At 38.0% G+C, this 72,089-nt stretch overlaps 2 pseudogenes across 2 annotated transcripts; both read left to right on the top strand.

Annotated features, from left to right (window-relative positions):
* Window positions 1-18,712: 18,712 nt before the first annotated feature.
* LOC143567133 (uncharacterized) lies at window positions 18,713-55,624 on the top strand (annotated as a pseudogene). The gene is made up of 10 exons (XR_013141358.1): window positions 18,713-19,463; window positions 19,554-19,748; window positions 19,837-19,922; window positions 19,997-20,018; window positions 24,937-25,125; window positions 25,201-25,337; window positions 25,426-25,510; window positions 25,598-25,985; window positions 26,063-26,588; window positions 55,549-55,624. The product of XR_013141358.1 is annotated as an uncharacterized LOC143567133 (transcript).
* On the top strand, window positions 39,589-55,554 carry LOC143567127 (uncharacterized; annotated as a pseudogene). The gene is made up of 8 exons (XR_013141355.1): window positions 39,589-40,233; window positions 40,324-40,386; window positions 45,441-45,526; window positions 45,612-45,801; window positions 45,890-46,026; window positions 46,098-46,182; window positions 46,270-46,668; window positions 55,066-55,554. The product of XR_013141355.1 is annotated as an uncharacterized LOC143567127 (transcript).
* Window positions 55,625-72,089: the final 16,465 nt, after the last annotated feature.

Below are 72,089 nucleotides of genomic sequence, written 5' to 3'. Positions count from 1 at the left end.
CATGGAAATTTGCCACGAGATGTCCATTTCTTCAACATCATCGGGATGAATTTGATCTAGTTCAGCAATAACCACCGGTTGAACCAAGTCTCCGGCCAGAAAAGCGTGGTAGCAATTCATAAAACCCGCCATTAGAGCGATATTCTCTTGAGTTTCCTTAGGTATAGAGGGAATCTGACTGGGGTTTGGACTCGAAGTGGTATTGACAAAATCATTTGTAGACTGAGCAGATTTGGTGAAAAATACTGGAGCTGGATTAGGTGAAAGTGATGATGACGATTGACCAAGGGTGGACGAAAACATCTGAAAGTTTCCCTGTGGTGGTTGTTGAGTAGGTTTGAACATTGAAAAGCTATCTTGAGACATGAGGGCACTATTAGAAGCAACGTTATAACCAGCAGCACTATAAGAACTCGCATGATTTATTGCCCGTTGTTTATCATCCATATCGCATGCTTTAATGGTGGCAATCATTTTAGTCATGCTCATTCTATTGAGATCTTTAGTCTTTTGGTAGGTTCCCCGCCGGATCTACACAGGAGTATCTCGTAACACAAGGGTGCGGAATCCCCACGTATACGATACGAGTGTCGAGACGATTTATATGTTGAATATGTAGGTAAACACACGAGAGTATACTGTAAAACTTGATATATTGCAAGAGCCAACACGTGATACCAAAGATCACCAAAACCAATTGTTCCAAAAACTTATCTAAACTGGCCGAACTTATGAGTTTATAAAGCTCGACAACTTCGCCTAACATAGTAGGCGAAGTTGTCATAACTTCGCTGGCCTTCAAGTTCGCTTGACACACGGAGAACATACAAGTAACAATACTCAACACAAATCAAACAATCTAAACGATTACAGACACAAATAAACACCAGATACTGAACTACTGACATCATGCACCAACAGACTCCCCCTTGGCAGTAGCTTCATATCTCTATCTTCTTTCTCGTGTCTTGTAATCCAAAAATCTCGTACCTCTCGTCTTCAAGCATGAACGCCCTGCCTTACACAGACAGAGACCACCCTCTGGTACTTCTTAGCTTCATCCTTCCACGCAGGAATGTAGAATATCTTCTTATCATTGAGTACCTGCAAATAAGCTTGAGACAAATTAACCAAGTGCATGGGATCATACACTCTTAGAATCTCATGTTCATCCTCATCTTCCATAACAGCCTCAGCAGTCTGACAGTTAACGTACCACCACTTGAGATCCTTTAATACATCCTTGGGCATCATCTTCATCGGAACCTCTTTCAAGCATCGAATCGGCTTGTACTTCATCACCATCCAAGGCTTACCATCAGCCCGCATTCCCCGTTCCTTATCTTCAACCAACTTTCCTTTCTAAGGCTTTAGAAGTTCAAACTTTTTCTCCTTAATAGCTTCTTTCCATACTATCTTTCCAATTATTCTAGCAATATCGTCATCACTCCTATTAATCAATCTCAATCGAGCCAAATCTTTCACCTCACACTCAGGCAAGGTGTTGAGCGATCTCAAAGCCTTCTTAAAGTACTGAATCCCATCATAACGCTTTATCACAAACAACTTCAACTGTTCGTCATACAACCAGCAAATGATACCTTTCTTTGACTCAGCGTAGCCCTTGATATTGTAACTCTTCTTAAACATTGTCGGTACCGCAGGCTTCTTTATCTTGAAGAACCACTAAGCACATCCTTCTTTCCATCACGGCTGTTCTTCCCACTCAGACTCATCTGACACATTTGCATCTTGACTCAAGTTCACCTTATCCACATTCGGAATATCATGCTCTACATTATCATCAACAATCTCCCCTTCTTCTAAGTCACTATCAATCTCTATATGTTCCCCAATCTTTCCAATCTCATCAGCCGTTAACACATCATCAGCTGACTCTTCATCACCTATCTCATCATCATCATTTCCCAAAACTTCCTCATCATCTACAACCACTACATTCTCACCACCTGTACTGCCTGACGGACCAACAGACTCCCCTGAGATGTGGAAGTCCCAAGAGTTTGTTCAGTTCTTGGCAACTCACCACCTGCACCTTTCGATGCATTGGGATCATCGTCTCTGTCTTGCCTCTTCTTAATTCTCAACTCATCACCCTTGCAGCTTGTCTCCCCCTGAGATGCTAAGAACTGTTTAAGAGCATCAAAGAGTTTACCGTGTTCAACGAGAAGTGATGATTGTATCTGATTTTCAGCCACCAGTCTCTGAATAGCTTGCGTCTGAATAAGATTGATCCGTGATTGCTCAGCAACTACCCGTTCAAGAGCCGTAATTCTCTCGGAGTCAGACAGAGTAGAATCAAAGTCAAAACACATGTGAGGAATATCTTGAGCATATGGCGGTGGAATTCCCAAACTAGCTGGAATATCAGAGGTAGACTGAAAAGTAACCGGGGGTGGTATTGAGACAGGTAACCCCGCAGTGGCAACCAACGTCGAGTCAACAAATCTAGCAACAACCTCCGATGGAGTAAGAGTCGGAGGCGGTAATGAAACAATCTCCGGAGCAGTAAACTGAAACGTGGTTGGAGGTACACCAAAAGATGACGACGTGGTAACCAAAGTAACACTTGAGGATATCGGCAGTGTGACAGTTGAAGTAGCAGGTAACATAGTCATACCAGACAAGGATGGTGGAGAAAAACGAACAACTCTCGAACTTTCACCAACTCTTGAACTTTCACCAACCCTTGCCTTCTTTGATATTCGTACCATCCGATATAAATCCTCCTCATAATCAGATTCACTATCATCTAAATCTTTCTTTCGCTTGCTATGAATCCTTTCTTGTCTGGCAAGAATTTGTTGGGCTTCAATGATATCATCTGTAGAGGAGTCAGAGTCAGTTCTCTTAGAATCCGCCACAGATGTAGTGACCAAGGAAACATTTACCCCAGACGCCTCAGCTACTGAGGCTTGAACTTCAGCAGCTGGGTTAACACGTTCCATGTCAAAGAACCCTTGCCCTCCAAAGGCAACTTCAAGATCAACCTGTTCTTCTGGAGCTGCAACATGATCAGCAGGCGGTGCTTGCTGTACCACGGGTGGTGGTTGAACCACAGGAGGTGGTTGAGGAATATCAGCCTGTTGCGGTACCGGATCAAGAAATTCATATTCTGGAGGAGCAACATAAGCAGGATTCACTAAGTAACCAAACAAGGCCGTGTGCCTCGGCCGTAACGCTTCCCTGCTACGTGCACTCAAAGACTTACATTGAGCAAAAATTCTCTTGGAAACACTTTCTACATGATTGAGAATCATCTGTAAGAATCTCGGATACATCAAAAACCTTTCCCGAGCCACTGCACGCCTCTGACGATCAATCTCATAAAATATCATCTGGCTGAAACTATAGGGCTTGTTGTAGGTTAAAGCAGTCATGGCCGATTGCATTGTTGCACCCATACCGTCTGTACCAGCTTTACGACCCGACATGTACACTATCATCACGTGCATCAGAAACCTCCACTAATCTAACAAAAACCCCTTCCTTCTATGAGAGTCCGCCAAAGGTCCTAAATACCCCATACGAACGAATGCACCATTACGGAAAGTGGCCGAAAATTCAGTAGGATCGTCAGTAGTCTCAACCCCAAAATGCAAAGCTACCCTTATTTGATCGGCCGAGAACTGTACCACTTGATTGTTAACTGTAGCACGCATAACCGGAGGATCAACCCTACAATCATATTCGACGGTTCTCCAAAAGTCTTCAATATTTGGTAGTGAAATGGGTAGAGTAGTAGTAATGGCGTGAAAAATACGTGAGCGAATGAGAAAAGAAATGATTTCACGATAATCGTCTATTCCCCGAGCATCCGGATCCAAAGTAATATACATGTTGTGACCCGAAAAGAATTGTCTGTTATATCTCCTCCTTCATCACCACCAGCACCACCAGCACCTGCCACAGCAGCCATATCTGCAAAGCAAACGAGCCAGATCAGTTCAGTATGATAGCAGGTTACAACTTCGCCCTGCATGGAGCAGGCGAAGTTGTAGCGTTAGCGAAGTTAAGGGAGTGGCGAACTTAACAAGTTCGCCACTCCCTTAACTTCGCTAACGCTACAACTTCGCCTATTCACCGCAACAAGATGAATAACTTCGCTATTTGAACGGCGCACACTTCACACCCTATTAGGGTTAGGAATGGCTGATCAAAGAGTAAAAGCATGAATGAGATAGTTCCGATTAAGATCCAGATACACTTATTTTCACCAAAACAGTTTCAAAACGGATTGATAAAAGCGGGCCAAGGGTTTGTTGCGAAGTGATTACAAAACGATCATTGAGAAACAGATTAGCAACACCCAAAACAAATTATGAGTCACGAGGATCTTACAAACCTTGAACACGGATGGAAAACAGGTTTTTTCAGGTTTTGATTCAGAGGATTAAGTTCGCCAAGGGTTGGAGTTTGAAAATAAATTGACCAATTGACCACCGCTTCACTTTATATAGTTTTTAAAAACCCCAGAGGCGAAGTTGGGTTTAACTTCGCCGAAATAAACTTCGCTCAGTCAACGCAAGGTCAACTTCGCCTACTTTGATAACTTCTCCACAGGCAACATCGCTCACCAATTAACTTCGCCGTTTAGTTAAGTTCGCCCGTTATAACTTATAAACAGAAACACATAAAGTTGACCAAAGGTCAACTTTGCTTTAAAATTATCCGAAAAAGATTTAAACTTAACGATCAAAGAACCAAGTAACCAAAAGAATAAAAGTCTAAACATAATACCAAATACATAACGCTTAATTGAATAATAGAATAAACGGGATCAAATTTCAGTCTTGACGAGAACCTGCATATTTTAGAAAAGATCCGAACAGGAATCATACTAATGAAGTGGCTGTCACATAGATCCATGTTCAGCGATATTATGACATAAAGAAACAGGTTGTAGGCAGGTATAAAACTTAGTATAGCTTTCATCGCTTCTGTGATACGTATTAGGTTCTATTAAGCTCAAAGTTTAGATGGACATCACATGAGAGATTGTGATGCCTCCTATCTATTCTCAAAGCGTATTTAGTTTTCCCCAAGTCACCCCGGAGACTATTCTAGAGTCTTTTAGGCCTAATAACTTCACCAGTTAAGCACACAAAATTAGTTTTTCTATCACTTTCCAAGGTTGGATCAATTTTCTTTTAAACACCGTATTGAAACTTCTTACGAAGTTATAGACTTGAAAAATTATATCATGTCCCTAAAAAAAATTTAAATTCTAGCGCCCTGATCAAGTCAAAGTCTTTAGGTAAATGGCTATCCTGAAAATCCAATGGATCAGCCGGACCGACCACATACAATTATGTGTCCTTCTAACTAAGTATGAACGACTAATTTTAAGCGAAAGAATAAAAACCCATCATAAACCGCCCCGGTCACTTTCAGTCATCTGGTTAATGGCTATCCATATAATCTACACGTAGAAGTAAGGACCAAACATATCCTAGGATATGTCCTTCAAACTTAAGCAACCGACATAATTTTAAGCGATAGTGATTTTTTTTAAGACAAAACTGAAAACAAGGTTACTCGGGATTGATCATCCCATTAAGCTCAACAAGATTTTGAAAACGGGATCGGTCAAATGCTTTAGTAAAAAGATTGGCAAAATTATCCAGTGAATCAACCTTTTCAAGCACAATTAATTTCTTCTCAGCACAATCCCGTATAAAATGATGACGAATGTCAATATGTTTAGTTTTACTGTGTTTAACGGGATTGTTAGTTACTGAGATAGCAGCAATATTATCAATGCAAATAGGAGTTTGAGTAAAATCCAGACCATAATCGCGCATTTGTTATTGTATCCATAAAACCTGGGAGCAGCAGTTTGATGCTGCCATGTACTCTGCTTCGCAGGTGGAAATGGCTACAGAGGTTTGCTTCTTGCACTGCCACGACACCAATCTTCCTCCGAGAAACTGACATCCACCGGTGGTTGACTTCCTGTGCTGATTGCAATCTCCATAGTCAGAATCGGTGTAAGCTACCAAATCCAGTTTTCCCCCTTTCATGTACCATAGTCCCAATTTAGGCTTTCCTTTAAGATACCGCAAGATTCTCTTCACTCCCTTCATGTGTGATTCCTTTGGGTTTGCCTGAAAAGGAGCACAAAGACAAACTGCAAACATAATGTCAGGTCTAGATGCAGTTAGATACATTAAAGAACCTATGATTGCCCGATATTGAGTGGGATCCACATCTTCATCACTGTCGGAATCAGAACCCAGTTTGTGGTTGTCGCAGATTGGAGTGTCAAATGGGGTACTATCATCCATCTTGAAGCGTTTGAGCACATCATGGACATATTTCATTTGATGAATAAACATGCCATCTTTCTTCTGATCTACCTGCAATCCCAAAAAGAAAGTTAATTCGCCCATGGCGCTCATCTCAAACCTCTTCTTCATGACCGCTTCAAATTCCTGACATATAGTAACTCTTGAGGCAGAAAAAATGATGTCGTCCAAATAAACCTGAACGAGTAGAAAATCTCCCCCTTTTCTCTTGACAAACAACATACTATCAATCTTTCCTCTCTCGAACCCATTCTCTAGCAAGTAATCTGAAAGTGTTGCGTACCAGGCACGAGGTGCCTGATGTAACCCATATAATGCTTTGCTCAGTTTGTACACACGATCAGGAAAATCTGGGTCAGGGAAACCCAGAGGTTGTTCAACATATACCACATCATCGACTTTACCATTAAGAAAGGCACTTTTCACATCTAACTGGAACACTTTCATCTCTTTGTGTGCATCAAATGCCAAAAATAGTCGAATTGCCTCCAATCTCGCCACAGGAGCAAACACTTCATTGTAATTGATTCCTTCCTGCTGATTAAACCCTTTCACTACCAATATTGCCTTGTTGCGTATGATTATCCCCTTCTCATCTCTCTTACATTTAAAAACCCACTTTGTACCGATAGCGTTCACTTCTTGCGGTTTTTCAACTAATTGCCATACTTCCATCTTCTCAAACTGTGCCAGTTCTTCCTTCATGGCTTCAACCCACGAGCTATCCTTCAGTGCCATTTAATAATTCTTTGGTTCAATCTGGCTGACGAAGCAGGTGTACAAGCATTCATTTATAATACCCGTGTCTTTAATGCTTGCATAAACACACGTGTGTTCATCCAAACTTCTTCTAGTACGTACACCATCAGAAGGATTACCGAGCACATTCTCTAAAGGATGATTCTTGTTAATTTTGGTGGACTGTACCGGACCGACTTCCAGATCATTCTCAAGATTTGAAGAAAGTTCATCAGTGTGAGACTGAGGTTGAGTGTGAAATGGATTGTAGAATTCATCTTCATTCGAGACAACAGGAGTTTCAACCGCACTTGACGAGGTTGGTTGATTTTCATCATATTGTGGATGTTGCACAATGGTCTCCTCTTCGTCATACAGTATCTGTGATGCCATTCTCTCATCAATGTCTGCAAAATTCAAGTAGGGCATATTAAAAGATTTGAATAGCTTATCATAGTCGAAAGCTTTTATCGGTCCCATGCTAGGCCTTGGTGATTTGTAACTAGTAATGTCAGTGTTACAGACCACCTCAACCTTGTTGTTCGATAGATTAAAGACTCTTCTGTTTGGTGTCCCAACAACATAGCCAACTAAGATACCTTCGTCAGCTTTCTCACCAAATTTAGAGTTAGTCTTTAATATCGAACAAGGGGACCCGAAAGGTTCAAGACCCTTCAAGTTTGGCTTTCTACCATGCATAAGTTCATAACATGTTTTATGTAATATTTTAATAGTTAAAACACGATTAAGGATATAACAGGCTGTAGCAACAGCCTCAGCCCAGAACACCACGGGAAGTTTAGCATCTGCCAGCATGGTCCTGGCGCCTTCGATTAGAGCTCTATTCTTCCTTTCAGCTACTCCATTTTGCTGTGGAGTATATGGGGCACTGTACTGATGCTCTATCCCTTTCTGTAAACAAAACATCTCCATCTGATAGTTCTTGAATTCTGTACCATTATCACTCCTGATGTACTTAACCTTCCTCCCAACAATATTTTCTACCTTGGTAATCAAATTAATTACCAATTGAACTGTCTCATCTTTTGCCTTCAGAAAATATACCCAAGAGTATCGAGAGTAATCATCGGTCACAACCAGACAGTATGAAGTTCCTCCTAGACTCTTTACATTCACAGGACCAAAGAGATCCATGTGAAGTAGGTCTAAGGTGCTGATAATTGAGTTAACCTTCTTGGAGTGATGAGGCTTTTTGTGTTGCTTTCCTTTCTTGCACAACATGCATTTATCTTCAAAGTTAAAATTCTTCAAGGGAACCCCAAGTACCAGCCCGTTCTTGACAATGTAATTCATCTTGCGAAGATGAATATGACCCATTCTTCGGTGCCACAGTTCTGACTCAGATTCTGTTACTTTTGACAGGAGACATGACTCTTTTATGGTTATCTCGGTTGATCTCATATCCATCACATACGTGTTCTTCTCTCCGTGTGTTATACTTTACCGATTCAACGTGTTATGATGAGGTCAACTGAGATATGAGGTCAACTGAGATGACAACAGAAGAGTCATGTCTTCTGTCAAAGGCAACTGAGTCTGAGTCAGAGTTATGGCATCGAAGAATGAGACATATACATCTTCGCAAAATGAATTACATTGTCAAGAATGGGCCGGTATTTGGGGTTCCCTTGAAGAATTTTAACTTTGAAGATCAATGCTTGTCTTGCAAGAAAGGAAAGCAACACAAAAAGCCTCATCACTCCAAGAAGGTTAACTCAATTGTCAGCACCCTAGACCTACTACACATGGATCTTTTTGGTCCTGTAAATGTAAAGAGTCTAGGTGGAACGTCATATTGCCTGGTTGTAACCGATGATTACTCTCGATACTCTTGGGTATACTTTCTGAAGGCAAAAGATGAAACAGTTAAGTTGGTAATTAACTTGATTACCAAGGTTGAAAATAGTGTTGGGAGAAAGGTTAAGTACATCAGGAGTGATAATGGTACAGAGTTCAAGAACTATCAGATGGAGATGTTCTGCTTACAGAAAGGGATAGAACATCAGTTTAGCGCCCCGTATACTCCGCAACAAAATGGAGTAGCTGAGAGGAAGAATAGAACGCTAATCGAAGGAGCCAGAACCATGTTGGCAGATGCTAAACTTCCCGTGGTGTTCTGGGCTGAGGCTGTTGCTACAGCCTGTTATATCCTTAAACGTGTTTTAACTGTTAAAAGATTAAATAAAACATGTTATGAACTTATGCATGGTATAAAGCCAAACTTGAAGGGTCTTGAACCTTTCGGATACCCATGTTCTTCATCATCCGCTCTTCTTTTGTCTCTTCATCATCCGGTCCTTTTCCTCCGGTCTATTTCTCTGCTCCTATCACCATCCGGTCCTTTTCCTCCGGTCTATTTCTCTGCTCCTATCACCATCCGGTCCTTTTCCTCCGGTCTATTTCTCTGCTCCTATTACCATCCGGTCCTTTTCCTCCAGTCTATTTCTCTGCTCCTATTCCTCCGCTCTAGGCTGCTGTAACGTTTTGCTTTTTCCTCCGCTCCGTGCTCATATAGGTCCCAAATTAGCATCATTATCAATCGATGACCTGTAAAACATAAGCTCGTATGAAGTACCAAAGTTCTAACAAAATACTCAATAAAACTACATAATTAATACACTAATATATATACAAAATACCTGACCATCACATACCCACACTTATCTTTTGCTTGCCCTCAAGCAAACTCTAAAGTAAACAATGACCTCCATCATAGTTATGTCAATTATCGCCATTAATACTAGTAAGGTTTAAGGTCATGCCCAGTTTCCCAGACTGACACTTTTTATAGATTGACATCTCACAAATAAGGTTAAGTGCTATAATAAAAATAATAGGACCGCCCAGACAAGTGTACTTTGTTTCCGGTTAAGACACACATGCTCATACCCCTCATAATATAACATCTCTCCTCTCGGTTTAATATCTGGACTAGCAAAAGATGTGCTAGTATCACTCTGCTCTCAATATCACTCATAATCAAATATTCATCCATCAAGATGCTTTGACACAAATGCAAATCAAGAGGTCTTTAAAAGGGTTGTAACGGGGCCAGGTGTAAGGGTATGGAAGGGAAATATTTAAGTAGCTCAAACGATCTGACCCGGCTTATTACAAAACATCTAAATAAATGAAACTGCTATACAAACTGACTGACTTATTATAAAACCTCTAAATAAGAGAGCTAACATACATACTAATTTCATATTTTTTTTTCTTTTTTTTCTTTTTTTTTAACATAAACGAACTACTGAATACATAATTGAATATAAACAGACATCTTTTTGGCCTTTTTCACAAGATTTTTTTTAAGCATAATAACGTGATGCTTAAATATGGAACAAATACAATTACAAATAAACCTAGTAAGTCGGATCGTCTCGTAACATAATGTCGGGGTTAAACAATTGAAAAATAAGTCCAAGAAAGGTATTATAAAGGACCCAACCCCCCGCCCCTCACATTAACCTCACCTCATATGTGTAATAATGAGGCCCCAACCCCCCAGTACCCACACTCGCACTCATCCAGACGAGGCTTAACCTAGTTGCCTCTATCACTTTTGCATTTTGCCAATTGTGATCCCGTAATCCATGAACATCAGTGAAAGCACTCAAATGACATGTGTGTACTATATATTATATGTGTATTATATATATTTGGGTCAACTCACACACGTACCGGAGGAATAGGGTTGACGATATAAACATGTATACATGTCCCCATGACTCGTTATCCCCGCCTAAACGACCCCATTTTCAACTTCTTGTTATAAAAACATTTGTGAGTAAGACTAATGAGACGCTGAAAAACCAACCATGACCAGAAACCTATGACTTGGCATTAAAGGCAATAATTAACAGTTAACAACTTTTGTTTCTGAACACTCTTCGAGGTACTATCGGGCTAAAAATTTTCAAACTTCCCCCCATCCCCACACTTGAGGTTTACATTGTCCTAAATGTAAGAATACTCAACATTGTCCTCAAAGTTAAAAAGGATCGAACGATTAATGAACATTTGAGGGACGGGGTTGAAATTGACTTTTTGACTATTAAGCAATTTTAAAATTTCGGGGGTCAGGTGTGGCGGTTCTACTAACAATTATACAATTACACTTTCAACGTTTAAAGTAATATAAACAAAATTAAACTATGAAACTGAAATCACCTGATATCAACGTGACTGGAGAAGGACCAGTCGGCTCGTGAACTCTCGTAACACTCGTATACTCTCGTCTCATCCAATTACCAAACTGACAATCGAACCTGCAAAATCTCGAGATGTGTAGAAGCAAGCTTCTCACAAGTGTAAGACATAGGTCTTTTAAGAGTTTCGAAAATGAATAATTGTTAATTTCATTAAAACAATTACCGAGCCAAATTAATTCGTTTCATAATAAATTCTGTTAAATTAGTTAAAAACGTTAAAAGACCTAACTCACTTTCGTAGGAATCACGATTTCATTTAGCGTATGCAACAAGCCCTGTAAACCCCCCGGTAGCCCGGGAGGACGAGTGGGGTCTCGTGAGGGTTTATAGCGAACTACACCCACAAAGTTCGAAATACAACAAAATATACACTAACCTGGAAATACATGTAATTGACCATTAAGTGTCTTCATAAACCGGTGAGGTTACAATGAAACTCAACGATTCCTTACTCATGTTATGAATATCCTCCATCTCCAAGTATGGCTTCAGTCTATAGCCATTTACCACTTGCCTCAAATGATCATCAAAATATTCAATCTCGTATTGCCCGTGATTTCCAACCCTTACAATCAAATACGGGCCCGTCCACTTACTTTTCAACTTACCCGGGAAAAGCTTCATCCTCGTGTTGTACAACCACATTCTTTGTCCAACTTCAAAGTTCTTCAACCGGATCTTCGCATCGTGAACTTTCTTCATCTTTGCCTCGTAAGCGGGCGCGCAATCGTATGCCTCGTCTCTCAACTCCTCGATCTCGCACAAAGCCAATTTTCTCGCCTTACCTGCATCATCATAATCCATATTAACCTGTTTAGTAGCCCAAAACGCTCTTTGTGCAATTTCAACCGGTAAATGGCAATCCTTTCCATACACAGGTCTATAAAGAGTGGTTCCAATTGGCGTTTTATACGCGGTTCGGTAGGCCCATAAGGCATCGGTCAACTTAGTTGCCCAATCCTTTCGGTCCGCCCGAACAGTTTTCTGGAAAATCTGTTTTATTTGCCTATTGGAAACCTCTACTTGTCCACTCGTTTGTGGATGGTAAGGAGTTGCAATCCTATGATCAACACCATATCGTTTAATCAATTTCCCGAATTTAAAATTTTTAAAATGAGATCCCCCATCACTTATGATGGTTCGGGGGACTCCAAATCTCGAAAAAATATTACTTTGAACAAAATTGCAAACGACTATGTGATCATTTGTCCTAGTGGCTATCGCTTCAACCCATTTAGAAACGTAATCGACGGCCACTAGGATATACAAATTACCGTATGAATTCGGAAACGGGCCCATGAAATCGATCCCCAAGACATCAAAAATGTCAACAACTAGGATCGGGTTCAAGGGCATCTCGTCCCGCTTAGAAATACTCCCTAGTTGTTGACACTTTAAACAACGTGTCGCGAACTCGTGAGCGTCCTTAAACACTGAAGGCAAAAAGAAACCACTCGTTAAAACTTTTCGAGCGGTTTTCTGGCCACTAAAATGACCACCACACGCAGACGAATGTGCGTGTTCCAACACCGATCTGACATCCTCCTCGGGGTATGCATCGTCTAATCATCTGATCAGCACCAATTTTGAACAAATCCGGGTCATCCCAAAGATACTGTTTAGCTTGTGACATCAAGTGCTTCTTTTTCCTCCTTTGCCAATGCTCCGGTATGTCACCTGAAACTTTAAAATTAACAATATGTGCAAACCAGGGGTTTTGGGAGACTGCCATGATTTGTTCATCTGGAAATAACTCGTTAATGGGCCCGTCTTTTTCTCCATCTTCCACCATGATTCGGGACAAGTGATCTGCAACAACATTTTCACTACCTTTCTTGTCCCGAATCTCTAGATCAAACTCCTGAAGCAGCAAAACTCACCTGATTAATCGCGGTTTCGCGTCCTTCTTATTCATGAGGTACCTGACAGCAGAATGGTCAGAATATATAATGACTTTACTTCCCCAAATATAAGACCGGAATTTATCTAGAGCATATACTACTGCTACTAACTCCTTCTCGGTTGTGGTATAATTCAATTGAGCATCAGAAAGGGTTTTACTTGCAGAGTATATAGCAACGGGTTTCTTGTCAACCCGTTGACCCAAAACAGCCCCGACCGCATAATCACTTGCATCACACATTATTTCAAAAGGTAAACTCCAATCGGGTGATTGCAAGATCGGGGCTTCAACTAATTTCAATTTCAAAATGTCAAAGGCCTTAGCACATTCATCATTAAAGTCAAACGGGGTATCCTTAAGCAATAAATTACATAAGGGTTTGGTAATGTCACTAAAACCCTTAATAAACCATCTATAAAACCCGGCATGCCCCAGAAATGATCTAATGCCTTTAACATTCGTGGGATGAGGTAAAGTGGAAATAACTTGGACCTTAGCCCGGTCCACCTCAATCCCTCGACTCGAAACAACATGGCCCAATACAGTTCCCTATTGGACCATGAAATCGCTCTTTTCCCAACTAAGAACCAAGTTCGTTTCGACACGTCTTTTCAAAACTCTTTCGAGTTGGTTTAAACATGACTCGAAAGATGTGCCGAAAATTGAAAAATCATCCATGAAAATTTCCAAAGACTCCCCCACCATATCTGAAAAGATACTCATCATGCACCTCTGAAGGGTGGCAGGGGCGTTACATAACCCAAATGGCATTCGTCTAAACGCGAATGTGCCATACGGGCACGTAAACGTGGTCTTTTCCTGATCTTCAGGATGAATAGCTATCTGGTTATACCCGGAATACCCGTCTAAAAAGCAATAAAATTTTTGACCAGATAGCTTTTCGACAATTTGATTGATAAACGGAAGCGGAAAGTGATCTTTTGATGTTGTCGCGTTCAGTTTACGATAATCAATACAAATGCGCCACCCGGTTACCGGCCGGGTGGCGACCTCGTTACCTGAGTCGTCCTTGACGACTTGGATGCCCGCCTTTTTAGGCACTGTCTGTGTCGGGCTCACCCACATGCTGTCTGATATGGCAAAGATAATGCCAGCATCTAACCATTTTAGCACCTCCTTCTTCACCACTTCCCTCATGTTCGGGTTCAACCTCCACTGAGCATCATGTGCGGGTTTGACAGCCGGATCTGTTAAAATTTTGTGCATCACAATTGAGGGACTGATTCCTTTCAAATCCGCTATCGTCCAACCGATTGCTTCTTTATTCGCAACCAACACCTCCATCAAAGCATTTTCCTGTTCAACAGATAGGTTAGAAGCTATAATAACAGGCAATGTATTATCCTTACCAAGAAAAGCATATTTTAAATGCTTTGGGAGCTCTTTCAGCTCGACTTTCGGTGCTTCCAGCATTGACGGTTTCAACCCAGTATCAATCTTCTCGGGAAGCGGTTCCACCTGAACTGACCATGGTGGACTGTCTCCTCGCACAGCTGCGATCTCCATTTGTTTCTCTTCTTCTTCCAGCAGCTTGTCTGTTTCCACCTGTGACCTGTCAAACAAAAAACACGTCTCCGCTGTGCCATCCGAACTGACGACAGAGTCGTATAGCGGAATGCACTCGTCAATGACATCGGCCATAAAGCACTCGTCATCGACCGGAGAGTTATCTCCGCGCGTGAAAACATTAATTCTCAGCTTACGGTTACCGAATGACATGTCAACGGTACCATTTCTACAATTAATGTTGGCATTTGTGGTAGCCAAATGGTCTACCGAGGATAACCGTAGGCTGTTTAGTCCTCTCACCCGAAACATAATCGAGGACTAAAAAGTCAACTGGAAAGTAAAAGTCTTCCACCTTGACAATAACGTCAGTCAATATTCCTCGGGGCAGTTTCGGTGTCTGATCGGCCAAGAAAACCGTGGTGGCAGCCGTACGAAGCGGGCCAAAATTGTACTGGTCGTATAAACTGCCCGGGAGAATACTGATGCTAGCTCCAAGATCTAGAAGCGCCCGAGTCATTTTAAAATCACCCAATTGTATGGGTATAATGGGTGTTCCCGGATCTTGTAGCTTGGGTGGAAGTGCACCCGAAAGAATTGCACTCACATTGTCGGTAAAATCAATCTGTTTAGGAATCTTATGACTACTTTTCTGTGTGCACAATTCTTTTAAATAATTAGCATAAGCGGGAATTTGTTTTATGACATCTAAAAGAGGAATGTTAATTTTGACATGTTTAAACGTTTCCCACATTTCTTCTTGTTGCGGGCCTCGTTTTGATGCCATTTTCGCCTTTGATAGCTCCAACAAAGCATCGGGATATGGAACAGTTTTCACCTTTTCCTTATCCTTGAAGTTGTTGGTGTCATTCTTCGGAACCGATTTATTATTTTTAGTTTCACTTTTGTTAGGTTTATTTAATTCAATCGGTTTCGGCTCGTCATCACTGACGAGATTTTCATCAATCTCTTCCACCACCCCATCAACCAAAGGTGGTGGACCCCCAACCTTGTTATCATATTTCTTACCATTATGTAAAATACTTACCTGGTTGACGTGCTTTTTCGAACTGGAACTGTGATGATTCGGGTTGACTGTGGTGTCACTCGGAAGTTGACCCGCATTCTTTTGTAATTTCGCCATGTCTGAAGCGAGCTGACCAATTTGCTTCATCATTGCTTCCGATGATTTATCCCGTAACTCGAACTGTTGTTTCGTCTCGGCCTTTTGATCAGTCATGGCTTTCAATAATACATCCAACTTCGAGTGTACTGACTCGTCCGAATTTCCCGAGGACCGTTTATGCTGATCCTGATTACCCGAATATTTTCCCCCCGGTTACCGTCTCTGTTATACCCCCGATTCTGATTACTCGAGCTTTGCTGATAACCGCTCGGGCGGTAATTACCCTGCGATTTGTTCTGACTCGATCCCTGAAAGTTCTGGTTCAAGTGAGAAGACGCGTTCCCCTAACGAAAATTCGGGTGGTTCCTCAGGCCCGAGTGATATGTGTTAGAATTGAGCCCTTGGCCTTTGGAATCCCCGTAAGCATAATTAACTTCCTCGGTGTCATCCTCCTCATCATCATAATACTCGGGGCAATTTTCTGCCTTATGCCCGAGTTCACCACAGTCTTCACAAACCGGGAATTTCACTCCAACTTTACCGACTTCTTTCTTCTTACCCTTTCTGTACCCAGCCAGTTCACGTTCTAATTCAGCGATTCTTTCAGACTCACTCGTGACTGACTTAACCGATCTGGACGAATTACCCCGTCTTCTTCTTTCAGCCCCTGCTTCTGCCTTGGAATCTTCACACATGAACTCTAAATATTCCCAATCATCTTCCTCCGGCTGATTCAACAACTGACTATTACACGAGGCCTTAAGATGCTTTCGGTCCTCTTACGTCAAACCATCAACAAAGCACTTTACCAGTTCCCACAGTTCGATATTGTGATGTGGGCATTTTCTGATCATATCCTTATACCTGGTAAAAGCTTCATGGAATAACTCACCCGGTAATTTTGGGAAGGAGGGAGGGAGGGAGAGAGAGAGAGAGAGAGAGCACGCTATATATATGGCCATTTTGGGGATTGAAAATCTGTCACACACCTATAAAACGAATCATCAGCGAAGAGAGAGAGAGAGAGAAATCTGTCTCATCAGTGTATGCCACTTAGAGCATCCACAACAACAAACTTTCACAGAACGTCACATCAGTTTTCAAAAAAACTGATCCCCACCACATCCCCACCACTTCCCTTTCCCTGTTTTTCATTTTAGATCTGAAAAAGGATACCCACTCGTCGGAGCTTCAAAAACCGTCCGTCTTCTGCAACAATAGCGGTTAGTCTCCTTCAAATGGATCAGATCCAAATCTCGTTCATGGAAGTTGAAATCGATTTTTATTAATTAATAATATTATATAAAGGGGCCAACATCTATTGGTTCTTCTCGCGTTTGCAGAGCCAGACTTCTTCAGCGGACTTTGGTGCTACAACGGTGACGTCTGGTGGATCTTAGTCCGTCGCTTGCCAACTGTATCCGGACCTCGGGCAACCCACCCCGTTGTGGACGCTCTTACTAAGATCATCTACATCAAGGCCTTGGATCAAAAGTTTGAATACACATGACAATGGCAAACTGATGATGCAAGCATATGGCATTGGTGTAGACCCGGTGTGGTGCTGCGACGTGCGGCGAGTGAGAGAGAGAGACAACGCTCTCTCTCTCTCACTCGCCGCACGTCGCAACACCACACTAACACCACACTGGGTCTTTAACTCTCACCGTCGTCAGGATATAAAGAGATCTACCCGGACTACCTAATCAACGTGACAATCTAGTTACCTTCGTCACTCATCCTCGAGTACGAACCAGATCAAGCGATTCTAAAGCTAAGCCTCAATACCGGAGTGTTGCCCTCAATCAAATTGGATGAGGTCAACGTCACAGGTCAAGGGATCTGTGAGGCTTTCCCTTTAACCTCCACCCCCTTGTCCAGTTTGGAGGTGAACACCATTTTGCTGCAACCGCAAGCGTTTGTGACGGTGGCTGGAAATTTCACCTTTCTTTCGTCACAAGGGAAGGGGGGCTGTGGTGAAGAACGTATTGCCTTTTAAGTGTAAGCTGGGTTTCAGTGGAGCCATAAGCATTCCCGGGAAATTTGAGATTAACATTAAAGGAGGCTCATGTGATAAAGGTACTTATAAGTATTGTTAGCTGATAGGGTAGCTTAGAAGTTTATATTAAATTTCAATTAATGACTGTTTAGTTAATTATCGACAATTTTCAATATTTAATGATTATGTAATTAATTAATTATGGACTCTACTTTAACTTTCATTATTTTGAATTTTTATTATAACTAGGGTTTAGAGTGAGAAACAATTGAACCGGTGAGATGAGTGTACTTTAGAGTGAACCGGTGGCCGATTGGTGGTGTGATCCGTGGTTGTTCAGATCAGTAACGAGTTACGATTATATGAATGAATATTTATTTGCAGGTGAGAGAGAAATAATATTAATGGGAGTAATAAAACCAGATATATATGTGTATATATATGTCTATAATAAGAAATGGAAATTATATAAAATATAAAGTTGGAAATTGTAGTGAAGTCTTTGTGGTTTTTGGTTGTTTTCGGAAATGGGTGTTAATGATACTGTGTTTTTCGGTCTGTCGTGGTTTTGATTTGTGAAGGTGTTTTGGTTTTTGGTGAAAGAAGATTGAGAGTTTGGTAATGTTGGTATGGTGTTGACGGCTCGAGGGTCTACTTGGGTGGACGGGGGCTAAGTTTAATAAGATTCTAAAAATTGTTGGTTATGTAAAGATTTCTTTTCATGTTGTTATCAGGATTTAAATCCGACTACATGGATTTTGATAGAAATTGGTCAATCTAACATTTATTAAGAGAATGTCATTAGATTCGTAAATTTGTGTTCGGAAAGTGGTTTTGAATTTGAATACGAGTTAGTAAATGGATTTTCAGGAAGCAATTAGACGAAGACGGGTTGATGTGAGGTCCCAGATAGATATCGATGCATCATCTGCACCTGATGCGTGTAAAGATATTGATATTCCAACATTATCCTCAGAGATTGCTCTTCCAAAGAAATCATCTGTTGAGGTGGATGCAACTACTTTAAATGATCCAGATTTAATGGAAGTACAGATGGAAACCTCGTATCAAAGCGATCAAATGCACCACCATGATTTAGTTAAAGCCGCAAGTGATGATCATAATTCTCAAGGAGAGACATGTGGAAACAACGGAAGAAGAAAGAGTTAGTGAAGATAACCTTGGAGAGAAGGCTGACATTATCACAAGTTCTGATAATATATCTAGTACTCGAACCCATATTTCTAGTTCACATGATGTTAATCTCACTGGGCCTCAGCAAAGTGAGGTTAAAGACCAGATGGTTGACCATGTTTCCGAGCCACTAGAACCTAAAGGAACTTCTTCTAACAAGTCACAATCCGAATCTGATACTGTGCAGAAGGTTGCAGAGGAACGCGACAGTAACACAGCTCATGTGCAAAGACAAGAAGATGCCAACAGATTTGTTATCAATGATCTGAGCGATGAGCAGGTTGAAATCGCTAAGGCTAATATAGAGGAAGAAATGGCAAATTTAAACAAGGAAAGCATCGATCTTGGTGATGAACAAAGAAGGCTTGAACGGAATGCAGAGTCTGTAAGTGGTGATATGTTTACCGAATGCCAGGTAAGCACAAGCAGTCTTTTAGCATCTTTAGAGCCCAAATGATACAAATGCTAATAGAAAGGAAGTTAATTTTGTTTATATATGTTTCAGGAGCTTCTTCAAATGTTTGGATTGCCGTATATCATTGCTCCAATGGAAGCGGAAGCTCAATGCGCATGCATGGAACTTGAAAAGCTTGTTGATGGAGTTGTCACGGATGACTCTGATGTGTTGTTGTTTGGGGCACGAAGTGTTTACAAAAACATATTTGATGATAGAAAATATGTAGAAACATACTTTATGAAGGTATGTATCAAATATAACTAGTGTATTTTTGTAAAATTTAAATTTAGTTGAATCTTATTGTATCTGTTGCATATTAATATGGTTTTAGGACATTGAAACGGAGCTTGGCTTAACAAGAGAAAAGTTAATTCGTATGGCAATGCTTTTGGGGAGTGATTACACCGAAGGTATCAGGTAAGACGATCTTTGTTATCAGTTTGAAACAAAATATTTTTTGGATTATCTGAATATAATGCAATATTGTGTAGTGGAATTGGCATTGTGAATGCTGTTTATTGATCGATATCACTTGTATAACATGGGCCAATCCCTAGACACTAATAGCCGGCCCTAATGATGTCTTGTATAGATCTATATATAGGACCATATTGTATCTCAATTGAATATACAATCAATATACAATCATTTACCAAGTTTATCTTGGTATCAGAGCCTAACCCTAATCAGCCGCCACCTTCCAGCAATTACAATTGCCTGCAACCTAACCCTAGCCGTGACACTGTTCATCGTCACTGTTCATCAGCCGCCAATTTCTTCTTTTTCCAAGCCTTGATCCCTTCTTTTCGGCTACACAATGGCCCTCCTCGCAGCCTTCTCTACTACCGAGAAAACCTCACACAACTCTCACAAGTTTGCCTTCACTTTGTCTCCTACAAACTATGGACATTGGAAGGCTATGATCAAGCCGCTTCTTGTTACCAATGGACTCTTCGGTTATATTGATGGGAGTATTCCCTGCCCTCCATCCACAATTTCATCATCACAGGGAACATCAGACAAGGATGTTGCTGCTGTTGTTCCCATCCCTAATCCCAACCACACAGCTTGGTTATCTAATGATGCCCACGTCCTCATGATACTCACCTCAACCATCTCAGAAGCTTCTTTTCAGCATGTTCAAGGTGATACTTCCCGTGATGTGTGGCTTACTCTTGAACGTGCTTATGCCCCCCATACTTCTTCAAGAGAATTCACACTGAAAACGCAGCTACTGAAAATTCAAATGAAAGGAGATGAAACCTCTGCTGCATATCTCGCTCGGGCACAAGAATACGCAAATGCCCTTGCGAATATTGGACATCCAATGCCTGACAAAGATGTTGTTATGTTAGTTGTTGCAGGTCTTCGTGAAGAGTATAATGGAGTCAAACAAGGCCTCCTGGCCAGAGACTTTCGGGCTGTGTTCTCTGAGCTTCCCAGTCTCATTGCTGACCATGAGTTTCTAATCAGGAAACCAACCTCTGAAGTTGCCCCTGTACAAGCCTTCACGGCTGCCACTGCAGCAAGTTCTGCCTCGGCTCCTCCTGACACTGTTCAGGCCATTCAGCAGATGGTTGCCCGTCTCGGTTTTCAACTTCAACCAGCCCCGGGTTCCTCACAAACCTCCACACCTCAAGCCTTTTATACAAACAGGGCTGGACAGTCACATTACTCACGCGGCCGTGGTACCCGTGGTGGCCGTGGTGGTCGAAACATCAACAACTACAATCGCAGCCAGGGAACTCGAAACTCAGGTCAGTTTAGTTGGGCATCTAATCAAAATACTGTGTATGGAACTTGTAACAGGTGCGGGATAGGACATGTCCCATCTCAATGCCCAAACAGAGACCCATCTACCATCCGGTCACGACAACCGTCTGCTAACTATGCAGACCATCGCTCACAAGCTTACACAAACTGGCTTCCAGACACAGGTTCCAATGGCCATGGAGCATTAGATATGTCAGGGTTTGACTCTGCTGAGCCTTACTTTGGTGATGATAACCTACAAGTTGGTAACGGTACGGCCCTCCCTATTCTACATATTGGTTCAAAAAAATTTTCCTCTCCTAACAAAACCTTTTACCTGAACAACATTCTTCATGTTCCCGCCCTCAAGAAAAACCTTCTTTCTGTACAAAAATTCTGTGAAGATAATCATGTCTATTTTGAATTTCATGCTACTTTTTTTTCTGTGAAGGACAAGTCTACACACATTACCCTCCTCACGGGTCCAAGTGACGGTGGACTCTACTCTCTTAAACTTCCAATAAACCAGCCAATTCCAAAAGTTGCTTTTTCCACAACTCGTGCTTCAACAACCACCTGGCATCAACGATTGGGACATCCACATTCTCAATTATTCAAGACAATGCTTTCTAAATATCATTTACCTGTTTCTGCTAAGACTTTTGATTTTCATTGTAATCCATGTTCAGTTGGAAAATCTTCCAAACTACATTTATTATCTTCTGATTATAAAAGTACGTGTGTTTTGGATTTAGTATTTTGTGATGTTTGGGGGCCAGCCCCTGTACCTTCCTTTGATGGCCACAATTATTTTCTATTATGTGTTGATCATTTCTCCAAATTCATGTGGTTGTTTCCCTTGAAACGCAAATCTGATGTCTTTGCAGTTTTTAAACAATTTGTGACTATGGCTGAACGACAATTTTCTACTAAACTTAAAACTGTACAGTCTGATTGGGGAGGAGAATTCCGAAATCTCTCCTCTTTCTTTGCCACAATAGGCATTACTCATCGTCTCTCTTGTCCCCATACTAGCGAACAAAACGGTATTGTTGAGCGACGTCACCGGCACGTTGTTGAAACCGGTCTAACATTAATGTCACAGGCCTCCGTCCCTCAACGTTTTTGGCATTTTGCCTTTGAAACAGCCGTCTACTTGATAAATCGCATGCCTTCTCGCACAAACTCCACAATATCTCCTTTCGAGCACTTGTTCAAACACCCACCTGATTTCTCCTTCCTTCGTGTCTTTGGCTGCCAATGCTTTCCATATCTTCGTCCTTATAATCCACATAAAATGGATTTCCGCTCTTCACCGTGTGTTTTCCTTGGATATAACACTTCTCATCATGGTTATCGTTGTTTTGACCCCGTCTCCGAACGCATTTACATTGCCCGTCATGTTCGGTTCCATGAAAACACCTTCCCTTTTCTACTTAATTCTACCGACCAGTCACCCCCTACACCTATCAATCCCTATGTTTCCTCTTATCCAACCGGTCCCTTTCCTATGCCAACTGATACACCAGCAGACCATACCACTTCACAACCGGCACACACCATTCCACCAGAACCAGTCCACACCGACCCACCCGAATCTGCCACCACTATCTCACCAGAACCGGCCCATACCATACCATCACCTTCAGCCCAAATTCCAACCTCTCACACAACCAATGATACATCCTCACAACCAGACCAAACCACCACTACTCAGCCCACTAATACCTATTCTCGTCGTACAGCCCCACAAACCACTCCAATCTCTGCCTTCGACCGTTACTCTACCCCATCTCAACAACCACAATCATCACAACAGACCAGCACCACATATCCTTCTGCCACTCCCACCGTACCTACTCCACCCACTCCACCTCGCCAACGACCAGCTAACCTAAGACCTAACCCCAAACAAAACCAATACTTTAATCCCACCTCATACCATACCTCCACTAGTCCACCTAACATCGAACCCACCTCCTTTGCCGTTGCCAATAAAGAGGCTCACTGGCGTAAGGCTATGGCGGATGAATACTCCGCACTTCTCCGTAATGGTACATGGTCTTTGGTTCCCCGTGTTCCAAACACTAATGTGGTTGATTGCAAATGGGTTTATAAAGTAAAACGCGATAAACATGGGGCAGTTAAGCGATACAAGGCGCGTCTAGTTGCAAAAGGTTTCCATCAGCAAGCTGGCATTGACTACACTGAAACCTTTAGCCCAGTGGTGAAACCCACCACCATCAGAGTTGTTCTTTCCTTAGCCGTTACAAACCGGTGGACTCTCCGACAACTTGATGTTCAAAATGCATTTTTACATGGGGATCTAAAAGAAACAGTCTATCTGAAACAACCACAAGGATTCATCGACCCCGGTAAACCGAATCACGTGTGTCTATTACATAAATCCTTGTATGGTCTCAAACAGGCACCTAGAGCATGGTTCGAACGTCTCTCTTCTGCCTTGATTGCTCTCGGTTTCAAGGGATCTAAAACCGATCCGTCTTTATTTATATATTCACAAAATGGGACGATACTATATATGTTGGTATATGTTGATGACATTATTTTGACAGGCAATAACACCCAGGCCATTGATCACATTGTGCACCGTCTTAGTCAATCATTTGCTATACAAGATATGGGTCCTCTATCTTATTTTTTGGGCATTGAAGTGGTCCGATCAGGGTCTGATATCATCCTTTCTCAAAGGAAATACATTACTGAATTGTTGGAACGTGCAAAATTATCACAATCCAAACCGGTGCCGTCACCTTGCACCACCAATGCTTCTCTTCATCTTGGTGACAGTTCTCCGTTTGATGATCCTGTTAAGTATAGACAAATGGTTGGGGCATTACAGTATGTCACCCTATCACGACCTGACATCACCTTTGCGGTTAACAAAGTTTGTCAGTTCATGCATTCCCCCACTGAAAATCATTGGTCCGCTGTTAAACGTATCTTACGCTATCTACACGGGACAGCAGATCATGGTCTTTTACTCTCTAGCAGATCTTCTCCTGTTCTACATGCCTATACAGACGCTCAAAATTTAACTGCATTTTCTGATGCCGACTGGGCTGGGTGTCCGGATGACCGTCGATCCACGGGGGGATATGCAATATATCTTGGGTCGAATCTAATCTCATGGTCAGCTAGAAAACAAAAAACTGTATCTCGGTCATCCACGGAATCTGAATACAAGGCCTTGGCTGACACGGTTGCTGAATTAACTTGGCTTGAAACATTGTTGAGAGAACTACGTGTCCCAATGCAGATTGCTCCAATCCTATGGTGTGATAATCTAGGAGCCACATACCTATCTGCCAATCCAGTCTTCCATGCCAGAACAAAGCATGTGGAAGTAGACTTTCATTTTGTTCGAGAGAAGGTTGCTCAAAGGAAGTTATTTGTTCAGTTTATTTCCACACATGATCAGATTGCTGACATTTTCACAAAGCCACTACCATCAGAACGTTTTCTCTTTTTGAAGTCCAAGCTAAGAATTGGTCCCCGGCCTTAGCTTGAGGGGGAGTATTGATCGATATCACTTGTATAACATGGGCCAATCCCTAGACACTAATAGCCGGCCCTAATGATGTCTTGTATAGATCTATATATATGACCATATTGTATCTCAATTGAATATACAATCAATATACAATCATTTACCAAGTTTATCTCTGTTGAAGAAATAAATGCTTTTCCCGAGGAAGACGGGCTACATAAATTTCGTGAGTGGATTGAATCTCCCGATCCAAGTATCCTTGGTAAAGTTGACTCGTCAAATACAAGGAAAAGAGGGTCAAATGCCAGTGTTGATGACCTGAAGCAAATTTTCATGACACACATGTAAAATAAACTTGTTTCTTGTTCTTATTATTATTTCCATGATGATCTCTTCATCTTTGATCTCACTTTGAATATATTTAATTTTCAGAGAAATGTGAGCAAAAACTGGCATATTCCGTCCACTTTTCCAAGTGATGCAGTGGTTTCTGCATACGCGTCTCCACAAGTAGACAAGTCAACAGAACCTTTTTCATGGGGAAAGCCAGATCTATTTGTTCTTTGCAAGTGAGCTTTTTTTTTTTTGAAATATTTTCATACATAATGTAACTTCATTACTCGGTTTCTAACTTTTGTCGATCTTTGTTTTCTAAAGATTGTGTTTTGAGAAGTTTGGTTGGGGTGCACAGAAGGCTGATGAGTTACTACAACCCGTTCTAAAGGAGTACAACAAACATGTGGTGCTCCATCTTCATCATCCCAATTTTTATTTGATTTAATAAGTTTAGGAGAAAAATGTTTGATTTTTACATTTTGATTTGGTGCAGACTCAATTGCGAATGGAAGCGTTTTACACTTTTAACGAGAGGTTTGCTAAAATTCGTAGCAAGAGGATAAGCAAAGCCGTGAAAGGAATGGCAGGGAGTAAAAGCTCGGAGTTAATGGATGACAACGAGCAGCCAAATGCATCCAATGGGAACAAGAGAAAGAAAGTAAAGCATGCAGAAGATAATAATTATGTAGAAAAGTCAGAATTGTCGGTTCAAGAGAGACAAAGTAAAAAGACCAAAAGAGGTTCAAGTGTTAAAGGAACAGGTAAATCAGTTGGAAGAGGAAGAAGAAAAAAGAAGAATAATAATCATAAACTTTCTTGAAGAAAACCAGAGTGACCATGTGCAACAAGTGCATGATGAACATACACTCGGACCACGAAAGGTAAACACACACATTAGATTCGGAAAACAGTTATATGTTTTTTATTACTTTTGGATTTAACTTACTGTTATTATCAGTCAAAACGTGTTAAAAATTCAGTGATATCTTCATACAACGAAGACTCTGAAACCGATGAACCTACAACACAAGATCATGAGGTGACGCTTGGCACTAGTTTGGAGACCGGTGTCAATGGGGATCATGGAAGCAGAGTTGATGCTGATGTGGTGGATATGAGTAAAGACTGGTGTCAAAATGATAAAGATGACCCGGAGGGTGAATTATCGAAAGATTACCTTCATATAGGAGGTGGGTTTTGCTTGGAAGACGATGAGGATAACAAGGAGCTCGGAGAATCTGGTTGCAGCCCTTCAACCGAACCGTTTAATGAACCAGACTCTGACCGCAGAGGGTCAGAAGCATTAACTAGCCAAGATGATGCAACGGTTAGCGGTGGGTCAAAGTCAAAACAATGAAGAGGATGATGATGGGATTAGGCCTGTTAGTTACTTTTCTGCTATGCCTAACTTGAGGAGAAAGCGAAAGAAGGTATGACTTGGGTTCAAGGGCTTTTTGAGTTAGCATGTTTCTTCAAACCCAAGGGTTTAAACTTGGTTTGAACTTTAGAATGTAATAATAGTGACTTGTATTTTTAACTAGTTTACTTAGGGGGTGTTTGTTTTTTCTTCAAACATCTTCAAGGGAGCTTATGTCTGCAGGCGCGCAGACGTCACCCTTGAAGACTGTTTGTTTTTTTTTTAAACAGATCTGAACACATCTTATTTCCTCTTCAAAAATAAGACACATATCTCTTTCTTATAACATCTTCACAAAACCCTACTCCCTCTTCTCCTCCGACCAGGTACGCACACAACATCAGTCACCCAACCAACCCACGCCCAACTTTAAATCTGATCTAAACCCGTCACGATTCATTTCATGTCATTTCAACAAAATAATAATATCATTATCAATCATCATGTCTTTGAGATCATCGATCTGTTTGACACTAGCAGCAACCCTAGCTCTCGTCTTCTTATTCTCACCGGCCGTTGCCGACCTCGTCGTCGTTTTAACCGAAGATAACTTCGAGAAGGAAGTCGGTCAAGATCGCGGCGTTCTCGTTGAGTTCTACGCGCCTTGGTAATTCAACTCAACTCATCTCATATTATTATTATTAACTGTTTCTTATATTGATCTAATTAGTTTATTTTGTTAATGATTAATTAGGTTTGTGATTCAGTTTCTAGTGTTTATGTAGCTATTTGAAGTGTGTTTGATGATTAAATTAGCTTATAGTGTCTAGTTTTGGATCCTGTTAACTGTATTTTAGTCGATCTGATTATTAGTTGATTTGATTATCGCCGATGAAAGTTAGATGTCACTGATTATTAATTTTGTTTCTGGTAAATTAGGCTTCTAGTGTTTATTCAGCTATTTGAGGTGTGTATTTGCTGATGAAATTTGCTTTTAGTGTCTATTTTCGATTCTGTTAACTGTATTGTTAGTTGATATGATTGGTCGAGTTGTTTATTGTCGTTTAAATTTAGGTGTCGCCGATTACTGGTTTTTTTTAAACAGATCTGAATAAATGACTTCTATCTTGTGAGATAAGTTTGACAGTTATGCAGACAGTATCAGCTTATAAAAACAAACAGTCTTATATTTTCAGCTTGCAGATCTTCAGACCACATCTTCAGTTGCAGACATGAAAACAGATGAAATCAGCTTGCAGACAGTTTATGTCTGCAAAAACAAACAGCACCTTAGTGTATCTTGTAGGTTTATTTAAATGAATATAGTATATTTCCTGTTCTATGGGTTTGGATCATATACGGGTTTGGATCATATACAAATGAAATTAACGCGCTAAATGTGAGAATCAAGTAGAGTAATTATAAATACAAGTAGAGTAATTATGTAATTACTCTATGATGTAATTACATAATTACTCTACTTGTATATATAATTACTCTACTAGATTCTCACGTTTAACACGTTAATTTTATTTGTACGTTGACCTTCTTATTTGTTCTATATTATTAATACTAATTTGAGGCTCATGTATTACACGTGTAATTGTTGGAAATTTTAAACTTTGACCATTAAGTGAAATACACTCAACAAAATGATCATATATTGTTAATACAATTACAATTAAATTAAAATTACATAACTAATATTACACAAATGTGTTACAAATAGGTAAAAACTTCATTTTACATTATATTTGTGATTGTATTAGCAAGTATACATTTTACATTATATGTAAGGGAAATACCATTATAGTATGTGACCTAAATAAGTTAAGTCTAAGCCCTAAGGTATTCAATTCTCTCTAAAAATCCTTAAATATATATATATATATATATATTTATCAAAAATCAAAATCTTTAGTTCATGTCTGCTTGTAACTCTTAATAAACTAAGACCAGCTTATAATTCTTGATATAATCATATATAGTTGTCCGTGTGATAAAAAAAGGTTCTCAAAGTACATACAACTCTAGATAAATGATAATATATATCCATGATACTAATAAAAAAATATTCATACATATAAATATCATAGCTTTTAATCAATTAATATGATGTCATTTGAGAACATCTGCTCATATTTATATAAAAAAACATAATCATCCTAAAAACCATATACCTGAACTTTGATGATATAATCATCATTAGTATCTTTATAATTTGAAATTGATTGATCATGATAAATTTGTTATTCTCATTAATATTCTGTGCATGACAAATGTTTAATTGACTTTATATTTTACAATTAAAAATTGCATAATCAAGCAACACAACAACAGAAAATTAAATATAACAAAATGATTTGTTTATTTCATACGAATGCAATTTCCAGGAAAATGAAAAATACATGTTTTTTAATTGCCAAAAACCATATACCTGAACTTTGATGATATAATCATCCTTAATATCTTTACAATTTGAAATTGATTGATCATGATAAATTTGTTGTCATTAATATTCTGTGTATGACAAATTTTTAATTGACTTTATATTTTACAATAAAAAATTGTATAATCAAGCAACATAACAACCGAAAACTAAAATGTAACAAAATGATTTGTTTATTTCATATGAATGTAATTTCCAGGAAAATGAAAAATACATACTAACATTAAAACCATGTTCAAATAACCGCGATTATTATGAGTTAGAAGAATATTAGAAGATTTAAGTTTGCATAAAGTGAAGGTAGTGATTCTTACTTATAATTGTTGAAAGTATGGCTGTCACGTTTACCTATAACATGAAATCCAACCCAAAAAAACCTGTACCTGAACCCAAACTAACTCGACCCGATAAACTCGAACCCAAGAAAATACTAACCCGAACCTGAACCGAAGTAATTCGGGTTGGTTCTTGGGTCCGAATTCCAGGTTTTGGGTCAACCCGAAAATTTTCAGTTTTAAAATAATATGTATTTTTAGGTATTAAAGGCTAAGCCTTAGCCGCTGACGTTATCATGATTTAGTCAAAGTCGATTGTTTCCACATAGAGTCGAATGTTTATTGTTTATTATTTTGAATATAAACCATAATAAACACTTTAATTAACACTTCAAAATTCACTAATCGTCTATTGTCAATCCATATGAAGATTACTTATTATATGTAGTAATGGATTTAGTTGGAATAAACCTAATTTTAATGTCATGTATTAATATGACTTAAAAGATAAGAACCATATATGAAAATTGGTTGAAAAAAAGATGAGGAATGCTATGGTATTGAAAAGTAGCAAAAATGGTAGGCTTTTATTAGAATAGATAGATAACACAGACCCAAAAAATAAGTTGAGCAGATTAAAATTAATTTTAGATATTGATTAAAATTAAAGGATGGCATTTATAATTTAAAGTCACTTAAAAAAATATATTGATTAAACTTATTTTTTAAATTGCATCTCAAACCCGTTAAACCGTTATAAATAACAACCTTTAACATATTATCACAAACCTCTATAATAAATAATCAATACACAATAAGCTTAATAATAATAATAATAATAATATTAAGAATCCAGATAATTAATAATATTATGTTAATAATTAAACATTTTAAAAATCGTATTATTATTAATTTTATGTTAAACACCAAACTTATCAATCCTGTTTTAAAATCGTGTATGCATATTATCACATAAAAGTTTATTCAATTAGAACTATTATGCATATTATCATAATCCAGATAATAAATAATCAATACGCAATAAAGAGATCAATTCATAACTAACAGATGATTTTATTGAAATACTAGCACCATGAATTCGTTTAATAATATCATAGTTAACAATATCATAGTTTCACAGTCATATGCACGTTCATAAATATTAACACTATTATTTTCGTAAATAACGTGATGCCGTGATAGTTATATATAGTTTCTACGTTCATATTACATCTTTTATTGATAATTATAGTCTTTTTAAAATCACAAATACTTTATAGTGTAATAGCTCATAGCTTTATAGGGTATATGCATATGCATGCATATGCATAAACTATATATATTGTTTCTAAAAATAAAATTTTTTATTGCCCTATTCGTTTCATAATTTCGTAGTTCATAATATTATAGTTCCATCATATTATAGCTTGACAATTTCATAGATTTTTTATTGTCCCATTCAATGCGTTACCTGTTTAATAAGATTAATCCTCTTTTTTAAACGAGCACTAATTAAACACGATTTCGACAACAATTATGTTTGCTAGATTTAATAAATGGTATGTTCAAACATATTCAAAAAAGCCTAGGAAATAGCCATCATTATCGGATATACTTTGACGAAAGAAATGACAGTTACATATTGTTATAACACACTATGGACGCTTTTGCCCTTATAGTACTCAAACGAAATAACAAAAACAAGACACTATTGGGCTTTTTGGGTTACTTTTGATCTTAATCCTTGGATCCCCTAATCTAATGGTCCACAATTATTCTCGTAATTTCTAAGAAACAATGTCTTTTTATAATAACCTATCCCTATATACAGAAAATGTTTTAAAGAATGTAACATGTCACAATGTCACACCTCCATCTTAGGTCTAGGAGTATGACCAACAGTTGGTATCACAAGTGTATATAAATCAGAGTTTCGTTATATTAGCGGAAGACTTATAAAACTTGTGGATTTAAGTTGTAAATATTTACATAAACAAAAGTTGGGATTTTAAAAGATTCCCAAACTTAAGTACAAAAGATTACTTGTTTTTACATTACAAAAACCACCACCATTTATATATTTAATGTTTAATACAAAAGATCCGAGCCATCGGATTTAATATAGCACTTCGACACTTCCAAGTGCTAATCTTGTTCATCTGCAAAATGTAAGAAAATACGTCAGCAACGAATGCTGGTGAACACGCTGACGCAAAATAATTTCTTTTACTTTATTACCCCTCGAGACTACGCCTGCCTCGGCCCATCGTGGCTTAGGAATAACAAAGTCAAATAACACATTATAAATATGAGTCTCTACTCTAGGTCACCTCATCAAACACCGCAACGTTCGACTTAGTTAAGTACCCGTAAATATACACATAAGGTCGTACTCCCTGCAGGAGAGCGTCCTACGACCAAGGGTGGTGCGGCATGCCCATTCACCGCGTAGTACCACCTATGTAAGGATCCAGACATACGTATACCACAGCCTGAGGGCTAGGTTCATACCCTTATTTATAATGGTTTTAGGAACACATATTTCATATAACATGTTTGACTCATTTGAAAACAAGTTTATAAAAGTTTGGGGGCGTATTCACCTTATCGTTTTAGGATCGGCTTCACTCACCGTCCAAGGGTCTTTCCCTTCTTTATCTCGCACCTATTTGTTAGTCGGATACACGATCCGGCTTAAGACCTTTAGTCTTGTTTTATACCTCGATGAACTTTTAGTTCATTTTCTTTTACTTAAAAACCTTTAGTTTAAAAGTAATTTATAAACCTTTAGTTTATATAGAAACCAGACGTTTCTTCTACTCCAAGAAACGTAATCATTTTCATTTATTATTTAAGAATACTCATTATTCATTAAATAATATCTTCATAACAAAGAATATATATATATATATACTTACACACATATATACGTATTTAACAATATCCAATATTCAATCTTTCATTCATTTCTTTGTTAAGTTTTCTTTTCTTTTCTTTTATCGAGGTATTGAGTATAACCTCGACTTAAGGCTTAAGCCTTTAATATAATATTGAATTATATTGAATTTTTCGTTACGCCAACCTCGTTGGCGTTTAGAAACCCTAGGGACTTGAGCAGCACTCCGCCGCTTCTTTTCTTGATAAATTCTTTTCTCGATACGCAAGTCGACGAACGCCAATCTTCAACATACGTTGGCACGTACTTCGAGAACAAACACCATCTTGGTCAAATGTGGGTGGAGGGTGGCACGAACTACGAGGAAATGTTGATATACAAACAAGGAATTGGGACACGCTAATCGAGGAAGTATGGTACGCTTATCGAGGTATGGCTAGAGAGATCTTAGAGAGAAGTGAGTGCAGATTTGGTGTGTAGAAATAAGCTACCCTTGGCCGCTATTTATAGGCAAAAATTTGGATCTCATCGCGGTACGCGATGGGTCCCTGGGCAGACCTATCGCGTATCGCGATATAGGTCTGATGACTCACCGTGTAGACCTGCCACGTGTTGACACGTGGCTGGCGCCGCGCCACGTGGCGACACGTGGCAGCAGTGTTGCCACGTGGTGACACGTGGCAGCACATAGTGCCACCGTGTGCCACGTGGCACACGTGTCACTCTGTGTCAGAAGCCCCATCGCGTATCGCGATGGGTCTCTCTGATGATCCATCGCGTAGCGCAATGGGTCAGAAAATCAGAATTTTCATTTTAAACCCTAAGGTTTGAAATTTGGCATTTTCAGTCCTTGAACTTTGAAAAATTGACATTTTGAACTCGAAATTTTCACGATATTACACACAAATTAAATAAGATGAAGTTATCTAAAGTTTGATTAAACTGATTGTGACTTAATGAGTGTGTAAATGATAAGGGGAGTTATAATCTTTTCTTTCTTCCTCCCCTTTGGCCATCCATTTCACACACACACACACACTTTGTATTTTCTAAAAATCTCTTTCAAAAATCATAAACAACTTGGTGAATTTGGAAGAAAGAGTATTGGATTTTTGAATCAAGCAATAAGTAAGTATAGTTTAGTATATGTTCTTGCTTATATTTTGATTTTTGATTCATGAAACCTAGTATCCAAATATCAGTCTTATGAAAATGAATCAAGGTTGATTGTTAAAAGAAATGTTGTGTTTTGTTATAAAATAAAAAATGGAAACCTTTTGTACATAAATATTATTTTATAAATTTGTATGATAATGAAAGACATGAGATTTGATTATATAAAAATGTTCCTTGATGATTAAAGATTATAAGGATATAAGAATCATGATTTTTGTGACTTTTGGTTTGAATCTACTTGTTGACAGATTCAGTCACGTCACCACATTTCACCTATCTAAACAGTAAACACATTTCTTTTGTATGAAATGTGAAACCAACAAATGTCGTCTACGTGATATCACCTTTTTTTATATAGATTTTACAGTATCATAGTCTAAAATGTCAAAACAACCAAGTGTAACATTTATTATTAATTTGTTGTATTGTTATAACGTATAATAAGTATCCAATAAATACAAATGACTCATTTAGAAATTATGAAGCTTGTTTATTATATATTTTATATTTATGTACATATATTTTTAGTTATATATATTCATCATATCAAATAAGACCCAGTTAAGCTTGATATAGAAGACCGAGCTCATTTACTAAACGATTTTGGTTTTAGACTCAAACTCATGTTTAAGCTCGTTTCAACTTAATTTGTTAGAACCTTTAACTAGCATATGTGCCCAACCCGGCCCATATCCTAAAATTTTGTAACTGTGTAATAGTGGTGAAAAATAATCTTATAGTACGAGTATAAACATTTGTTAGTCGGATACACGATCCGGCTTAAGACCTTTAGTCTTGTTTTATACCTCGATGAACTTTTAGTTCATTTTTTTTTACTTAAAAACCTTTAGTTTAAAAGTAATTTATAAACCTTTAGTTTATATAGAAACCAGACGTTTCTTCTACTCCAAGAAACGTAATAATTTTCATTTATTATTTAAGAATACTCATTATTCATTAAATAATATCTTCATAACAAAGAATATATATATATATATATATATATATATATATACTTACACACATATATACGTATTTAACAATATCCAATATTCAATCTTTCATTCATTTCTTTGTTAAGTTTTCTTTTCTTTTCTTTTATCGAGGTATTGAGTATAACCTCGACTTAAGGCTTAAGCCTTTAATATAATATTGAATTATATTGAATTTTTCGTTACGCCAACCTCGTTGGCGTTTAGAAACCCTATGGACTTGAGCAGCACTCCGCCGCTTCTTTTCTTGATCAATTCTTTTCTCGATACGCAAGTCGACGAACGCCAATCTTCAACATACATTGGCACGTACTTCGAGAACAAACACCATATTGGTCAAATGTGGGTGGAGGGTGGCACGAACTTCGAGGAAATGTTGATATACAAACAAGGAATCGGGACACGTTAATCGAGGAAGTATGGCACGCTTATCGAGGTATGGCTAGAGAGATGTTAGAGAGAAGTGAGAGCAGATTTGGTGTGTAGAAATAAGCTACCCTTGGCCGCTATTTATAGGCAAAAATTTGGATCTCATCGCGGTACGCGATGGGTCCCTGGGCAGACCTATCGCGTATCGCGATATAGGTCTGATGACTCACCGTGTAGACCTGCCACGTGTTGACACGTGGCTGGCGCCGCGCCACGTGGCGACACGTGGCAGCAGTGTTGCCACGTGGTGACACGTGGCAGCACATAGTGCCACCGTGTGCCACGTGGCACACGTGTCACTCTGTGTCAGAAGCCCCATCGCGTATCGCGATGGGTCTCTCTGATGATCCATCGCGTAGCGCAATGGGTCAGAAAATCAGAATTTTCATTTTAAACCTTAAGGTTTGAAATTTGGCATTTTCAGTCCCTTAACTTTGAAAAATTGACATTTTGAACTCGAAATTTTCACGATATTACACACAAATTAAATAAAATGAAGTTATCTAAAGTTTGATTAAACTGATTGTGACTTAATGAGTGTGTAAATGATAAGGGGGGTTATAATCTTTTCTTTCTTCCTCCCCTTTGGCCATCCATTTCACACACACACACACACACTTTGTATTTTCTAAAAATCTCTTTCAAAAATCATAAACAACTTGGTGAATTTGAAAGAAAGAGTATTGGATTTTTGAATCAAGCAATAAGTAAGTATAGTTTAGTATATGTTCTTGCTTATATTTTGATTTTTGATTCATGAAACCTAGTATCCAAATATCAGTCTTATGAAAATGAATCAAGGTTGATTGTTAAAAGAAATGTTGTGTTTTGTTATAAAATAAAAAATGGAAACCTTTTGTACATAAATATTATTTTATAAATTTGTATGATAATGAAAGACATGAGATTTGATTATATAAAAATGTTCATTGATGATTAAAGATCATAAGGATATAAGAATCATGATTTTTGTAACTTTTGGTTTGAATCTACTTGTTGACAGATTCAGTCACGTCACCACATTTCACCTATCTAAACAGTAAACACATTTCTTTTGTATGAAATGTGAAACCAACAAATGTCGTCTACGTGATATCACCTTTTTTTATATAGATTTTACAGTATCATAGTCTAACATGTCAAAACAACCAAGTGTAACATTTATTATTAATTTGTTGTATTGTTATAACGTATAATAAGTATCCAATAAATACAAATGACTCATTTAGAAATTATGAAGCTTGTTTATTATATATTTTATATTTATGTACATATATTTTTAGTTATATATATTCATCATATCAAATAAGACCCAGTTAAGCTTGATATAGAAGACCGAGCTCATTTACTAAACGATTTTGGTTTTAGACTCAAACTCATGTTTAAGCTCGTTTCAACTTAATTTGTTAGAACCTTTAACTAGCATATGTGCCCAACCCGGCCCATATCCAAAAATTTTGTAACTGTGTAATAGTGGTGAAAAATAATCTTACATAAATTAAATTAATGTCAACATAAGAACAATATTAATCAATGCATTCAAGAAGTCTCAATAACGAATAGTAGTAAAGTCTAAAGTGACCGTGAGCAATAATCTTTCTTACCTTGAATGAAATAGGTTGGTGGATACTATTCTCGTATAAGTTTTTGTATTTAAAATTAAGACATAAAGACAAGACATCTTTATTTGAATATTATATATATATTAAAAAGCATTTTCTACTATTCATGGAATTGTGGTTCTGAAGCTTACACGTGTTGCACAAGTCCACAGTTTAATTACATTCAGCTGTATCATCTCTCTCTTTCTATCTCACCACCAGAACCATGACACCACCGTCTCTTCACCGTGAGCTGCATCTTTGTGGTGGTCACAAAGTTTACTGTAGCAACAATAGTACAGCCTAAAGAAGCAACGGTAGCTTTTCTTTGCTACCATTCTGTCAACAAGCAGGTATTCTAATTTGGATTTTAGGGTTTCAAATTCAGAGTTTTTTTTTTTTATGTTTGCTTTATCAATAACAATTAACAACTCCCCTCTTTTTTGTTGATTATATATGTTACTGATGCCTATTGCTTCTCTTTTGTTGTTGACAGGAAATGAACCGAAATATATTGGTAGAAATTGTTGATTGAACAAGTTGTTCCTGACCTCTTGATCATCTTCATTCGAGTTACAAATTAACTCACTTATGAAGGTAATTTACTGTTTGTTTTTACACTATTGCTTGGGCTTAATTTATTCTATAGAAAATAGAAAAACCAGATTTTGATGACTTCACATATCTAACTTAATATTAAAAGATTATCAAAGTTCTTAACCACTGTTATAAGGTTATCTAATGTTAAATATCTTAATATTGTTGCAGAAGAAACTATGGAGTTAACATGTTTCAAATATGTACATTAGATCTTTATATTAGCAGAGGATCATCAACAGACATTCACCCTTGCAGAGATACCGACAAAGAATCCTCTTAACACGAACAGATCGAACATGTTACAACTCAGCTCGCGGGTATAACTACTAGTTTATATTAAATAGATCCTTACTCTAAATCATTTTCAAAATAATAATTTATAAAACTGAGATCCAAATCTTAAATTGGTTCAAATTAGATACGTAGATTAGATAATTAGTGATCAAAGTCCGCTATCATTGGGTCACAAGATAAAAAGTAGAAAGTAAAAAGCAAAAAACATCCAAGTTTTCCCTTTGAGTTTTGTCCTTTGATATCATTTCATTTTCGAGTACACTCATCTCACCGGTTCAATTGTGTCTCACTCTAAACCCTATGTTATAGTAAAAATTGAAAATAATGAAAGTTAAAGTAGAGTCCATAATTAATTAATTACATAATCATTAAATATTGAAAATTGTCCATAATTAACTAAACAGTCATTAATTGAAAACTAATATAAACTTCTAAGCTACCCTATCAGCTAACCATACTTATAAGTACCTTTATCACATGAGCCTCCTTTAATGTTTATCTCAAATTTCCAGGGAATGCTTATGGCTCCACTGAAACCCAGCTTACACTTGAAAGGCAATACGTTCTTCACCACAAACGCTTGCGGTTGCAGCAAAATGGTGTTCACCACGATCCGTGACTTCCAAACTGGACAAGGGGGTGGAGGTTAAAGGGAAAGCCAAATGAACAAAGCTAGAGCCACCAACCTCAAAAGTTGGGCTTATAACAGATTTTGTGGTAAAACGATCAGAGTTAATGAGCATCCCGAAGTAAGCCTCACAGGCCCTTGACCTGTGACGTTGACCTCATTCAATTTGATTGAGGGCAACACTCCGGTATTGAGGCTTAGCTTTAGAATCGCTTGATCTGGTTCGTACTCGAGGGTGAGTGACGAAGGTAATTGGATTGTCGCGTTGATTAGGTAGTCCGGGTATATCTCCTTATATCCTGACGGCGGTGAGAGTGGCGGGGTTAAAGACCGGTGTGGTGCTGCGACGTGCGGCGAGTGATCGCCCACGTTATGGTTATTGTTGCGGCTATCAGCAACATGATCGTCACGGCGACCATAACGTGGGCGATCACTCACCGCGTGTCGCAGCACCACACCGGCCGGGTCTTTAACCCCGCTACTCTCACCGATGTCAGAATATAAAGAGATCTACCCGAACTACCTAATCAACGCGACAATCTAGTTACCTTCGTCAACGTCACAGGTCAAGGGACCTGTGAGGCTTACTTCGGGATGCTCATCAACTCTGATCGTTTTACCACAAAATCTGTTATAAGCCCAACTTTTGAGGTTGGTGGCTCTAGCTTTGTTCAGTTGGCTTTCCCTTTAACCTCCACCCCCTTGTCCACTTTGGAAGTCACGGATCGTGGTGAACACCATTTTGCTGCAACCGCAAGCGTTTGTGACGGTGTAAGCTTCAGTGGAGCCATAAGCATTCCCGGGAAATTTGAGATAAACATTAAAGGAGGCTCATGTGATAAAGGTACTTATAAGTATGGTTAGCTGATAGGGTAGCTTAGAAGTTTATATTAGTTTTCAATTAATGACTGTTTAGTTAATTATGGACACTTTTCAATATTTAATGATTATGTAATTAATAAATTATGGACTCTACTTTAACTTTCATTATTTTGAATTTTTACTATAACTAGGGTTTACAGTGAGAAACAATTGAACAGGTGAGATGAGTGTACTTTAGAGTGAACCGGTGGCCGATTGGTGGTGTGATCCGTGGTTGTTGTTCAGATCAGTAATGAGTTACGATTATATGAATGAATATTTATTTGCAGGTGAGAGAAAAATAATAATAATGGGAGTAATTAAACCACATATATATGTGTATATATATGTCTATAATAAGAAATGGAAATTATATAAAATATAAAGTTGGAAATTGTAGTGAAGTCTTTGTGGGTTTTGGTTGTTTTCGGAAACGGGTGTTAATGATTCTGTGTTTTTCGGTCTGTCGTGGTTTTAATTTGTGGAGGTGTTTTGGTTTTTGGTGAAAGAATATTGAGAGTTTGGTAATGTTGGTATGGTTTTGACGGCTCGAGGGTCTACTTGCAGACAGTACCGACACAAATCAGGAATCTACTCCGGTTAATGGAACATCGATAGAGGTTTCATTTGATGATGATAATGAGAAGCAATTTGCAGACAATGATGATGATATATTTGTTCAGTTAGTAACTCCTCATGATACGTTATCTAAGAAGCAGCCCGTTATTAACCTTTCGGATTGTGAATGGGAAGAGGGAATGCCAGGAGAAGTTAAAGGCGATGAAAGTAAGTGAAATGGTATGACGGATCTTCTTATATTAATCCTGATTTGGGCTCTGCACACGAGTTACAGCAAAAGGAGCCGGCTTCAAAAGGTGATTTACTGAAAGAAATTGATTTTCAGGAAGCAATTAGACGAAGTATGGATGGATGATGCGAGGCACCAGAAAGATACCGATGCATCATCTGCACCTGAAGCGTGTAAAGATATTGATACTCCAAGATTATCCTCAGAGATTGCTCTTTCAAACAAATCATCTGTTGATGTGGATGCAACTACTTTAGATGATCCAGACTTGGTGGAAGTGCAGACGGAAACATCGTATCGAAGCGATCAGATACACCACCATGATTTAGTTAACGCTGCAAATGATGATCATAATTTTCAAGGAGAGAAACATGTGGAAACAATGGAAGAAGAAACAGTTAGTGAGATTAATGTTAATCTCACTGAGCCTCAACAAAGTGAGGTTAAAGTTCAGATGGTTGACCGTGTTTCCGAGCCACTAGAACCTAAAGGAACTTCTTCTAACAAGTTAGAATCCGAATCTGATATTGTGCAGAAGGTTGCAGAGGAACGCGACAGTAATGCAACTCATGTGCAAATACAAGAAGATGCCAACAGATTTGTTATCAATGATCTGAGCGATGAACAGGTTGAAATCGCTAAGGCTAATATAGAGGAAGAAATGGCAAATGTAAACAAGGAAAGCATCGATCTTGGTGATGAACAAAGAAGGCTTGAACGGAATGCAGAGTTTGTAAGTGGTGACATGTTTACCGAATGCCAGGTAAGCACACGCAGTCTTTTAGCATCTTTAGAGCCCACATGATACAAATGCTAATAGAAAAGAAGTTAATTATGTTTATATATGTTTCAGGAGCTTCTTCAAATGTTTGGATTGCCATATATCATTGCTCCAATGGAAGCGGAAGCTCAATGCGCATCTTGGTTTTAAATTGCGCACGTAATGCGCGCATATTGCGCTGTTGCGAGGACTGGGGCGCATCAATTGCTGCGATGCGTTGGGGTTACGTGTTGCGCCAATATTGCGCCAGATTTCGCATATCGCGGCTTGCATAATGCGCTCTGATGCACCTAACGTGTAATTATGTAACATCCTACTTTTGATTATAATAATAAAATAAATTTCGTTATTTTATAGTGGGTCGTTATCGGTTTAGATATATAGAATACGAGTTGGGCTAGTGTTGGGTAAATGAATATGGGTTATGGACTTGGGTTAGGAAAGAAAGAAGGAAAGACCATGGGTTTAAGCCCATGATCCATAAATATATAAACCCTTAATCTCCATTTAATCCTCATTCACGCATATTCCATACACCACCCAAAACACACACTTAAGTGTTCTCTCTAGTTCTCTCCTTCTCTAGCCGAAACCAAGAAAGAATCCGAGCACCGACCCGAGGTAATGATAGTTTAATATTGTATGAGCTTAACCGTTAGATATAGTCACGAAACGACGAGCCGATATCGTTAAATCGTTTTAAGTCACGAGATCCGGGTGGAATCGGGTATAAACCGAACCTATGATGAGCTTAGGGTTCACCCTAGCTCAGATCTGGATCGAACGGGACGAAAAACGGTTAAAAACGAGTTAAAACTCGTTTTTTCCGACGTGTTCGCGGTTTTCCAGTGGCCTTTCGGCGGCGGCGCCAGAAAAGTTAATACGAGGTAAAGAATGTTAGGGAATGTTCTGACATTCCCTGACCTAACCCTAGTTCGTTATGGGAACTTAACGAATTGAAGGGTGATTCGTTAGTTAATTCGCATAAGGGAGCACGACGAACTAGCTCTAGTTCGTCTTTGATTCGTTAGGGGAAAGGGGTAACGAATTACCTTTGATTCGTTATGACCAGTTCGTATAAGGATCAGTTCGTTAAGGTCCAATTCGCTATATGGACCAGTTCGTGAAAGGGTCCAATTCGTCATCAGGACCAATTCGTTATAATGCTTGATTTGTTACAAAGCCAGATTCGTTATAATAGTTAATTCGCTATGAACTCCCATTCGTTAAGGACTGAATAACGAATTAGAAGTTTAATAAATGACAGAACAGTCACTGGACTTAGAAAAGAATGATTTAATTACAAAGAAGCCCTTGAACTTTTTAAGTTAGCAAATTTAATAATGATATGAACTCTAATGGAAAATGTGTTACGACAGTTAATGGAAATAAAATTTTTCCAAGCTGACCTGGCAGCTCGACCCTAGCCAGGGGCTCTGCCCCTTGGACCCTGCTAGGGGCTGCCGCCCCTAGACCCCGCTGCCAGGGGCGCTGCCCCTGGACCCCCGTCCGTTGAGGGGTATAATTAGAATAGAAACGTGATATGGCTAGTGATAGATAATTGATACGAGTAATTGTTATACAGTTAGGCGTGCCCAACTGAAGAAAAGAATAACTATTAATGGTGAACGTAACCGCATTCAGGTGAGTTTCTAGTCCCATTCCTTGTTATGTTTTCGGGGCTGTGTGCATACTCGATGTGATTAGTTAATACACTTATCTTAAGTGATAAGTGTATACCATATATGTATTATGTGAAATGTATGAATGATTTCTTGTCGATACATGAACGATCTTCGGAATTGCATGTACTGTAAGGAAATGGTTGATGTTATATGTATGTTGTAAGAAGAATAATGAATGATGCATGTATGTGCGAAACTTACGATTATGTATATAGAAAGTATGTTAAGGAGGTATGGAAGGAAGGGTACCGGACCCTAATAATATCCGAGGATGGAGGGTACCGGACCCTAATAATATCCGAGGATGGAGGGTTCCGGACCCTAATAATTTCCGAGGATGGAGGGTACCGGACCCTAATAATATCCGAGGTATGTAGGGCGAATGTTCTTTATAACGTAAGGCTAGTTATGAATGTATATGAAAGAACGATGGATAGCTTAAGTATGTAATTTGTACCTACGGACACGTATATGTGTATGTAAAGTAAGTTATGTGATTAACTAGAACTCACTCAGCGTAGCTGACTTTTAGTATGCACGCAGACAAATAGGTTGAGATAGCTTGCGTGATTGAAGACACATGGCATGGAATCGAAGATATTGGCATCTCGAAGAAATGTTGTGATGTTTTAAAAGACTATGTTTTGTTTTAAATGACTATTAATGTTTTATAAGACAAGATTTGAGGGTTATGTAAGATATTATGGTTGAAGTTTTATATTCCGCGTAAAGTTTTAATTAACTCTGATTTGTAAAACTGTGTTTATGAGTAAATCCAACACCAAAGTAGGGCTACCGGTAACGGGGCCTTACAAATTAGGGCTAGAATCAGACCTTTTCAATTGAAAACTGGGTTGGATCTTTTAGTTATGAAAGTTATTACTTACCTGGAGATGATAAAGAAGTCTTGTATAGTCAAGGACAAATTTGGTAGAAGAAGAATCGATGTAGAAGGTTGGGAGATGGAGGAGGCGGAGGCTAAATTAATATATAAACCCTAAAATTGTTATCATCTACGTGTACATCAAGCTTTTTTAGTTGTAAATTTGAATTAAAGGATTTTTACAATTTATTTAATACAATATATATAAAATATAGGGGTTGTATCAAATACAAACTATAATATTGTACAAAACGTGCGAATTGAAGGTTTCACAAATTTCTGGCGGTGGCATTATTGTAATTAAATGGTTTCATCTCTCTCATCCTCCTGCTTAAAAAATATCGAACAATTAAAGCTTCCGAAACAATCAATCAATTATAAAACACCTAATTAATCATTTGTAAATGTCAAATCAATCGATCAATTGTAAATACATAATCAATCGATCAATTAAAGAAATCAATTTTATGAACAAAAGTTCACGACAAAGACTAATTGATGCTCAAATTGTACTAATCCATCAATTTGAAGCTTGTGAATTGAACTAATTGAGAAACTGGAGTTTTTTGAAAATGAATTTGATTAATGATTTGAAGCTTGCAACTGAAATTTTTTAAAACAACCAAAAAATAAAAAACAGAGTATGATATGTTGTTGGGTATTACACTTCAAAGGTTTTTAAAATGGTAACTAGAGTAATTATTTTCCTTAGTAGAGTAATTATATTATTGGATACATATACCTAGAGTAATTTTGTCATAAGTAGAGTAATTATGTAAGTAGAGTAATTATGTAACTGGTATGTGAGTAAACATAGAATTTGAGTAATTTTCAATTTCAAGTAGTGTAACATTATGTTATAAGTATAGTAATTTTCAATTACAAGTAGTGTAATATTATTACAAATAGAGTAATTTTAAATTTCAAGTAACGTAACTTTATATTATAAGTAGAGTAATTTTCAAATACAAGTAGTGTAATATTATTACAAATAGAGTAATTTTTATTTTCAAGTAGCGTAATTATATATTTCAAGTAGCGTAATTATATATTAGAAGTAGAGTAATCAACATTTATAAGTAGAGCAATTTGTGAAACAGGGAGTTCATAATATGTTTGATTTCATAATTACTCTAGTTATATAAATAATTACTCTAGTAGAGTAATTATCATATCTTCTTCTACATCTTAACATCCTTTAAAAACCCTAAAAACTTTAGAATCTTAATTGACTGGTTAGTGCATTACGTGGGTTCAATTGAACCATCTCAAAACTCAAATTGAAGTGTGCGGCTCATGAAATTCTAAAATAAAATTAATTTGAAGAAGATGCTGAGCGATTTTGATGGAATTTGGGAAACAATTTGATGGAAGTGAATAAATTTGATGAAGATGTTGAGTAATATTTATTTGGGAAGGGTGAAGAATCAATTTCTTGTTATTTATGACTATGCCACCGCCCAAATTTCAAATTTAATTCAGTTTGAACGTTTAGTATCATTTTTTACTTTGTATGATAACTCCCCCCATAAAATATATTGGGCCTAACAATCAACAGAATTTTCACTGCTTTTACCCCCGTTTCCAACTTCCAAGTTAATAGCTAAATTTTAGTTTAGGTAAACAATCAGCAAAACTGTTCATTTATTTTTATTTACTCATATTTTTTATTTTTTGAAAGTTTAAAAGTTAAGATGTTAAAATATCATGTATAATTATTTTTTTAAATTATTTTAATAAAGAACGCATCAGATACGTGATGCACTCGCATCACGCACAAGGGCGGATCTAGTGTAGAAGTTGTGGGTTCACGGGAACCCACTGAGTTTCGGATTTTTAGTATAATATCCTATATAAAATATTAGAGTGAACCCATATATAAAATGTTGAGTGAACTAGTAAATATTCTAAACCATGGCCTAGTTTTGAAGTTTCCTCTTCCCTATATGGACATCTTGCGTTCGAATCTACCTATAAGCAAAATTTTATAATTTTTTAGACAATTAATCATGATAGTTTGTTCTGGAAGGGTTAAAATTCTATACTTCTTTTTGGTTAAAAACAGGTAGGATTTTGTTGATGAGGAGTTTAATTTTTCCTGTAGTATTTTTTTTTTTGGGTGCTGTCACCGTAAAGGTTCTGGTCTTCTGGAGTTTGGTCTCTTTGTTGTAGCAAGCTGCTTGCTAGTGGCATGGTGTTTAATAAAGTGTTCAATTTGTGTTTCAAAAAAAAGTTATGTTACATTGTTAGTTTGTTACGTCAAATTGTTAATTTGTTTAAACTTGAATTAGATGTTAATTCGTTAAAACTTGAACCGTCGAGTCATAAAGAACAAATATAGCTTTATTTTCAGTTTTAAAGTCAATCATACTTATATGATGTGTTTTTGAATTTATAATGATATTTGTTTTTTTTGTTATTGTATCGTATATTATTTATGTGATGAACCTTACCCGACCCAACACCGTCGAGCTGACCCGAATTTTTTTATGTCCGGTTGTAAAATATTAGGGCATCTAAAAACAGTGAAGGTATATGTATCAAATATATCATGGAGCTTTTGTAGAATTTTTAAATAGTCGAATCTGATTTTATCTGATGAGCATTGGTATGGTTTTTAGGACATTGAAACGGAGCTTGGCTTAACAAGAGAAAAGTTAATCCGTATGGCAATGCTTTTGGGGAGTGATTACACCGAAGGTATCAGGTAAGACGATCTTTGTTATCAGTTTTATTTTGGTATGAAACAAAATATTTTTTAGATTATCTGATTATTATGCAATATTGTGTAGTGGAATTGGCATTGTGAATGCTGTAGAAGTAATAAATGCTTTTCCCGAGGAAGACCGGCTACATAAATTTCGTGAGTGGATTGAATCTCCTGATCCAAGGATCCTTGGTAAAGTTGACTCGTCAAATACAAGGAAAAGAGGGTCGAATGCTGGTGTTGATGACCTGAAGCAGATTTTCATGGATACGCATGTAAAATAAACTTCTTTTTCGTTTTTATTATTATTTTTATAACAATTTCTTCATCTTTGATCTCAGTTTGATTATATTTACTTTTCAGAGAAACGTGAGCAAAAACTGGCATATTCCTTCTACGTTTCCAAGTGATGCAGTGGTTTTTGCGTATGCATCTCCACAAGTAGACAAGTCAACATAACCTTTTTCATGGGGAAAACCAGATCTATTTGTTCTTCGCAAGTACGTTTTTTTACACATAATGTAACTTAGTTACTCGGTTTCTAATGTTTGTTGATATTTGTTTTGTAAAGATTGTGTTTTGAGAAGTTTGGTTGGGGTGCACAGAAGGCTGATGAGTTACTACAACCTGTTTTAAAGGAGTACAACAAACATGAGGTGCTTCATCTTTATCATCCCAATTTTTAATGAATTTAATAAGATTAGGAGAAAAAATGTCTGATTTTGACAATTTGATTTGTGCAGACTCAATTGCGACTGGGAGGGTTTTACACTTCTAACGAGAGGTTTGCTAAAATTCGTAGCAAGAGGATAAGCAAAGCCATGAAAGGAATGGCAGGGAGTAAAAGCTCATAGTTAATGGATTACAACGAACAGCCAAATGCATCCAATAGGAACAAGAGAAAGAAAGTTAAGCATGCAGAAGATAATAATGATGTAGAAAAGTCAGAATTGTCGGTTCAAGAGAGACAGAGTAAAAAGACCAAAAGAGGTTTGAGTGTTAAAGGAACAGGTAAATCAGTTGGAAGAGGAAGAAGAAAAAAGAAGAATAATCTCGAACTTTCTGGAACAAGTTCTGATGTAGAAAACCAGAGTGACCATGTGTACCGAGTGCATGATGAACATAAACTCGGACCACGGAAGGTAAACACATGCTTTAAATTCAGGAAAAAAAAACAGTTATATGTCTTTTTATCACTTTCTGATTAACTTATTGTTATTATCAGTCAAAACGTGTTAAAAAGTCAGTGATATCCACATACAATGAAGACTCTGATATCCACATACAATGAAGACTCTGAAACCGATGAACCTACAACACAAGATAATGAGGTGACGCTTGACACTAGTTTGGAGTCGGGTGTCGTTGATGCTGATGTGGCGGATGTGGGTAAAGATTGGTGTTAAAATGATGAATATGACCCGGAGGCGGAATTATCAAAAGAGTACCTTCAAATGAGGGTGGGTTTTTGATGTGGGGAGATCAAACGTCTACCAAATAATGACAACATGAGTTATGGAATTACAAGAGTTTAAAATTAATATTTTATGTCTTTTGGTTTAATCATTAGAAGCCTAATGGTTTTATGTTTCTTTATAAATACTTGAGATTTTGTAATGTAAAAAGAGAAGGTTTGGAATATATAAAAAAAATCATTTCCTCTCTATCACAGTGTGTGTTAGTGTGTGAAGGACCTAATTATCGGTATTCTTTGTGAATCAACGATAGTTGGAAGAATTGATCATGGTATTCGTGTGAATCAACAGGTTCAATTATTTATCTTATTTACTATCTACGTCTTTTCTGGAAGTTCGGGGAAGAATCACACGGGTATTTGCAGAATCAACGTGATTCGATCTTCGTTTGCGTTTTACCGCTGCATCAGGTGGTATCAGAGCCAAATTCCTGGCTCAATATGGCTTATGAGGGGGACAATATCTATGATTCCTGGCCCGTGTTTGATGAATACGAGGACGAGGAATGGTATGTTTGGGCAACCGGTGATGTTCTTGAAAGTTTAAAAAGAAAACATGGGTGGTCTACAATTTATTCAGGTGACATGGATATTACTCAAGAAGAAAAAAACCACTGGAAGAGATTTTTGCCAAATGCTAATATTAATATGGTTAGCAATGTCATTTATGAAGATTTGTATGCAAGTTTCACAAACATCACTCTAAGGTTAGAAGTCAACCAATTATATCTTAAAAATGCACAAGATATAATGGGGCCATTTATTAAATATGCAAGCAAAGAAATATTATCAAGATCACATGAACTTGTAGAAAATAGAAAGCGTATCGATGCTCCCTTTGACCCATGTGGTACAAGCCTAGAGGCGGACAAGATGATTAGTAAAGTTGAACTATTTTGAGCAGGTCATCATAACTATAAATCGGAATCAGATGGATAGTCCCTTTGACCCAGGTGGCTACGGTTCAAAGACAAAAACTCGAGGGCGAGTTTTTTCAAAGGTGGAGAGAATGATGTGGGGAGATCAAACGTTTACCAAATAAGGACGACATGAGTTATGGAATTACAAGAGTTTAAAATTAATATTTTATGTCTTTTGGTTTAATCGTTAGAAGCCCAATGATTTTCTGTTTCTTTATAAACACTTGAGATTTTGTAATGTAAAAAGAGAAAGTTTGGAATATATAAAAAAAATCATTTCCTCTCCATCACAGTGTATGTTAGTGTGTGAAGGACCTAATTATCGGTATTCTTTGTGAATCAACAATAGTTGGAAGAATTGATCCTGGTATTCGTTTGAATCAACAAGTTTAATTATTTATTTTATTTACGATCTACGTATTTTCTGGAAATTCGGGGAAGAATCACACGGGTATTTGCAGAATCAACGTGATTCGATCTTCGTTTGCGTTTTACCGCTGCATTAGTTTTGCTTGGAAGAAAATGAGGAAAACAAGGAGTCAGGAGGACCTGGTTGCAGCCCTTCAATCGAACCGTTGAATGAACCAGACTCTGGCCGCAGAGGATCAGGGGATGCGGAAGCATTACCTAGCCAAGATGATGCAACGGGGTTAGCGGTGGGTCAAGGTCAAAACAATGAAAGGATGATGAAGGGATTAGGCCTGTTAGTTACTTTTCTGCTATGCCTAACTTGAGGAGAAAGCGAAAGAAGGTATAACTTGGGTTCAAGGGCTTTTTGAGTTATCATGTTTCTTCAAACCCAAGGGTTTAAACTTGGTTTGAACTTTAGAATGTAATAATAGTGACTTGTATTTTTAACTAGTTTAGTTTGTTTAGCTGATAGGTTTATTTAAACGAATATAGTATATTTGTTATATGGGTTTGGATCAAATATAAATGAAATTAACGCGCTAAATGTGAGAATCAAGTAGAGTAATTATAAATACAAGTAGAGTAATTATGTAATTACTCTATGATAATTACTCTATGATGTAATTACATAGTTACTCTACTTGTATATATAATTACTCTACTTGATTCTCACGTTTAGCACTTTAATTTCATTTGTACGTTAACCTTCCCATTTGTTCTATATTATTAATACTAGTTTGAGGCTCGTGTATTACACGGGTAATTGTTGAAAATTTTGAACTTTAACCATTAAGTGAAATACAGTCAACAAATTGATTATATATTGTTAATACAATTACAATTAAATTAAAATTACAGAAATTACATAACTAATATTTCACAAATATGTTACAAATAGGTAAAACTTCCTTTTACACTACATTTGTGATTGTATTAGCAAGTATACATTTTTTATATCAAAAATCAAAATCTTTAGAGCAATTTATATGGGAGATATGAGGGATCAAACCTCACTATCACCAATTTATATGGGAGATATGAGGGATGACCCTGGCTTGTCAGGGTTCGAGTCCTGATCTCACCCGATTTTACCGGCTCCTCGTTGTCGTGCCGTTTTGGCGGGCGTGGGGGTCGGGTTTTATGCGGGGAATCCCTCAATAGATGGATCGTTAGGGGCTCCGTCCGTCAGTACTCGTGGCCGGCTTGGGCTACCTTTAGCCAATGGAGGACGTGTACGGATTACCCGACGTTATTTAATTGGTCGTTCCAAAATAAAAAAAGAGTTAGATTGTTTTAATAAAAAGGTATGACAACGTGACCAAAATGGCTATTAACTATGATTAAAAGGATTATGACTTTGTTTAATAGTCTTATTAAATTGGTATAATGATACTTTTAAGAATTAAAAACAAATGCTTTTCAACGCACCACTCTAAATTCGGAGAGAAAATAAGTATAGACCTACACTGTAAGGCCCCGTTACCGGTAACCCTACTTTCGTGTTGGATTTACTCATAAACGCAGTTCTAAATATCAGAGTTAATTAAAACATTCGCGGAACCTTAAAAACATTCAAACCATTACATTCCATAACCATAATTCTTGTCTTACCGAGCATTCATAGTCATTTAAAAACAAAACATAGTCTTTAAAATAACACGTCATAGCAAAATCTTCAGATGCTAGCTTCGTCCAACTCTGCCATGTGTCCTCCTCAAGCTACCTGCCTCATTCTACTCACCTGCGTGCATACTAAAGGTCAGCTACGTTGAGTGAGTTCTAGTTAATCACATACTCATACAATACCTTCTTACATTTCATACTTAACCTCTTAACTTTCTTTCATACACACATAAGTGCATATACTTTCATTCTTACCTTCATACTTTCTTTACATACATAATCATACGTTTTAAAGAGCCTTTCGCCCTATAACCTCACAGATATTATAAGGGTCTGGTCCCTGACATCACAGATATTATAAGAGTCTGGTCCCTAACATCACAGATATTATTAGGGTCTGGTCCCTAACATCACAGATATTATTAGGGTCTGGTCCCTCTTCGTTACCATACAACCAGGCGAAGTTAACCCTAGGCGAACATATGCCAGGCGAAGTTATCAGTTAGGCGAACTTGTCACCAGGCGAAGTTATCAGTTAGGCGAACTTGGCCTTAGGCGAAGTTACCAACTAGGCGAACTTGGCCTTAGGCGAAGTTACCAGTTAGGCAAACTTGCTTGCAAGCGAACTTTCTTGCAGGCGAAGTTCGCTTGTAGGCGAAGTTGTGCAGCAGCCGCCGCTGTTCGTCCTTAATCCCCAAAATCATCATCGTTTTACCGAGAAATCCATGGGTATGGCGTTAACAAGTCCCGCGATCATTCCCATGGCCTTGTTTGGGTAAAACTTAGCCCGGAATGACGTAAAGTTTGGACCTTTATGGTAAAAAAAAACGTTCAATACTAATGTTAAGGGTTCATTAATCGAGCCGTTTCCATTTTCGGGTTCATTACACTCGTATTTATCATCAAGTTTACAACTTTATGTTTCGTTTATACCCGATCTACTATCGTTCTAAGTTTCAAGACTAAACGTTTATAAAAACGAAATCTTTAGGATCAAAACATACCTTTTATACGTTCGGTGTGGTCGCGGTTTGCTTGGTTATCTCGTATATTGAAGATCTAATAATGGTCGGCTTGATTTTTGGACTCGAATCCGCTATCTCTCTCTCGGCCGTATGAGGTGTAGTGTATGTGTGTGTTTTTGAGTGTGTAGAGATTTATGAAGGATGGAAATGATAGTTAGGGTTTTAGGATGGTTTAAGGGGATATTTATATCCCTTAAAGCCCATGGACCTAAGGCCCATTACCCTTAATCCATCTTAATTAATCTAAGTCCATGATCCGTCTTTACTCGGTATTACTTACTTAACAACGCGAAATCACTAAACGTAACTTTCTTTATTTATCATTATAATATTCAGGATGTTACATACACCTACCTAGATACCAATTATTTTTTAATTGATATACTCATGCTCATGATATTCGAATATAATATTCGTTTAATGTTTAATATCTTCAACGAAATTTCAATCTAGACTATATGTGACGTTGCGACGTGATATTTGTTTTTTCCGTACACCAAACCTTGATTAGAACTTATCATGAATTTAAATTAAGATTTTTAATTGGCTATTGATGTTTTTTAAGTGTCTATGATTCTATGATTTTCTAGGTTAGAGACATTATGATGTATCGGGAATTCATACCGAGGCACCATCATTAAAATCGCATTCAACACAACTTTTAATCAATTATACCGAGGCACCAACATTAAAATCGCATTCAACACAACTTTTATTCAACACAACTTTTAATCTGCCGCACTACACGTAAGAATGACATTGAACTTGACAAGAGTGCCTAACCTTTTAATCAAAATAGTAGTGCAAGTACATGTGGTCCAAATATTTCTAGGGACCATCAATGGTGTAATCACCGAAGGATAAAATTTGTAAAGATAAAAATTACTATATATAGAAGCGCGAATTTAAAGAGAGCATTTTTTGTATTATAATGAAATTTGCCAATTAAACAAAATTTCGCCGTCGCTGATGATTAAAAGGATCATGACGTTGTTTAAAAGTCTTATTAAATTGGTATAAAGATACTTTTAAGAATTAAAAACAAATGCTTTTCAACGCACCACTCTAAATTCAGAGAGAAAATAAGTATAGACCTACACCTACCTAGATAAGAATTATTTTTTAATTGATATACTCATACTCATGATATTCGAATATAATATTCGTTTAATGTTTAATATCTTCAACGAAATTTCAATCTAGACTATATGTAACGTTGCGACGTGATATTTGTTTTTTCCGTACATCAAACCTTGATTAGAACTTATCATGAATTTAAATTAAGATTTTTAATTGGCTATTGAAGTTTTTTAAGTATCTATGATTCTATGATTTTCTAGGTTAGAGACATTATGATGTATCGGGAATTCATACCGAGGCACCATCATTAAAATCGCATTCAACACAACTTTTATTCAACACAACTTTTAATCAATTCAACACAACTTTTAATCACTTATACCGAGGCACCATCATTAAAATCGCATTCAACACAACTTTTATTCAACACAGCTTTTAATCTACCGCACTACACGTAAGAGTGACATTGAACTTGACAAGAGTGCCTAACCTTTTAATCAAAACAGTAGTGCAAGTACATGTGGTCCAAATATTTCTAGGGACCATCAATGGTGTAATTATAGAAGGATGAAATTTGTAAAGATAAAAAATTACTATATTCAAGAATAGCGAATTTAAAGAGAGCATTTTTTGTATTATAATGAAATTTGTCAATTAAACAAAATTTCGCCGTCGCTGATGATTAAAAGGATCATGTTAATTCCTCTGTTATTTTAAAATGTTTATAACATTTTCATACGAGCTTTTTTTAGAAATTTTTTTACCATAATAACAAATGTTTTTTTTATCTTTAATATGAATATCATATTGTTATATAAAAATAAAAAAAAAGTTGGTGGGTTTTTTTATATTGTGTTATTTGGTTGTTCCTTGTGTTTTAATTGAGTTTTTCTATGCATTGTGTTATATATTTCGGTCATTGTGTTTTTCAATTGATACTCATATGAAAGATAAAAATTAACACAAAGATTACGTCATTGTGTATTTCGTGCGTCATTGTGTCTTTGTGCTCAACTTTTGTCTTTATACTTATCTTTGTGTTTTAGTCATTGTGATCAATATTCACTTAATTTGAGAAAAATAGTATTATGTTGTTTGTGTATTACGTTCAAGGCATTGTGTAATATATAGATTCCATTGTGTTTTACGTTTCAGACCATTGTGTTATACGTATTTACCATTGTGTTTTACGTTTCAGGCCATTGTGTTATACGCATTTACCATTGTGTCTTACGTTTTAGGCCATTGTGTTATACGCATTTACCATTGTGCCTTACGTTTCAGGCCATTGTGTTATACGTATTTACCATTGTGCCTTACGTTTCAGGCCATCGTGTTATACGTATTTACCATTGTGTCTTACTTTTCAGGCCATCGTGTTATACGTATTTACCATTGTGTCTTACTTTTCAGGCCATCGTGTTATACGTATTTACCATTGTGTCTTGCGTTTTCAGGCCATTGTGTTATACGTATTTACCGTTGTGTCTTACGTTTCAGGCCATTGTGTTATATGCATTTACCACTGTGTCTTACGTTTCAGGCCATTGTGTTATATGCATTTACCATTGTGTCTTACGTTTCAGACCATTGTGTTATACGCATTTACCATTGTGTCTTACGTTTCAGGCCATTATGTTATACTTATTTACCATTGTGTCTTACGTTTCAGGCCATTGTGTTGTTATATGGATTCATTATTGTGTTTTACGTTTCAGGTTATTGTGTAATATGCATTCATTATTGTGTTTTACGTTTCAGGTTATTGTGTAATATGCATTTATCATTGTGTTTTATGTATTAGATAATTTGTTAGTATTTTTCATTATATATATATATACACACACTATTGCACAATGGTGTTATTAGTATTTTAAAAAAACACAATGATCAGATGGAAGACACAATGGCGAAAAAACACAATAACAAACAGAAAGACACAATGACGAAAAAAGACACAATGACGTAAATTATTTTTTATTCTTATATAACAAAATTATACTCATATTAGTAAAAAAAACGCTTGTTATTATGGTGAATTTTATTTTTTTTTAAAATTTCATATGAAAAATTATAGATGTTTAAAAATAATGGGGGAATGAACATGTGACTTGCATGTGGAGAGAGAAAATGGGTAATATTACTTTTATACCATTTTTCTTTTGGTCCCTACATGAAACATGTCAACTGATTATGGTTTCTCATCATTCTCATTTTTGTTCCCTTTTGTAGAGTAACTTGACCCATTGTTTTATATATAGATATTTAAACAATCATGTCATCAATCATATAAACCCTTAATCCTATCGCTTTAAAAGTTAGAAATATTTTTAAAGACATCGAACAACTTTAATTTGTTATTTCGAAAACTTGGAAAACATTATACACATAAAACTTATTAATCAAGTTTTAATTTCTACACAAATTTAGATATTCATAAGGATTGTCATTTCATATATACTTAGGCTAAGGGTAATGGGGCTTAGTTGAGCCCCAAGTGATCCAATTAAACCTGACACGTAGGCGATGACATGGCCCTGGATCAAACCCCTCAACCAAGCCTCAGAGGGTGTAGTGGTCCAGGTGATCCGGGGCTTGATTGAATTTTTTATTTTTTGTTATGCACACAATTATAAATTAAAATACTTCATTACAACATAAATAAAAAGGAAAATAATTAGGAAAATAAAAAAAATACATAAATAGCGTTGAAACGTTTCAAACGCATTCTCTGGTGCCGGCTCCGGTTGTGTTTCCGGGACTGAATAATCGGATTGTGACATATCCATGAACGCTTGAAACGATTTGTCGTCAATGTAGTTCAATCCCTCGGGAAATTGAGTATCGTTGATGTTGATATTACCGTAACCCGACCCCGACATGCTTTTTAATTTAGCATGATGAACATACACACGGACCACGAAAGGTAAACACACATTATTCGGAAAGCAGATATACACTTATATGTCTTTTATCACTTTCTAATCAGCTTACTGTTATTATCAGTCAAAACGCGTTAAAAAGTCAGTGATATCCACATACAACGAAGACTTTGAAACCGATGAACCTACAACACAAGATCATGAGGTGACGCTCGACACTAGTTTGGAGACCGATGTCAGTGGGGATCATGGAAGCAGAGTCGACGCTGATGTGGTGGATGTTGGTAAAGAGTGGGGTCAAAATGATCAAGATGACCTTGAGGCGGAATTATCAAAAGAATACCTTCAAATGGGGGGCGGGTTTTGCTTGGAAGAAGATGAGGATAACAAAGAGCCAGGAGGACCTGGTTGCAGCCCTTCAACCGAACCGTTGAATGAACCAGACTCTGGCCGCAGAGGGTCAGGGGATGCGAAAGCATTACCTAGCCAAGATGATGGAACCGGGTTAACGGTGAGTCAAGGTCAAAACAATGAAGAGGATGATGATGGGATTAGGCCTGTTAGTTACTTTTCTGCTATGCCTAACTTGAGGAGAAAGCGAAAGAAGGTTTAAACTTCAGAATGTAATACTAGTATTTTTTTAACTGATTTAGTTTTTGTTCATCATATAGGTTTATTTAAACGAATCTATTATATATATAAACGAACCCTTTAAAAGCTATCTGGTTGCTCTCTACATTCCTGCAAATCATCAGATTGCATTATTTGTATATAAAAGTTTCTTATGCATTTCACCCGAATTCATACGTATGGGTCTTACAAAACCCATATGTTCCTTAAACGATTTATAAAATCTCATAAATTAAAAATTAATCTTACCAAATAATTGATATGAAAATCATATAAAATAGGGATATACTAAAAATAATATCTTATTTATTTAAATATTTGTGAAACTCTTTCATTATCAAATATTAAATCAAATACTAAGTATATTATTAACTTCAGTATAATAAATAAAATTAAAATCCAAAAAATAAATATAAATATTATAAACGAATAATGTAAAATAACCCTCAGTATATAGGGAATAAAAGCTAATATTGTATATTTTTTTCTATATAATTAATATACTCCGCAATTTAAATAAGGACAGACACAATAAAAAACCAACATACTTTTTGATTTTCTTAATAAAGTCAATTAATAATTAATAACATTTTGTATATTAGAATCCATTAACATGTTAGATTTGAAGAACGATATAACTTAACTTATGGAACCGTAGATTCTTTCGTACTCTAAACTATTCTTTTGCTGACTCTAGTAGTCTATTATCTATTTCCTACTTTATGTTTTGAATTACATACTTTAATTTCAATATTATATGGTAGTCATAATAATGTTAGTTTTGTCAAACATATTATCTATTTGTTTCCTTCATACAACTAACATATTAAACACGTTTTCAACTTAAAACTAGTAGAAACTTCTTTTATGCATTAATTTTTCTATTTTATTTTTTGTTCTTTTACTATGTTATTAATATTTTCCAAAACCTAAAAAAACTAAAAAAATTTGTAACTCACGAAAGTATATATATGTAGTTTGTGAATGTTCATATATGTGCAAGTTACATACATGTATCTCATACGAGGTATATGTGTAGATTATTATATATATACATATATATATATATACTTTCACGAACTATACATACAATTTTTTGTGTTTGACAATTATTAATATCATATAAAAAGAATGAAAAAATGAAAATTTATTGTTCAAAAGTGGTTTTCACAAACCATACATTAGGTCTTTATTATTAATTTTTCTCATGTTCATGTTGTGTCGCAATAGTCTTTCTCATGTTCATGTTGTGTCGCAACAGTCGTAGCTCCTGTCATTGAAGTTGTAGTTCAAGTCGGCGTGTCTCTTGCTGCTAGCGCTTCATCAGGGCCCCGCCCATGGGGAGGGCGAGAGGTCAACCGCCGGAGGACTAGTCTCTTGTGGGGGCCAAGGGCCCGCCCATATATAATTTTTGCTTTTGTATATGTACACTTCAAGAACCAATTTCTTAGATCCATTTGAAAAATTAAACCCACATTTCTTTGAAATTAAGCCCATTAAATGATTAAGATACACCCATTAACACTTAACAAAATAAAAAGAGGGAAAATCAGGCTTTTACTACTTACGTACGTTGTACGCTAATAGAACAACCGGATCAAAGACGCTCGCAGAAGCTCAAAAGGTCATCGGCTAAATATCCGAGACACTCCGAGTGACCGACTCCTACAGACCGAGCTTCACGTTTCATTTAAGCATTTTAGTTAGATCATTGTACTAAAATACTTTCGTTTGGTTTATTGTTATCACAACAATCTAAGTTATATATGACTTATTAAGTTTGTATTTTCAGGCTTGTTATTTTCTACATGTCCTAGGCACAGGATTTTTTTTTATTCTCGGGGATGGCCCAACGCTTCATCTTAGATCCATCACCGCCTTATGCTGTCCTAAAACGATTTACTGTTTACGTTTGCCACCATTGCTGCTACAAACTTTAGAAGTTTAGATCCACTGTCACCATTTGCCGCCACAAAGTTTTCTTAATATTTATGTTTTTCTTATATTGCTTTTTCGCTCCATTATAAGTATTGTTTGGTTTTCTTGTATTAGTCTGGGTTTAATGTATTATCTCTATATTAGATTTCCTTTATAATAATCTTTATTTTAACTAAATGACCAAACCAGCTAACTTATTTTTAATTTATAATTATAATAGTTAGGATGATCGATTAAGAAGCTAAAACCTAAATGACTTTTTTTCTTTTTTTATATGGTGCCTAACATTAAAGTCTTTGTGTGCATCCAATTCAGTCGTTGTCGTATTTATTTGTACCACCTTTTAGAGTTCATTGCATTCACACAATTAACAATGGTCATGGCCCGATCTTGTTTCATGTCGCACCAAACATGCATGTGACCTGCGTTCTATACCGGTTTTGTTTAGCCTCATGGCTCGACCTTGACCTTATTATCAGACCCATAACACGACCACAACCTTTCGTTTTAATATCGTCCCCTTGACCTCGTCTTGGTTTACTTCTCATGTAACTTAATTATATACTATGTTAATTATAGCTGATCGATTATAGTAAATAAGACACCTACCGGTCTCTAACATTTTACTCATATTAAAAACTATCAATACATGCATTCTAAAAAATATTAATATGAGAGGTATGAAAATGATTCAAAGTTATTTAAGATGAAGATATCACGTTGTAATTAGGGAAAATAATAAACATCAGTCACATAAGATTAGATCTAGCACGTGCCATTTTACAATTATAAATCAAGTATCAATAATTTCTCTCGTCTATATCGCTTACATCAACTTATTGGTCTGTTTTAGATAGCAACATTAATATATCTTTATAAATAGGAAGTTTTTAATTGAATATAAAATGCAAATTAATTTGGTCCGTTGGGCCGTCACGTTTCTTTCCACCATCACGTGTATTCCATGAATTTTTAAGGCAATACAAACTTACAAATGGCTGAATGAGACGTTCGTTTTTTTCTATTTATAAATATAAATAATCTTTTTATTGCATGTAAATTAATGCAACTCGTGTAATACATCGATCTTAAACATGTAAATTTAATCACTTAATTTATAAGCACACCAAAAGCAAAACATGTAAATTTAATTTCGTACAAAAAAACATAAATTTGATTAACACGATTTTGTTACGCCTAAAGAAGATACATTCAACTTGGCAAACATGTTTAACTTCAACAATCAACCCATTGCCGAACTGGTGTGACCAACATTCAACACTTGGCTAGGCAAATACTTTCAAAACATGTAAATTTAATCTCGTACAAAAAAACATAAACTGTATTAACACGATTTTATTACGCCTAAAGAAGATACATTCAACTTGGCAAACATGTTTAACTTCAACAATCAACCCATTGCCGAACTGGTGTGACCAACATTCAACACATGGCTAAGCAAATACAGGTACATGAAAGGTATATAAGTTCTACGTCTGACGTAGTAAGTTAGGATGGCAAATCCCTCTAACTTCCGTTGGACATAGACTTGATAGGTGATGGCATAGTTAAGGACGGTGGGCCTTATACGAGTTACAGACGATAGATGAGAACGTAGTTAAGGACGGTGGACCTTATACGTGCTTCAAATAAGAGTCAGCGTAGGAAAGGACTGCGGACCTTATTCTTGCTGTATTTGTGTTGTGATAGTATAGGAGAGGACTACGGACCTCTTGCGTGCTAAGAAATAGGAGTCAGGATAGGAAAGGACTATGGACCTTACACTTGCTATAGTTGAGTCGTGATAGCATAGGGGAGGACTGCGGACCTCTTACGTGTTATCACTTAGTTTGCAACACAGAGAAGGACTGCGGACCTTGCATGTGTTGTTAACATAGGATGGTACAGGGAAGGACTGCGGACTTTGTACGTACCATAGATGGTGAACATAGGTAAGGACGGCAGACCTTTTTCATGTTCACGACCTTGATTACAGGTATAGAAAGCGGACTATGAACGTACTCACGGTAGACTGAGGTGTGTGATTGTAGATATGTATGTATGTATGTATGGAAGTAGGGTACTGGTTAAGTATTAGTATATATCTTCGGATATGTATGTTTGCATGTTATGTGTACGTATTGTATGTAATGTATGTCGCCTGATTAACTAGAACTCACTCAGCGTAGCTGACTTTTAGTATGCACGTAGGTGAGCAGATTAAAGAGTCGGCATTAGGATGACACATGGCATGGATTGAACGGCTGGCATCTGAAGATGAACTGTTGGTGCATAATGTCAGTAGTTCATAGTCTAGTGTCTGTAATCCAGTCTGTAATGTTAATTGTGTTTTGTTTATGTTTAAGCGAAGTTACTGACAAGTTCGCTTATCAGGCGAACTTGTTAGTCAAGCGAAGTTAGCAACAACTTCGCCTGAACATATCAGGCGAAGTTGTCGTGTATATATACCTAGGTTACGGCTTAGGTTAAGGTGATGATCTAGTTCGTTCAGTTCGTGAATTGTAAGTCGTCAGACGTGTATTCGAGAGTTCTCTGTAATCAGTGATATTACATCACGTGTTTCGGTTATAATATAACGTGTGTTCGTTTATTCGTATCGTGTGTTTTATCGATTAGTTTTCTACGCTCGTAACGACCTACGCAGGGATTCCACACCTACGTAGATCGAGATATCTCGTGTTGATCCATCCAGGGAACCTACAATTGGTATCAGAGCAATTGCTCGATTGTGTGGTTCGGGATATTCACGCGGGTGTAGAAATCGTCCCGTTTCGACTATTCGCGGGACGTGTTTTCTGTGTTTTCGTGTCATTCTTACCTCCTACCATCGTATTCAACTCTTTACACCGTCAAAAACCTCGAAAAACCCAGAAATCAAATATGCAGAAACTTCGTGTTCATCAGGCGAAGTTGCCGTCACTGTTCGTAGGGTTTCGGCGAAGATATAAGGTTAAGCGAAGTTATCCACAACTTCGCCTACCTTCTCAAGTTCGCCTAACTCAAGCGAAGTTCTCTACAACTCCGCCTACCTCCTAAGTTCGCTTACCTCAAGCGAAGTTAAGAATCAGCGAAGTTCTTCAGCGAAGTTGAGACTTAAGTGAAGTTATCCGTAACTTCGCCTACAGTACTTTTCAGAAGAAATTTTTTTTTTCGGATTTCTTAGTTTTTGAGAAAGATGTCGTCAATTAACATCTCAGAGTTAGTTAAGATGGAAGTAGAAGCAGGGTCAGCTACTAAGGCCCCAAAGTTGCTTAAAGGAACCGACTTCGTTGCTTGGAAGGATCGGTTCGAACAATATGTCAAGTACCAGGATGCGAAAATGTGGGTGTGCATCCAGGATGGTTATATACCACCAACTATGGAGTATGAAGGTCGTGATCAGATCAAAAAGTACAGCAAAATGGAAGAAGAAGAGAAAAAGATGTATGAGGCCGAGAGCAAGGCTCATGCTGCTATCACTATGGCACTTCCACAAGAGATCCTTCATACTTTTAGAAAGTACAAGACACCAAGAGAGCTTTGGGAAGCTCTTGAGAACCGGTTTGAAGGAAATGTGGGAATCCGTGCTTCGAAGATCAAATTGCTCAAAACTCAATTCTCGGTCTTCAAGTATCTGAAAAATGAATCACTTGATGATATCATCACCAGATATTATCATCTGATGACTGAACTCAGCAACTATTCAATTGCATACAAAGAAGATGAGATTGTTGAGAAGCTTCTTGATGCTCTCCCACCAAAATGGGAGATGTATACTGTGTTGATGAGAGAAGATAAAGACTTTGCTGACTGTGACCTTGAGACAGCAGTTAACAAGCTCCGAACCTTTGAGCTTAACATGGTTAGAAAGGAGACACCTACGGATCAGGTTCAAGATCCAGGTATGTATGGTGCTAAAGTCAACTCTAGTTTAGGTTCGAAGACTGAATCAGCTGCCTACTACTCGAAGGGAGAGTCGGGCGCCAACTCATCACATGAGGGGCATGTGTCAGTCAACACGAATGGTGATGTTTGCTTTGTAGCAGGTGGATCTAGTGCATCTAAGCCGCAAGCAAGCAAGAGTAGTTGCTCTCCAAGTATTCCTAGCAACAACTACTCTAAGATGCCTATGAGTGTCAAATCTGCTGAAGAGTAGTTTGCTCTCTATGCTTCTTTTATTGCTTCCTATGAGAACTATATTCAGGGGAAGATTGTTGATCCAGCTATGTTGGAAGAAGACTATGACCAGATTGATGCTGATGATCTGGAAGAAATGGATCTGCAATGGCAGATGGCTATGATCGTGAGAAGAGTGAAACGGTTTATGAAAAAGACCGGAAGAAAGTTTGTCGGTGGAAGGCCAGGGTTTGACAAGACGAAGGTAAGATGTTACAACTGTCAGCAAAACGGCCACTTTGCTAAGGAGTGCAGAAATGAGCGTGTAGAACGTGGTCAAGGCAAGTCTACACAGCATAATGGGGGTAGTAAAGATTATAGTGCCATGATTTCCAGAGAAGATGGTGAATATAACTGGAACCTGCATTCTGAAGAAATCTTTGAACAGGAAAATTTGGTGAATGTGGAAAATGAAGAAAGTGAGAAAGCTACTGGAGAAGAAAAAGCTTTCATGGCTGATGCTAAAGACCAGCTCTCCGAGGTATGTTCTAAACCTACTTGTTCTAAATGTGAAAACTTGTCTGATCAATTAGCAACTATAACTGATCAGTATGTTAGTTTGGATGCTGAGTTTAAAACTCTAAAAGAAGATCTTCATTTTACAAAAGCAAGAGAAAATAGCTATAAAGTTAAAATAAAAGCTTGTGAAAAAGATATTAAAAGTCTAAAAGCAAAACTTGCTGAAAAAATTCAAGTGATTGATCTAAGCTATGAAGTTTTGGAAGAAAAATCCAAACTAATAGCTGAAAGAGAAAAACAGATTGCTGATCACCAGGTGAAAGTGGTGGAACTGAATAGAAAACTTGAGCAGTTCAGAAATTCCTCTGCTACTCTTGATCACCTTGTTAGTGATCAAGGTTCCTCTGTTAAGAGGGGAGGAATTGGTTATCATGAGGTTCCACCACCTTATAATCACAATTACACTTTTAATCCTAGTAATCAGAAATCTGTTGACTTTGAGGTTGTTCAGACAGTTCCAATTAAGGTAACTAGTAAAGAACCAGATGTTAGTAGAGGCGAAACAAGTCCGCCTGTGTCAAGTGTTAAAATTTCTGTTCCGAGTCCGGTCTCATCATATTCGGATAAGTCATTCGAGTCGGGTAAGACAAAGGAGGAGGTTGTATTACCAAATAGTGGAGAGAAAGATAAAACAACTAAAAAGAGTTCTCCGCTAAACCCGTATGTCCCACCATATGTGAGACGAACGGGCGGTATTACAGCCTCGACATCCAAAACAACTGTTGAAAAGAAAGTTGAGCATAGATGTTGTTTTAGGTGTAATCAATTAGGGCACCTAGTTGCAGATTGCCCTCTGAAGCAGCAATTCAGAGGTGTGAGGCATACCAAAACTGAGACTAAGCCTAATGGTAATTATAATACTGGTAAAAGTGAAAACCATTCAAAATTCAGAAATCAGACTAATTCAGGTTTTCAAAGAAACCAATCTCAGTTTCACACTGCTGATAACCAAACAGTAAGTTATAATTCTTTCAATTCACAAAGGTTTGGAAGGCCTCACAATCAATCTACAAGGAGGTATACTAATAGGACTTACAGGAATTATACAGAGACTAACTTTGGAAAGCCAAAGTTCGGGATGTATAGATCCAAGACCAATTGGTCTTGGGTCCCTAGATTCTAATATTTTGCTTTAATCGTGCAGGAACAGTTGAACAGGGCTGCCAATAATCTTTGGGTTGTGGATAGCGGCTGTTCCCCGGCACATGACGGGTAAAAAAATCTTGTTACACGATTTGAAACCTGTTCAAGGAGGGAGAGTGAGCTTTGGTGGAGAAAGTGGAGGCAAGATTACAGGAATGGGAACGGTGTCTAATGGAAAGATGACTCTAGAGAAAGTAAACTTTGTCGAAGAATTGAAGCACAATCTGCTGAGTGTGTCGCAGATCTGTGATAAGGAGTACACCGTACATTTTACAAAGAATGAGGCGATTGTGTTGCATCCTGGTTTTCAGATACCAGAGGAGTGGATTGTGATGAAGGCTCCACGTGAGAGGAATACGTATATTATGGATATGAGGTCGACTGAAATGGCCACGGAAGAATCATGTCTTATGACAAAAGCGAGCGAATCGGAGTCCGAATTGTGGCATAGGAGAATGGGGCACATTCATCTTCGGAAGATGAACCACATTGTCAAGAATGGACTTGTGCTGGGCGTTCCCTTGAAAAGTTTCAACTTTGAAGACAAATGTCTAGCGTGCAAGAAGGGAAAGCAGCACAAGAAATCCCATCACACCAAGAAGGTCAATTCTATTGTCAGTACTCTAGAACTGCTTCACATGGATCTCTTCGGTCCCGTTAATGCAAAAAGTTTAGGAGGTACTTCTTATTGCTTGGTGATCACTGATGATTACTCACGATATTCGTGGGTATATTTCCTGAAATCAAAAGATGAAACGGCTCAGATGGTGAAGAATTTGATTACCAAAGTTGAGAACGTTATGGATAAAAGGGTTAAGTTCATCAGGAGTGACAATGGAACGGAGTTCAAGAATTTTGAAATGGAGATCTTCTGCCTTCAGAAAGGGATTGAGCACCAGTACAGCGCTCCGTATACTCCGCAACAGAATGGAGTGGCTGAGAGGAAGAATAGAACGTTAATTGAAGGAGCCAGAACTATGCTGGCTGATTCGAAGCTTCCTGTGGTGTTCTGGGCTGAAGCTGTTGCTACAGCCTGTTATATCCTGAATAGAGTCTTGACTGTTAAAAGACTTAATAAAACGTGTTATGAGCTTATGCATGGGAGGAAGCCCAACTTGAGTGGTCTTGAACCATTCGGGTCCCCTTGTTCGATTTTAAAGACAAATTCTAAATTTGGTGAAGTAGCCGATGAAGGAATCTTAGTCGGTTATGTTGTTGGGACTCCCAACAGACGTGTCTTTAATACATCGACCGGCAAGGTTGAGGTGGTGTGTAACACCGATATCACAAGTTACAAACCGCCAAAACCAAGCAACGGACCTGCTGAGTTTTTCGACTATGATAGACTTTTTAAGTCTTTTAACATACCTTATTTGGATAGTGCAGAAGTAGAAGAAAGAGTTGCTACGAAGATGATCCTTGATGAGGAAGAAAATCTAGTGCAAAGACAGCTGTTTAATAAATGTCAACCTTCCTCATCAAATGCTATCGATACCCCTGCTGCCTCTCCTGAAGAAGAATTTTTCAATCCGTTTCACTCTCAGCAAGGAACAACCATTGACGAGCTCTCTTCTAACTTGGAAGACAATTTGCATGTCGGTTCGGTTCCGACCACGAGAATTCATAAAGATCACCCTTTGGAGAATGTGATTGGTGATGTGTCCTCCGGTGTACAAACAAGACGTAGCTTGAATGAGCACACCTGTGTTTACACGAGCATTAAGGAGACAGGCATAATCAACGAATGCTTGTACACCTGCTTTATCAGCCAGATTGAACCAAAGAATTATCAAATGGCTCTAAAGGACAGCTCGTGGGTCGAAGCCATGCAAGAAGAGCTGGCTCAATTCAAGAAAATGGAAGTTTGGACTTTGGTTGAAAAACCAAAGAATGTGCATGCGATAGGCACAAAATGGGTTTTTAAGTGCAAGAGAGATGAGAAAGGGATTATTATAAGAAACAAGGCGAGGCTAGTCGTTAAAGGTTTTAATCAACAAGAGGGGATTGATTATAATGAAGTGTTCGCTCCTGTAGCAAGATTGGAAGCCATTAGATTGTTTTTGGCATTTGCTGCTTATAAGAAGATGAAGGTATTTCAGTTAGACGTGAAAAGTGCGTTCCTAAATGGGAAAGTTGATGAGGTTGTGTACGTTGAGCAACCTCCGGGTTTTCCTGACCCAGACTTTCCAGACCACGTGTACAAGTTAAGCAAGGCGTTGTATGGACTACATCAGGCACCTCGTGCCTGGTACTCAACTTTATCAGATTACTTGCTTGAAAATGGGTTTGAAAGAGGGAAGATAGATAGCACGTTGTTCTTCAAGAGAGAAGGAAGCGACTTCCTGCTGGTGCAAGTCTACGTGGATGACATTATCTTTGCTGCATCAAAAGTCTCCATGTGTCAGGAGTTTGAGGCCGTCATGAAGAAAATGTTTGAAATGAGTGCTATGGGTGAACTAACTTTCTTTTAGGATTGCAGGTTGATCAGAAGAAGGATGAGATGTTCATTCATCAGACCAAGTATGTCCATGATGTGCTCAAACGCTTCAAGATGGAGGACGGCACTCCATTCGATACTCCAATCTGCGTCAACCATAAATTGGGTGCTGAGACAGACAATGACGCAGATGTGGACCCAACTCAGTATCGGGCTATTATAGGTTCTTTAATGTACTTAACTGCTTCTAGGCCTGATATTATGTTTGCAGTTTGTCTTTGTGCTCGTTTTCAGGCAAACCCAAAGGAATCTCACATGAAGGGTGTGAAGAGGATCTTGCGATATCTCAAAGGCAAACCTAAGCTGGGGTTGTGGTACGCGAAGGGAGGAGACTTGGAATTGGTAACTTACACAGATTCTGATTATGGAGGGTGCAATCAGAGTCGGAAGTCAACTACTGGAGGATGTCAGTTTCTAGGAGGCAGATTAGTGTCCTGGCAATGCAAGAAGCAGACATCAGTCGCCATTTCAACATGTGAGGCAGAATACATGGCAGCATCCAACTGCTGCTCCCAGGTTCTGTGGATTCAACAACAGTTACGCGACTATGGTCTGAATTTCTCACTTACTCCAATTTGTATTGATAACACTACTGCGATCTCAGTAACTAATAATCCCGTAAAGCACAGTAAAACTAAACATATTGACATACGTCATCATTTTATACGGGATTGTGCTGAGAAGAAACTGATTGTGCTTGAAAAGGTGGATACGCTTGATAATTTCGCTGATTTATATACTAAAGCGTTTGACAAATCAAGATTTCAAAACCTTGTTGAGTTGAATGAGATGATCAATCCCGAGTAACCATGCTTTTTGTGCATATATATATATATATATAAAAATGTCACTATCGCTTAAAATTATGTCGGTTACCTCAGTTTGAAGGACATATCCTCGGATATGTTTGGTCCTCATTTTCTACTTGTAGAGTTTGAGGGTTGCCATTAACCAGATGACTGAATGTGACCGGGGCGGTTTATGATGTGTTTTTATTCTTTCGCTGAAAATTAGTCGTTCATACTTAGTTAGAAGGACACATACTTGTATGTAGTCGGTCCAGCGGATCCATTGGATCCTCAGGATAACCGTTTACCTGAAGACTTTGAACTGATCGGGGCGATTGAAGTCAAAAATTTTTTAGGGAAATGAAATTATTTTTCAAGTCTACTACTTCGTAAGAAGTTCTGTTACTATGTTTTAACAGAAAATTGATCCAACCTTGGAAAATGATAGATTTACTGATTCTGTGTGCTTAACTAGTGAAGTTATTAGGGTTAAAAGGCTTTAGAACAGTCATTGTATGTCATGGTAGCTTTTTATGGTGCGTAAAAGTAGATGTGATACAAACTAAATCTACTCGATTTTATGTGGAAACTTCTTAAGAGTTCTGCATGTCTTCATATATATCTTTCCGAATGATAGGCAGAAAATCGATTACCCAGTCATACACGAGCCTGTTAGTGTTCTGATTCCCGTGAAGAAAGCGTGTCAAGAGACTGCAGTGATCCAGATTCGGGACTTGCAGTTGTTCTCTATGTAAATGTTTATCGTAAAAAAAAAAAAAAAAAAAAAAAAAAAAAAAAAAAAAAAACTTATGAGTTATTGAAACATTCTAGAGCTGACAATGTCAAGACTTCTCAATCATGGAGTAAGAAAGAGAACGGGAAGCAGATGAAGAGTACTTACAAACTTAATCAGACACTATGGGTTGAAGTCAATTCGGGGTGACTTGGGGAAAGCCAAATACGCTTTGAGAATAGATAGGATGCATCATAATCTCTGAGTTGTTGCCCACTTAATTTTTGAGCTTAATTGAACTTAACTCGTATCACAGAAACGATGAAAACCATCTTAAGTTATTTACCTGCCTACAACCTGTTTCTTTATGTCATAATACAGCTAAACACGGATCTATGTGACAGTCACGTAGTTAGTATGATTCCTGTTCGGATCTTTTCTAAAACATGGTAGTCCCTGTCTAGACTGAAATTTGATCCCTTGTACTTTAATTTTTAAAAGTTTTTCGTACTTAGGTAGTTTATGATTTTATAACTGGTTACTTGGACTTGATCGTGTCATTTAATTCTTTAAGGAAGTTTTAAAACTTAATTGCAAATTGTTCAAATTATAGGGGTTTATTTTGTAAAATCGGCGAACTTGTGATTAACTTCGCCAGCCCTAGGCGAAGTTATCCACAACTTCGCCTGTGTAACTCCGCCCCTATATAAAGAATACTTAAGGTCAAACAGTTCAAACAGTTCATTATTTCCAGCGAACTTATCGTTTTCGATCCTTGTGCTTATTTTTCCAGTTTCCGTTTCGATTTCAAGGTGTGTGTTATCATTATATCGTATAATCCTTGTTCTCCGATGTTAATCAGTGGTCGTTTCGACCCGGTTATAGACCTCGGACCGTCGGACGGTTCAATCGGATTTTTCAAAAATTGTTTTACGTGGTTCTAATCAGTTTGATCGTCTAAATAACCTTAAAATCATGTGTTTCGGACCCCTCAATCGTCAAACTAACCATGAAACATCAGATTTATGAGTTTGAATCTGCTTACTGTCGCCGATTCATATTCAGGCGAACTTATAGGTTAAGCGAAGTTATCCGTAACTTCGCCTAAGGTTTAACTTCGCCTAATAAATGAATTATGCAACAGTATATGAGGCGATGTTGTGGTTAGGCGAAGTTAGTGATAACTTCGCCTGGACCTTTTACTTAAAAGTTAATAGACGAAGTTACAGTTGAAGCGAAGTTGTTAACTTCGCCTATACAGAATAATCACAACTTCGCTCATGGTAACAGGCGAACTTGTGGTTTGCCTTGACGGTCATCTAACTTGATCTGTTTGTTGCAGATATGGCTGCAGTAGCAGGTGCTGGAGGTGCTGGAGGAGATGAGGGAGGAGATAATCAAAGGCAGTTCTTCCCGGGTCATAACATGTATATCACATTAGACCCAGATGCGAGTGGTGTGGAGGATTACCGCGAGATAATTACATTCCTCCTTCGCTCGAGGATATTCCACGCCATTACGACAACTCTGCCGATTTCCTTGCCCAACATTGAGGATTTATGGCAGACGGTGGAATATGACTGCCGCGTCGACCCCCCGGTGATGCGTGCAACGGTGAATGGTCAGGATGTTCAGTTCTCGTCTGAACAAATCCGGGTGGCTTTGCAATTCGGAGAGGAGACGAGGGACGACCCGACTGAGTTTGTTGCTCCGTTCCGTGATGGAGCATTTCTACGAATGGGATATTCTGGTCCCTTGGGGGATACACAAAGAAGGAAAGGTTTCTTGCTCGATCAGTGGCGCTTCCTCATGCACGTAATGATTGTCTGCATGTCAGGGAGGAAGGCGGGCACTGACGGGATGGGCGCGACCTTGCAGTCGGCGATGACTGCTCTGACTTATAACAAGCGTTACAGCTTGAGTCAGATGGTCTTCTATGAGATTGATCGACAGCGAAGGGCGATGGGGCGTGAGAGATTCATCATGTATCCAAGATTTCTCCAAATGATCTTGAATCATGTTGCTCCCACGTTGCCTCAATGTCGCCCTATCAGATACGTGGAGAGTGTGAACAAGCGTATCTTTGCTCAATGTAGAACTTCGAGTGCTAGAAGCAAGCCTGAACTGCGTCCTAGGCATACTCCACTGTTTGGGTATTTAATCAACCCGGAGTATGTTCCTGCTAATGGGGACGAGTTTAGAGATCCTCAAACACAACAGGCGGGAGCACCTCAAGCTGTACCTGCTGCGCCTGTTGTGTCAGCTGAAGAAGAGGTAGACCTTGACGCTGCTTTTGGCGGCCAAGGATTTTTTGACATGGACCGAGTTGATCTTCAAGAAAATATACAGGTCTCGGTTCCACAGAGTACGGGAGTAAATGTTACTAGAGCAGCTACGACGGTGGATGACTCAGATTTTGATGATGTAATGGATGAGGCAAGACGTATGATGGTGACTCAAGAGAGGACGTATGGGAAGAGAAAGATGACAGATGACAACAGTGAGTCATAAGAAGAAGAAGACATTCATAAGTTGATCAGACGTTCAAGAAGGGACAGGACAGGTGCAGGTAGGGGAGCTGGTGAGAGCTCTAGAGTCATACATTTCGCTCCGCCCGCACTGTCCGGTATGTCAATTGTCCCTACACCATTACAGGTCACAAGGCCAAGCGCCACGGACGTTCCCGTGGTGGCTACATCATCATCTGTTGGCCTCCCATCCATCACACTCCAGCTGACGACTCCAGATATTGTATCGTTGCCGCCTCCAACGCTTACTCCGTCGGAGGTTGTTGCACAGGTTATTGAGTCGACAGTGGTTCACACTGCAGGGTTGTCGGTCACGATACCACCTGCGGTTACGTCCACAGCTACTTCTGATGTCCCGGTTTCATTCGAAATCCCTCCTCAGTATTCTCAAGACATATCTCACATGAGGTTCGATTTCGATGCAACCCTATCAGACTCGGAAAGAATAGCTGCACTAGAGCGGGTCGTGGCAGAGCAATCTAGGATAAATCTTATCCAGACCCAGGCTATTCAGCGCCTAGTAGCAGAAAATCAACTACAGTCGTCCCTCCTGGTTGAACATGGAAAAATTATAGATGCTATGAAGGAGTTCTTGGCATCTCAAGGGGAGACGAGCTGTAAAGGCGACGAGCTCAGGACAAAGAAGAAGGATGACAGAGACGATGATCCCAATGCATCGAAAGGTGCAGGTGGTGAGTTGCCAAGAACTACTCAAGCTCTTGGGACAACCACAGCTCAGGGGGAGTCTGCAGGTGCAGCTGGCGGTTCTGGTGGTGATGAGGTGGTGATGGTAGATGACGAGGAGATGGGAGATGATGTGATCGATGCCTTGAAGGAGTTGGATGATGATATGTTAGATGTTGATGATGTGTGTGATGATGATGTGCTGCCATTAGAAGAAATTGAGAAGATTGGTGCACAGATAGTGATAGAAGATGATGTTGAAGAAGGTGAAATTGTAGAGGAGAATGTTGAACACGAGCTTCCAACCGTTGAGAAGTCGAATGTATGTGAAGATACAGTAGTTGATGATACAGAATGGGAGGAGCAGCCTAGATGGAAGGAAGGCTATGCTCATTGGTTTATCAAAACGAAGAAGCCAGTGGTACCTACAATGTTCAAGAAAAGTTATAATATTAAAGGGTACGCTGAGTCAAAGAAAGGCATTATCTGTTGGTTATATGATGAACAGCTAAAAGTGTTCGTGGTGAAAAGATATGATGGGATCCAATACTTTAAGAGGACGTTGAGATCTCTAAATACCTTACCTGAGTGTGAGGTAAAGGATTTGGCCAGACTGGGGTTGATTAATAGAAGTGATGATAATATGGCCAGAGTTATTGGGAAGATAGTATGGAAAGAAAGTATTAAAGAGAAAAAGTTTGAGTTGTTAAAACCACAGAAAGGGAAATTAGTTGAAGATACTGAAAGAGGAATGAGAGCATATGGCAAACCTTGGATGGTGATGAAATATAAGCCGATTCGGTGTTTGAAAGAGGTTCCAATGAAGACTATGCCTCAAGATGTGCTGAAAGATCTTAAATGGTGGTATGTGGATTGCCAGACTGCTGAAGCCGTGATGGAAGACGAAGACGAACAAGAAGTGCTAAGAGTGTATGATCCGATGCATCTTGTTAATTTATCTAAAGCTGATCTGCATGTGTTAAACGAGAAGAAGATATTCTATATTCCTGCTTGGAAAGACGAAGCGAGGAAATATCAGCGAGTAGTCACGGTCTGTGTAAGAGAGGGAGTGCATGCATGAAGATTACAAGACAAGTGCTTAACGATAAAGATAGGAAGCTACTGCCAAGGGGGAGTCTGTTGGTGCATAATGTCAGTAGTTCATAGTCTAGTGTCTGTAATCCAGTCTGTAATGTTAATTGTGTTTTGTTTATGTTTAAGCGAAGTTACTGACAAGTTCGCTTATCAGGCGAACTTGTTAGTCAAGCGAAGTTAGCAACAACTTCGCCTGAACATATCAGGCGAAGTTGTCGTGTATATATACCTAGGTTACGGCTTAGGTTAAGGTGATGATCTAGTTCGTTCAGTTCGTGAATTGTAAGTCGTCAGACGTGTATTCGAGAGTTCTCTGTAATCAGTGATATTACATCACGTGTTTCGGTTATAATATAACGTGTGTTCGTTTATTCGTATCGTGTGTTTTATCGATTAGTTTTCTACGCTCGTAACGAC

Source organism: Bidens hawaiensis, unplaced genomic scaffold (assembly GCF_021521415.1).
Source record: "Bidens hawaiensis isolate Kalapana, Puna unplaced genomic scaffold, B.hawaiensis_p1.1 tig00023222_1, whole genome shotgun sequence".
Lineage (NCBI taxonomy): Eukaryota > Viridiplantae > Streptophyta > Magnoliopsida > Asterales > Asteraceae > Bidens > Bidens hawaiensis.
Note: the sequence above shows the minus strand (reverse complement) of the source record. Positions and strands in the feature narration are given on the sequence as shown.